General features: G+C 32.9%; 3 protein-coding genes, 2 long non-coding RNA genes and 1 pseudogene across 14 annotated transcripts; 3 read left to right on the top strand and 3 right to left on the bottom strand.

The window, feature by feature from the left end:
- Positions 1–3,697: 3,697 nt before the first annotated feature.
- Positions 3,698–4,231, bottom strand: LOC148206655 (RING-H2 finger protein ATL5-like). Its single transcript, XM_088108395.1, has one exon. The coding sequence runs from the start codon at positions 4,229–4,231 to the stop codon at positions 3,698–3,700; it is 534 nt and encodes a 177-aa protein (XP_087964521.1).
- A 4,098-nt stretch (positions 4,232–8,329) lies between these two features.
- Positions 8,330–10,819, top strand: LOC148206654 (uncharacterized). The gene is made up of 2 exons (XR_015783679.1): positions 8,330–9,281; positions 9,359–10,819. It is a non-coding gene; the product is annotated as an uncharacterized LOC148206654 (long non-coding RNA).
- A 2,814-nt stretch (positions 10,820–13,633) lies between these two features.
- On the bottom strand, positions 13,634–20,206 carry LOC124833959 (putrescine-binding periplasmic protein-like protein). The gene is made up of 7 exons (XM_088104517.1): positions 19,750–20,206; positions 18,367–18,521; positions 16,692–16,940; positions 15,152–15,286; positions 14,898–15,080; positions 14,581–14,742; positions 13,634–14,412 (listed from the first exon to the last, which is right to left on the bottom strand). Exons 1-7 carry the CDS (start codon positions 20,126–20,128, stop codon positions 13,993–13,995), a joined length of 1,683 nt encoding a protein of 560 aa, XP_087960643.1. The 5' UTR covers positions 20,129–20,206; the 3' UTR covers positions 13,634–13,992.
- A 5,318-nt stretch (positions 20,207–25,524) lies between these two features.
- Positions 25,525–26,948, bottom strand: LOC148206653 (aspartic proteinase CDR1 pseudogene; annotated as a pseudogene).
- Positions 26,949–34,838: 7,890 nt separating this feature from the next.
- Positions 34,839–37,346, top strand: LOC124835275 (uncharacterized). The gene is made up of 3 exons (XR_007028552.2): positions 34,839–35,163; positions 35,615–35,782; positions 36,965–37,346. It is a non-coding gene; the product is annotated as an uncharacterized LOC124835275 (long non-coding RNA).
- A 4,753-nt stretch (positions 37,347–42,099) lies between these two features.
- LOC148206652 (uncharacterized) lies at positions 42,100–59,825 on the top strand. Of its 10 annotated transcripts, XR_015783674.1 has the most exons (8): positions 44,865–48,179; positions 48,308–48,416; positions 48,522–48,601; positions 53,824–53,869; positions 53,992–54,088; positions 54,280–54,329; positions 58,133–58,191; positions 59,150–59,823. XR_015783674.1 is itself a non-coding variant. In XM_088104516.1 (6 exons), exons 1-3 carry the CDS (start codon positions 42,280–42,282, stop codon positions 54,017–54,019), a joined length of 306 nt encoding a protein of 101 aa, XP_087960642.1. In that variant the 5' UTR covers positions 42,100–42,279; the 3' UTR covers positions 54,020–54,088; positions 54,280–54,329; positions 58,133–58,191; positions 59,150–59,821. The 10 variants fall into 10 exon arrangements, 1 of the variants encoding a protein (XP_087960642.1); XR_015783670.1 differs by lacking the exons at positions 44,865–48,179; positions 48,308–48,416; positions 48,522–48,601 and adding exons at positions 42,100–42,390; positions 42,848–43,014 and having other exon boundaries at positions 59,150–59,821; XR_015783673.1 differs by having other exon boundaries at positions 44,853–48,179; positions 48,308–48,601; positions 59,150–59,825.
- The last annotated feature ends 3,306 nt before the right edge of the window (positions 59,826–63,131 follow it).

The following is a 63,131-nucleotide window of genomic DNA, read 5'->3' as shown; positions in this document are numbered from 1 at the left end:
GGGTAAAGAGTGGTGTCGATCCCTTATATAGTTGGCTCGGATGTTATTGGTGTTTGTATAACCCACATGGAACCTCCTCCTCGAAAGACCCAACAACACTCTGGTTATCTTACAGAAGTCATTTCGAATCAAATTAAGTGGGTTTCTTTTCCATATTCCTTTCAGAGTCATCAAAACACTTATTTTTTCTTTCATTTCTTACATCACATAAAAAATGTTTCTATAAGTTTTAACCTGAAAAACAACAAACTTTTACTATATAATAACTAATAATTCTTAAAGTTTAAGCCTAAATGATTAAATTAAAAAAAAAGAAACCTAAATTCAGAGTGGGTCTGCTTGTTTATAGGATGAGTTGACCCATTTCGACTTGGGCACGTCTGTATGCACTCAACTTAAGTCATCTCATTCTTTGTCTTGAATCAATCTATTTCGACAATCAACATGGGGCAACTCATCTCAAACCTTAGTTTGGACTGGCTCTACTTAGGTCAAGGTTGGTTCATCTCTAGATCGGACCATTTAGGCTTTCGTCTCGAGCTGAACCATCTCGACAATCTCCTGAGCCAGAACATCTAGACCTTCGGTCTAAGACTGTTTGTCTCAAATTTCTATTCAAACTGATTCGTCTCGACCTTCGACCTATGCTAACTCATCTTGGATTTTTGCTCGAGTTGGCCTGCATCAAACTTTGGCTTGATCCAACCTATCTCGACCTTCGTTTCAGGCCAACTTGTATCGGCAATCAACCAATCTTATGCAGTCTTGGGTTGACTTAACTTGACAATAGGACCAAGTCGTCCCATCTCAACCTTCAGCTCGAGTCAGTCCGTTTCGACCTTCAGCTCTAGCTGACCCGTCTTTGACTTCAACCCAACACGACCCGTGTATACCTTTGGCTTGGAGAACCCATCTTAATAATCAGTTAAACCCGGATCATCTCTACCTTCAACTCGAGACTGAGCGTTTTGACTTACTACTAGAGCTAATCCATCTCAATGTTCGACCTAGGCTGACCAGTTTGAGAATTTTGCCTAGTTTGGTTTGTCACGGACTTCAGTGCATGCCAGTCCATCTCAACCTTTGGCTTGGATCGACCTCTCTTGAAAATTAGTTAAAGTCGACTTGTCCCAATGTTTGACCCAAGTTGATCCATCTTGGACTTCCTATCCGAGCTAGCCTATCTTTGCCTTTGACTCGAGCCTACCCATCTTGACCTTTGGACTAGGCTAACCCGTCCCGACCTTCAGTCCAAGTTGGCTTGTCTCGACCTTCAGCCTAAGTCAGCCCGTCATGATATCTGACTCAGGCTGGCCCATCTTAATATTTTTCCAAGGACAACTAGTTTCAACCTTCGACCTTGATTAAAAAAATCTCGACTTTCGGCTAGAGTCCACCCATCTAAACCTTCCATATGAGTTGCCTATCGTGAAATTTTGCTCGAGTCTACATGTCTAAGATTTTGGCATGGGCCGACCGGTCTCGACTTTCGGCCCGAACTAGCCCATCACAAACTTCGGTCTAGTTTGACCCATCTTGATAGTCGATTAAAGCTGACCCATATGAACCTTCTACCTGGTTCAACCCGTCTCAAACTTTTGTCCAAGCTAGTCCATCTTAGACTTTCACCTAGGTCGGCCTGTCTTAGACTTCGGCCTGGCTCGACTAGTTCAACCTTGGATCAATGTTGGCCTTTTTACACCTTTGGCATTGGTCAACCCATCTCAACCTTTGGTGGTTAGCGCATCTCGATCTTCGCTCGAGCTAACCCGTCTCGACATTTGACTTGTGATGACTTGTCTCGACTTGTGACCTTGATCGACACATATCGACTTTCAATCCGGGCTCACTAGTATGTATCTTTGGTTTGGGTCGAGAAGTCTCAACTTTCGACTCGAACGAAATAATTTCAATCATTGGTTTGAGCTGACTAGTCTCGATCTTTGGTCGCGGTTGATCCGTCTCAAAAATTGATCTGTCTCAACCTTCCGTCCAAGATGACTAGTCTTAATCTTTGACTTAAACTCAGTATTAATTTTAAATGTTAATTAAAGTCTTTTAGTGAACCAAACTCATTTTAGTTGAGGTTTTAGAAACTGAATCTTATTTGAGACTTTCATTTGAATTTTTCCTAAAAGAGAAGTTTAATCAAAGATGGCTAGGACTACCCCAAATTGACACCTTTACAAATCGAAGAAGCTTCAACCCTCAAAATATTAATCACGGTTAAAACCATTTATAAAAATATCTCTGATATAAATCAAATACGTAAACATTCAAAAAAAAAAATATGATGAATATATTTTCGAAAGTTTTAAAAACCTCTATAATTAATTTGTAAAAGGTAAAAAGTCCGCAAATTAAAATAATAATCACATAATAGCTTTTTCTGTAATGTAGTAAGCTAAAACAGGATAACAGTAACCTATTTGATCTATAGACTACAGTTAATAACCGTAGTCTAAATGTCTTTGTTCTTTTACTACAGGGTGATATATTGCGGTTCATTGACCAGTCTAATGTCAAAAGCACCTGTAAAAATCTTCGCTCCATAGTGAAATTTAGCAAATGTTGAGAATAATATATGATAATAAAATCTAAAAAATTATATGATAATAAATTTTAAAAATTAAATATTGATTTAAATTAATAATTTAAGTATATTCATGATAAACCTATTTATTAATTTAATTTCAAATAATTAATATATATATATATATATATATACACATATATATTTACGAAATTAAATTTATTACAATAACTTGTTTGTAATAACTAAAGGATATAAGATATATTTTTTTTCTGCATTAAATATTTTTAAATTGAATAAATATATTATGTTTAGATTTAATGTTATTTGGGAAAATTTATTGAAATGGTGAATAATATAATATATATAAAAATTTGATTTGAAACTTTTATTTTAAAAAAAGTTCCGCGTTTCTATCTCTATATGAATATTCTATAATTATAAATTTGATCATTTTAAGGTAAATATTAATATTTTAAATAGTAGGTGTTTTATCATGTAATCTTTACTTAAAAAAGCATATTATGAAATGTAATTTAAAAAATGTAATATTATTTATAATCATCAATTTAAAATATTCATATACATGAAAGAGGCTGATCTAGTTATAATTCTAACTTAATTATAAAATAAGGTTAAAAAGAATTTGCATTATTATTGTTACGATTATTACAACAAACTTTTCTGTCTTGTCAACTATGAATTGGCGCATTAGTCCAAATTATTTGAGTAAATTTAAGATAAATAAGTTTAGCCTACTTTATTACATAATGGAAAAATTATAATTTTTTAATTTTGTTTCTTTAATATGAAAATTAAAACCTAATTTTAAACTATTAAAATAACAATAACAAAATGTAATAATATTATAGTGTTATAATAGACATATAATGATCAACATACATCTTAATATTTCAATCATGCTACTTTCTTTAAATTGTGTTAATTCATTGTTAAATTGCACTAAAATGTTTTCTTTTTAATTTTTTTTTATCATGGATGGATTGGTGAGCGAATAAGACTGGTCATGAATTCATCGGGCTCGTTCGCGGCGTATAAGAAAATTCGCAATTATTCTAAGTCAACTCGAGCCCGTAGTTGTTCAGGCTCAAACCCTTATAGCATTTACACTGTGATGTACTAAGAAAATGAAAGGGGAATGTTTCAGCGTGGCGCTGAACCATTTTGAAAGCCAACGATTTGCGTGATATCTATATCTATGATGTGATGCGCACTGAACCCAACGGAAGCAACCTCCGGCGCAGGGTGCTCAACCGCCGGCGAGGGCGTGGCATGAGCGCGGCAAACGGGGCAACTGGAGCGGGAGGAGAGCCACGGATCAATGCAGGCGACGTGGAAAGAGTGCAAGCACTCCGGCAGCGTCCTCAACTCTTCACCGTCTTCGAACTCTCCCAAGCACACGACGCACGTGTCATCTTCGTCGTCGTGGCCCTCCGCCGGCACCTCATCACGGCTTTTCTTCTCCTTTCGGTAGGTGTGGATCGGAATGAGGTGTGGTGAGACCGAAATGTTAACTCTGCGTGGTTGTTGTTGTGGATTGTGGTTGATGACACGAACACGATGATGAGTGCGACAAAGGATTATGAGATGGAAAACTGTGATGAAGAAACTGGCTGTGCCAATGGCGATTAGTATGCTTCCCACTTTGCCGTTCAACACAGATTCACCACCATCCATTGATCACTGTCACACGTCAATATGCCTCCATCCTTTAAATTCAACCTTAATATATATATATATATATATATATATATATATATATATATATATGACCTTCTTCCAAAAATATTTCCATGAGAGAGAAAAAATGTAAAAAATATAAAGAAATTAGTTTCTCCATTGATAATAATTGTGTTGATAAATTATTATTATCAACACGTTGACAGAGAGTATAAGTGGTTTAGTATATTGTTATTATTAATTATTTTAGATTTTTTTCATGTATAATTTATTTATGTTTGGGGGATTGTAATTTATTATAATAGGTTTACTGTGGTTTCTCATAATTTTGTATTCTTCTATTTTTATTTTTATTTTTAATAATATTTTTATTTGATAATAGATTTTAAGATATTAACATGGATGCCAAAAATTCATAATAACATCCAACTGAGTTTAAATTATCTTTTAATTTCTTTTTGTATTTTACGTTGGATATTAATAATACACTGATATTTTAAAAATCTTTTAATATATTTTAAAACATTAAAATAAATATACATCAGTAAAGTTTGAAGGCACCGCAGAAAAACAACACATAAAAATTCAGTAGAGAATCCAGATCGTGTTCAATAGATAAAAATTCAATTGAATAAATGTTTGCTTATAAGCTAATTTGTCTTAACTTTTTTTTTAATTAAGTGTAAACTGATTTTAATGTATGCAGATTTCTTTTTTATTTTTTCTGTGAAATGTCCATGGAAAAGCTTCTCTGACTAGAGAATAAATATTAAAAATAAAGCCGGCCTAAGGAATGACAATGGCTTAGTTAAAGTTCTAAAAATCCTTTTGTTTTATGAATGGTAACGGTGAACACAAGGAATTCTTCTTGTTTCGTGTTTCTTTGTTTTTAAGTTGAAGTAAATGTTTTACATTGTTTTTACTTTCTTCATCATATTATATATTTTTTTTTTCATCATAAATAATACTATATATAAATATATTATTTATCATCGTGCATTTACTTATTCTATTTCTTATGAAAAACAATTATCACATAAGAGAAAAAAAGATTGAATAAATAGAACACGACGACTTCTTTCTGTATTTTAAAAATAATAATACGAATTTTAACATATATCTTATGAAAATAATGATATAAGTTCTACCTAATTAATCCACTTTCATATCTTGTTACTAAAATTTTCAAATAAACCAATAAAAAAAATATTATTGACGATATTTTATAAATGGATTTAGATTTCTTGATAATAACAATTTTTTTATGGAATTATCAACAAATATTCTTGAAATAAATTATCGTCGATAAGGTTATATGTTTATTTGTTGATCGAGTTAGTGATGGATATCACTAATATAAGTTATCAATAGATATCCTTAATATAAATTACCAACGAATAAATTTATCGATAAATTATTCCATGAAATCACAATTACATTCCAAATCCTCCCAATTCACTTTCATCCCAAAATGACATAGAGCAAACACGAGTCAACAAAAACCTAACCTATAGTGACCTTGCCCTAATCCTGTCGTGATGCGATTGTTGTCCACTATGACCCTGTTGTGAAGTTTGTGGCATGAGCGAGGTGTCTTCTTGTCTGTGGGTTAAGGAGGCTTGTTGTTGTCGCGTTTGTAGGCACTCCAATAGTCAAGGGGCCCTATCACACTAACCATCGAGGTAAGCCGTGATTTCATTGTTGTGTTCGAGCTTTACTTCGAGTCTACCTCTCTTTGCTTTTGTTCGTCTGTGTTGTTACTTTGGTTTGTAGGGTTTGTTCAATTGATTGAGAGTTAGGGTTCCACTAAATATGTATTCTTTATATGAATGTAATAATGTTTTACAAATGTTGCAAAAATCAACTTCTAAATAAAACTTTGATGATGTGTAGTTTCTGAGTATATGTTTGGTTTAAGATTAAAATTGGTTTAGACAAAATTGGTTTGAGTGTTCTTTTTAGAAAGTCGCAAACTTAAGAAATTTTGTGATACACTTGGAAGCTCCCGGGGTTGAATTGTAGGGCATTGTTTTGGATAGAGAAGACATAGTTGGGTAATATGATGAAGGACTAATGTAAACAAAAAGAAAACGTAGCATGTTGGGACATCGCATGAAGAAACTTTGGTTACAAAAATATTTGAATAATAAAAGCTATGCAATATGATTATTGTTTCCTTATGTTTTATGCATATTTATAATTGGAAATTGGTAATGCAACTTGGTATGTGGAAGTGTGAGGATCTTGGGCAAAATATTGTGAGAATAATCATCCATGGTTAGAGAGAATGTTAATGGATCATGCTAAATGCTTAAATTTAAGCATGTTTTGGACAAGAATTTTTGAATGTAAAGAAAATACCCACGTTGGTCGCCACTTGGATCACGCTAAATGCTTAACTTTTAGAGTGTTGTCCAACTACCTGGGCTGAGTGCCACATTTGTAGGGCTAAGAGTCACCAACCCATGCACAGGTAGCATTGAGTGACAAAAAATGTGAGAGAACTTGTGCTGAGTGGTGGAAAATAGCATTGAGCGGTGGTTTGACAAAGAGATCCTTTTATGTTTTAACTGATGAAGCTCGACAGTGTTGATATGGCGTTGAGTGGTGACATTGCTGACATATCAAAATGGGGTTTTTAAACATGTTTATCACGAGGCTTGAGGCATTCTTCTTCCTCCCATAATTACTCTCCACCTAGGGTGACTAAGAAAGGCCTTTGGAAGTTGTTTGGGGTGCTAGGAAGCTCTCTCACTCCTCCTTGGGTTTTCAATCTTCATTCATGGTGTTTTTCCCTTCTTAGGATTGATGAGGGAGAGAAGCTATCAATTAGAGATGTTGAGGCGAAGGGGAGGCATGATTGAAGCTTAGAGCAACTGCAAAGAACCTTGGTAAAGAGTGTGCGTCCCTCTTTGGTTTCAATTTCTTCCTTATCTCTTTAATTTATAGAACCCTAAGTTTTCCACCATGGAAGACTATTTTTATTTGTTGATATTAGATGTAATAAATTGAATCTTGTGTATTTTATGATGTTAGTACATATGCGTCGCAACTAGAATCACGACGGGACGACGATCTGAAAAAGGAAACGCGTTTTGGAAAAGAGATTTGGAGTCGCCACCATAGTTTATTATGGGAAACTACGGAAAAAATCATAAAATGATAAGACACAGTCCACGAAAACCAGATTCTGGGTTCGGGAGTCGGTTACGTGTTGGGAAGGTGTTAGCACCCTACAATGTCATCCCTAAGGCAGTACCTTTAACTAAATGCGCGAATATGATGTGGTTTTCAAAATGTTTAACTGTCCCCTAAAATAAAACCCTAAAGATACAAAATATATTTTTTTGTTTTTTGGGCCCGACAAGGATTGACCTTGCTCCTACGTATTCTCATTAAAATGAGAAATCAGGATTACATAGTTCTTTTGGAAGCTATTTCGAAAGTTTGTTTGAAGAGTTGTTTGAGAATTTTGTTCGGAAATGATTATGGATAATTTTGGATTTTTGGGAAGTGAACCTGACAAGGGCTAGCCTTGCTCCTACGTATCTCCATCTTTGATAGAGAATCAAGGATCACGTAGTTCTGGCTAGAAATTGTTTGTTGTTTGAAAATGTGGATGTTTTTAGTTTTTGAAGATTATATATTTTTTTTTGGTATTTTCTTTTTGAGAAAAAGAAGGTGAAAAGGTTTTTTTGGCACGAGGACGATGCGAACGATCACACACGTTCTTAACCTTTAAAATATATTTTTTTGTATTTTTTTATAAAAAGAGAAAATGTGTTTAGCACAAGGACGATGCGAGCGATCACACATGTGCTTAACCTTTAAAATATAATTTTTGTTAATTTAAAATATTTATAATTTTAATATTTTATCTTTCTTCATTTTTTTTATTTTGTAATTTTTATGGAGAACGAAACAAACAAGTCTAATAGATATAAATAAAACAAAGGGGTGTGCGCTATCATCTAAGGGGTTACATGTAATAAAAACTAACTAATAAAAAGAAAACAAAAGCATAAAAAATAAAGCAAGAGAAAAGCCCAACATGAATAGGGGTACAGAGAGAAAAACCAGAGGTGTGAAGTGAAATTGAGGCTTTTTAGTTTGGGCCCAAACCCTTTTTTTCAACTTTGTATCTGTCAGGGGTATAAAGATCAAACTAGAGGTACATCCCAAAATAGTGTGCTAAGGCCCAATTCTTCTTTTTTTTATTGGCATAAACAGAATGGGCTTAAGCCCAAACAGAATAAGGTGCGAAAATGAGAATGAGGGGGGTACAGACGAGAAAAGAACTTTCATTTTTTTTTCCAAGACCAGGATGGGTCCGAGCCCAGGCCAAGGGAATGGATAGGGGGTGCGCGGGTGAGAAACGGGGGGTGCGTGAAGGAGAAAATGTTTTATTATATTTTTTTTGGTTTATTAGAGAGAGTTGGGTCGAAAAAAGAAAACACGCCCAAGGCCTTTCCATTCTTAAGCTCAGGAGACCCATAGGGGTTTCTCCCATTCTTCTCATCACATCATTTCACCGCCACTGAGACCAAGGGTTTCTTTCTCTCTGAGTAGGAAAAGCCAAAGGCACTCACCTTCGTCGTTCAACGACCACCTCCCAACCTCCGTCCAAACGCCACCGCGATGCGCGAGAGGGGAACACACTCGCCTTCCGCTGCCACCGGTGACTGTCTCTGCGCCACTGCCTCTGCGAACCAGCCACCACGCCACCACCTCTTCCGATCTTGCCGCGAACCGCCATTTATGGCGTCGCCAGTAACGACGCATGCCGCCGGAGCCGTCGTCCGCCAAGGCACCAGGCCTCCTCGTTCTCTTCTTCGCGCGCGAGGAAGAAACTCTCCTTCGTGAAACGCCTCCTAGGCGAGCTCGGCCACCACGCCGGCCAGGGCTCCACTAGCATCGTCGGTCATCGCCAGGGCTGCCTCCGGTCACCATGTCAACGTCCTCTCTCCTTCTTTGCAGGTGGCGATTGTTGTCAAAGAGGCTTGCCGAGACAATGTTTGGGGGTTTGGAAATAAACTGAGGCATAGAGGTTCAAATTCTTGGTTTGTTTTGGCTTGTGATTATTGTGATCAAAGGGTGATTGGGGTTAGATTTTTGTTCTTGCAGACGAATGGAATTGGATTTATGCGATGGATTGGGTGTTTACAACAAGAGTAGAACTTCATTGCCAATGGTGGCTGAAGAGAGTAGTGGTAAATTTGTTTCTTAATCTAGCATTGAATTGTGTGAGGGAATGGAAGAAACTGTAGAAATCGGAAGATGAGTAAATGGTTTATTCAGGTGTTGAACATAGTGGAGAAGATAACCGTGATGTATACATACACGGTTTGGAATACTCAAGCAACAATCACACACAAGCAAAGCATAAAGCTATTCTAACAACGATTGTAAATTGGACGTTACTTGCTTATCTCTTGGAGCTCCTTCTCTATTGTTCAACTTTGGGCGCCCCCCTCGGTTGTAATTTCTTGCCAATTTTTTTAGCTCTCAGACATTGTGCTTTCTCTAGGTTACCAGTGATAACGGAACTGGACAGATAGTGGTTGGTTTTGAAGGTGAGAAGAGTCGAGATTCCCCTTCCCTTGTTCACGCTTCAGATCCAGCTTAGAGTCAAAAGCCTGGCCTATCAAATGGTTGCTTCCTGCCACACAGACTCCTGTTCTGCTCCGCTAAGACAGTGTAGGTGCAGCATGCATGGCGAGCAGAAGATTTGCACCAGAATGGGAGATGGCGTGGAAAAAGAAAGCAGATGCACCAGAATGGGAGATGGCGTGGAAAAAGAAAGCAGAAAAAGTTGACCTTTGTCATTTTTTTTTCTTTTTGTCTAGTTGACATTTGGCAAATAAATTAAAGTAAAAGAAGACAAAAACAAAATAAATTGACTAAAAAAAATAGACTAAAATAAAACATAATGAAATAACTCTAAAAAAATAAAAAAATAACCGAAATAAGATTAAAATAAAATAAGATACAGTATATTAAAATAGACTCCAATACAATAACTTAAAATAACAAAGTAAAATAATTATAAAATAAAATTAGAATAACATAAAATAAAATAAATTTCATCAAAACTATATTATTTAGTCACCCGGATAAAATTGGGTATTGATAATATGTTTTTCCATTTCATAGTTAGTATTTGAATTCTATGCTTAATGTTTGTTGTGACTTGATCACTCATTGATTGGTTTGTGATTCTTGATGTATTGGGAAATATGACTTGAACCTAAACTGCATACCTAATGGAACTTGTATCTAGGGATAAAACATGATTCTTTAGTAATCTTAAAACTCTTGAACTTAATGCATGGTTGCTTGTTGAAGATTCAACGAATTGGAACTTCAAGAGTGATCATAGGCTCAAAAGCTCTAGGGATAGGATTTAAGTATAATATTGAGTTCATTTTGACATGAATATGGAATTGAGATGTTTGTAAATGCATGAGAATGAAATGGATGAACTCTAATCTTAACAAATATTAAATAATTTGTTATATTTTCTTGCATACCAACTATTTTACGAAAATATCAAAAAGAGTTTATTGTGTTTTTTTGAACTTTGTTGTCTAATTGAGTTATTGAGTGCAACATTTGTCAAGTGGTGCACAAGTCCCTTGGAAGATAATGATATCACTTGCTACGTTGTGACCAGTGAATTTACCGTTGGTTTTGCAGCCAACAAAAGCCCCTACAAAAATTGGCACTCCAAAATACGTAAAAGGAATAAATCCTTGATTACAAGAGAGAAGTCTTTTGAGATATCTAATGAAAAAAAGCAAAAGCATCAGTAGTGTAAAAGTGACTTTTAATAGGACTCACCAATTGACCAAAGAAAGTGTCATATTCATACAAGAAAAATTTCAAATGATACAATGTTGTAGTATCTTCTCTACAAAAAAACAAGTATACCATCAACATAGAGAGTATGAGAAGGAAGTTGTATCCCTTGAAAACCAACCAGGAAAGCATAAGCTTCTTAAAAATAAGCTTTGAAATTCCCCTACTCAAAACCTCCTCGGCAAAACAGAAAAGCAAAAGAGAGATGACCCCCTTGTCTAGCCCCTCTACCATAAGTGTAGTAACCAACCAAACCACCATTAACCTCCATAGAAATATACGCATATTGCAAGATATGAAGAATTCACATAAAAAAGCCTTCATGAAAACCAAAACAAGGCAACACTTGAATTAAGGAATTCCAATTGATGATATCAAAAGCCTTGGTAATATCAATCTTGATAGCTACATTACCATCTTTGACCATTTTAGATAGAATATTACTAGCTTCAGAAGTAATACAAATACAATCTTTAACACTCATTCATTTAATGGAACCATTTTTATTAGGGGAAATAATCTTAATAACAAGCAACGCAAGTCTATCAGCTAAAATTTTTGTAATGATTTCAAAACGAAAATTAGTCACTACTATAGGACAAAAGTCAATTATACGTTATGCCTGTCAACTACCTTCAAATTCATAGCAGGGAGAATCCAACCCTGGCAAAAGAATTGTTGGACGACTTTACTAACATCAACACCAACAATGTCCCAAAAAAAGTGATGAAAACATCTACCAAAGCCATCTAGACTAGGAGCACTATCAGAATTAAGAGAAAAACTAAATTCTTCACCTCATGAAGATCAAAACATTTAATCAAAAATTTATTCTCATCATCATTAACTAAAGAAGGAACATAAGAAGCAACAAAAAAAATCATAAAAGTAACATAAATAGCAAGATTAGTAGGAGCAACATATAAATTAGTATAAAAAGAGAAAATAGAATCTTCAATCACTATTGGATTAGAAATGACTCATCATGATACAACTTAAAAATACCCTCTACATTATGCCTCTTGCAAACCACAACATAAAAAAATATAGTATTATTATCTCTTTCTTTAAGCCAATTCATTTTAGCATTTTTCCTTCTAATAAATATCTTGACAATCCAAAACATAGTTTATATAATCTTTTATCTTGACCTCGTGAATTAGCAAAGCATCCAAATGAAATGGAGAAGCATTCAAAATTTGTTGTTGAATATTAGAAAGCAAGTCTTGATTATCCACCACCAACTTATGTATGTTTCCAAAAACATTTTTATTCTAATCGTTCAAGGCAACTTTAAGATGTTGTAATTTTCTTTGCAAAATCAACATAGAACAACTAAAAGTATGAACACTTCAAGAGCTATTGACAGTGGAATGACAATCCATATGAAACATCCATATCTTTACAAAAAAAAGAAAGGATAGTTTGGAAACCTTAGCAGAATGAGAAACAAAAAAGAGTAAGGGATTTCAGGGTAAAACATTAGTACAAGAAGACGAATTCTCAAGACAAGAAAAATTACAAAAAAACTTTATCAAGTCTTCTATCAATGCGATTTATATCTCTCCAAAAATTTGACCAAGTGTAGTAAGACCTAAAAGATGAAGCTGGAAGAAGCTCATTAGAATTTGTCCAATTTATAATTTAGCACAAGAAATTGGACTAAGAGCAACACCACTCTTCACGTCTCAACACATAAAAAAACATTAAAATCACCAAAGATACACAACAATCATGAAGATGAACAAGAATAGATCACACAAGTAGTATTAATGCATAGTAAGATTTATATGGACTAAAAACACGTAAGCTTTTTGAAAATTCAATGTGCTAATGCACATAAAATTTGCTTCTTAAAAAATGCATAAAACTATTTATTTTAAAATAAGCAGATTAGAGGGGGCAATCAGAAATCTGCTTATTTCATCAAGAAAATTAAAAAAAAAACGGATCAAATTTATTATAAAAGATGGAAGATAACGTTTGTTGTTTTATAAGAATTGAGATTAATAGTAAAAGTATTTGCTTAATGCTTTATCACACTTCTTCCATAATTTTTAATGTTTTTTTTAATTTTAATGTACAAAATAAAAATAAAAACAATGATCCTGATAAAATAGTTATCCACTTTTTTTTTGTCTTTTTCGTAGTTATATCACACTATAGGTATATAAGTATATGAATTAAAATTAGGTAAATAGCATATATATAATTAATAAAAAGAGCAAATAATATTACTTTTAACTTTAAAAATGACAATTAAATGTAAACAAAATAAAAAATTCAAACATGAAAAAGAGTATTAATCTCTCCACTACCTTAATAAAAATAAACTCGTTTAATGTCCTTAATTATAAATAATATTCAACACTTACCATGTAAAGGAGTATAATAACAGAATTCACAATTAAATATAATAAATGTGTTTTCTATTTTTAAGGCATTACATTCATTCACCTTTTTATTTAACATTTCAGGGACCAGATTTGTCTAAAATCATCCCGAAATTATTATTAGATTTATTTGTTTCAATACATAATATGTTCATGTTATTGACGTTAATATAATATTAAGGGTTTATGTGGTCGTGCCCACTCAAGTACAGCAGTTGCTTAGTGCTAACAATTATCTTCAAAAAGACATTAGGTTTTAAAAAATGAATAAACTCATGCACTTGTACATGAATAATCTATAATCAGATGAACTTTACACAAAATCCGTTGCTTACGAACAATGTGGAGGAGAGCATCAGCGTTTCTCCCATGTAGCTACGGCATTGTTGGGGTTTGAAGGACAGCCTCTTAACCTTGTTTGTAATCAGTAAATTTTATTAAATTTCTGGTCGTTCAAATTATCAGCCACGGATCCTTGACATGTACCACACAGCTCAGTAACATTATTCAAGTAAGTTTTGAATTAAACCACCCAGAAAATTTAGCCAGTGATATGATATTATGATACATTTTGTGTATCAATCCATGGCTAGGTTCCTGGATGGAGGTAATCAACCAATGGTAATCTGACAATGTCGAATTAGATAATGGCTCTAGAAACTCACACCTTTCTAAGATGTCTGGTGGAGGAGCTCCATCAACTAGGTTACCCTTTAGCTTTGGTCTACCATTGGTTAACTCGATGGGCACATTGGCCGAATGACTTTGAAGATTTGAGGGAGAGGCACCTGGGATCACCTCTTGCTTAAAGGGGAGAGCTCTGGCAGATTGCAGACAAAACTCAATCCACTGATGGATTAATGGTGACGGCCCTCTCACACGTCCACCAATCCGACTTGTTTCAATCCTAGATGCAGCCGGAATTGCCTGGGAAAACAAAAACAAGGGTAAAAAACGGTGGCAGAAAAAAGTCAACAATCTCCTTCGGCAGTACTGCGAGGGTGCCACTAACAGTTTTCCATTGCACATAATTTCTTAAAACCATGAATCTATCAGATATGAAACCTAAAATGCAAGATACAGTAAGAGAAATACCCAAAGATCTGCCCATAAACTCGCTCCAGACTTTGGAACAACAACAGCAACATTAGACAGGCGTTTAGCAGCAGGAATAATATCACTACTCCATCCAACAGCTACCCAAACGTCTCCAACTCCAAAAGCTTTTAGATAGTTTGAACTATCAAACAGTCGAACCTACAGATATGTATAAAAAGGATAGAAACTTAAATTATTGTTTGAAAAAGAAAAAAGAAAAGTATTATGTGTCATGTATTGTTTTGTAAAGTTTTCCACCGCTGTTCCAACAAGAAAACAACAGCATCAGTAGAGAGATCACTCAGTAACAATACCTGTTTCGCGAGCAAAGCCAAATTATGTTTAACAGCGTCTCTCCCACCATTGACTTCAGCATTGATGTCAATTGTATTATAGGAAGTCCCCATATACTTCAAAACTGCACCAACAACTTCTCTAGGAGAATCAATCATTGAAATCCTTCCAGCTAGATCAGGCCGCCAAAGATCCGCCCAGTCCTGTCATTTCATTTTATATACTCACATAACACTCTACAAGCATTTCACACTAGCCACTAAAAACAACGTACCTCTACAGGAGCCAACTTATGCTCTTGAAATTTATTTGTCTTGTATGCTATTACCATGCAGCCCCATCGATATGGAGCAGCCCATGTATCACCTTTAGGATCTATTTCTCCCTCAGAGTTCCTGCGTAGGTATACCTGGAACTTTGTTAGAGAGTGTAACGTATGCTATCAAGATACAACCCAAAAGGAAAACAACTAACTTAACATTGTATACCTAGGCAAATGCACTAAAAATCAAGAAGATATATAATACACTTTGATGACAACCAAGAAACACTCCAATAGAATAGTAACCAACAAATTTTGTGTAGGTAGAATTAACCTCAGGGATAATCAACGTGAATCAAGGAGATGTATAGACCAGGTTCTTGCTATCATGACAATCTAAGATACATTCCCAAAAGGACAAGTAATGGGTTGAGGTGATATATTTATGTTAGTAATTACAAAATCAGTGTAGTGATGTCTCTGCACTGCATAAGAGCTCATTTTGATAAATATCCAGGTAGCTATTACAAAATACAATGGCTACTCTTCCGAGGTTCAAGAACAAATAGCTGTGTCAATATGTATAAGCACTACAGATAATAGTGATACTTCTCTGTCCTAGACTACCTGTACTCCGTTTCACTATTTTTACCTGTGATAGCTGATCCATTCTATACTTCCTAAGAACTTCAAATGTTTTCTATTAACCCTATTTCACATTCAGGCTTCCACCTTCTGCCCCAAAATTATTTTTTTATCTTGAAAATATGAAATAAAAAAATTTCATAGCAACAACAAAGCCTTGTCCCCCTTTTATAGTCTAGGTTAGAATTTTTTGGTCAAGATCTTTTACTCCACCCTGTTAAATAGAAGAAACATATTATTATAAGATCGAAAGACCACTGAATTTCATTGAATTCAAATGGAAGAAAGGAACAGTTGGCTCAATTAGCGAAGGTAACAACTGTCACAGGACTAATCCCTTGCAAAAGACATGACCTCTTCATAACCATAACAATCCCTTACTGTCGTCCAAACTTCCCTTTTCTTTCCCCACAATCCCATTTAATCTCATTCCCAACAACGCTCCTCTGTGGTAGTGTTTTGCATCCTTTTTTCCTACAATTTCCTTACTCCACTCTTTTGGGCTGTGCCTATACTGTTATCCCTTATATAGTAAATAACTACATTTTACACGTACCCCTACAGTCTCTTTCTCAAAATAAGGTATATAGGTGCTCTCTCTGCTATGAAAGAAACTCAAATAATCTACTGTGATACAAATTATGTCAGTTTAGCACAAACATAGAAGTATGCAGACATAAATGAGCATACTACAAATATGTCACATTACCAAGTGTACACAAAGCATTCAGACAAGTGCGATATCTTGGTTTGCAACTATATGATACATGCTCGATTAAGTATGCAAAAACATCAAATTTAAGATGAAATAAGTTCAAGAAATCAATGTTTTGGTGATAAAAAAGCATAAGACCAAATCTTGAGAGACGAGCTCGAAGGTGAAGAAAGATACAAAATATAGTGTTACCTTCCACTTGTCATTTAAGCTTTTAAACCACTCCTGATCTTCTACATCTCTTATTGGCTCAATTATAGCTTGTTTAATAGCATATTTGAGCCATGAATCGCCAATACCAACAATATCTGCTGCCAAAGCAGATGCTGGCCCAATTTTTCCTTTAGTAAAGGGAATTGTTAGGTCAGAAAAGATGCTCTCAAGACTTGCATAATACTTGACGTTAAACTTCATTCTCCTCCCTTGACAATTTATAAAGTCCTAAAAATAAAGAAAAATTAACATGACATACTATTAAATAAGTTAAAGCAGATATAGATTAAATTAATCGAAAACCTATAACTTGCTTAAAATAACATGGTAGATTCAAAGGACCTACAATATGAAATTGCGTATATTCACCCAATGTAGTTAAACTCAAGAATCTATCCAGACTCAGAAAGGGGATACAAAATCATAAATCATGAAAACGGAAACACAAATTCTACTGTACATATAAAACTCAAATAAAAATATATGTATGTATGTATATGTGATAACATAACGTAAGAAAAAACACATGTAACACACCAAATAGTTAATTAAGCGTAAAAGTATAATCATAGATCAATAAGCATATGAAAGTCAATGACTAAACCCCGTACAATAGAAAACCCAACTCACAAGTCATGAATGACAAACAAAGAAACTTAAAATATTGTAGTAGTGCCAAGTTAACTGCTCCTAGTACAAAAACACAACACTTGAAATCATAATCACTCAAAAGATCTCATTTCTTCCACTGAAAGAGAACCATTCAACCACATAAACGATGTAGTAGAAGATGCAGATGAACCAAATAATGATTCTAACAACCTCAAGGATGTTTAGTTTATGGAGGAGGAGGTTCACTGAGAGATACAACATCAATGAGACTTGAGTCCAACCAGATTGATACCACTCTCTACCCAAACCTTAAGGCAATGAGTTAATTGATCTTTAATCTTATACGGTGCTCTATTTTCTCATTTTTACTCAATGTGAGACTTAGACTCATACTTAGAATTCTAACCAAGGATGGCAAAGGAGAGCTCTAGTTGTAGTGGTTCATTCAACATTTTTGGGGTTCGGTATGAAAGGAGGCAGATTTTGTGCCAGAGGTTGAAGAAGATGCAATGATGAGAGGTCAGCAAAGATGTTTTCCTCTGTTATTAGTGTTGCGCTTACAAACAAGTTGGTTTCGGGGCTTGGGTATTTTGGGCTTAGGTTTACAAAGTACAAAACAAAGAAAAAAGAAAGGAACTTGGCACAGCGCAAAAAGGTTGGCACACAAAACATGATCCACACAAACTCAGAATACTCTCCAATTCCACTGCTTTTACAATTCAACATGGTGAGTCTACTTATTTTGCTAAGCAGCTATTCTGAACATGAACTAACCCGCTACAGAAAACCTAGGATTGATTCTACGAGTTGGAACACAACTCTGACTACAATGTTCTCACCAAATAATATGTTAATTGATACTAGAAGAGAGTTCGTAATAAGACATGATATTAGGATTTCAGAGAACTTTTGAGGAAACAATACACATTCAGATGGGAAAGAATAAAGAAAGACAATTCCCAAGAACCAGCAAGGAGAAAAAATAAAGTGTAATAAATACTATAACAGGTTAAACAGAAAACTAGGAATATGTATCACAAACCTTGATCCATGAAGGAGGTATAGAACTACGTAGAGCAACAACTTTCAGGGGAACAGTCAATGCAAATGATTTAGATTTCCAGGTATTAAAAGCTTCTTCTAATTCTTTATCTACAACAGTGTCTTTGTCATCTTGTTTTCTTCCATCATGATCATCTGTGAACATTAAACCACAAATTACAACATCAACCAACCCATTTAGAGAGGTTGATTTTCTATCGATTAAACCACAGGAGTTCATCCTCCAGCAGAAACATCACACACCAAGAAAGAGGATAATTATGTGAGAATGTACCCATAACCAACGTAAGAGATTATCATTATGACTCTTCTCAACCTATGCCAAAACAGTCTGGACAACTGATAGGTAGCAAGTGCTATTTGAGTTTAATACAGATAGAATTAAGGAAAACCATAACAAATTTTGTAAAATCAACTTCCTTTTAATGGAAGAAGCTAATACAAATTTTAAAATGTAAAATAAATAATAGAATCTCAGTATGAAAATGTAGCAGCAAGAACAGAAGAACTTAAAGAAACAAAACACCAAAAAATCATTCCCATCTTTTGTTCAATTTTCATTCATACTCCGTGTTCCTAGTGTCCATCCTGAGGTAGCTTATGTGTTTTAAAGAAATAATTGAATTTTTCCCCTTCCTGTAAACAACTTTTGTATGCTTTATCAAAATCAAACAATAAAACTTATTCAGGTAGTCCATGTCAAAAGTTTTGTATACACAATCAAATGATAAGAAATCCCGTGTTTATGTTTCTGTGAAATTGTACCTTATTCAAGCTCAATTTTCCCTACCAACATGGAACGGCAGTGCGGTATGGATGGCAGATAAGAAAGTGAAATAGTTCCATATTAAAGTATATATATATATATATATATATATATATATACATTATTTCAACACCAAGCTCCAGTTCGGTACGGTTGGCCGATAAAACGTCCCTTAAACATGTAATCCAGGGCTCAATTTTGAATCCATGGGTATAGTAGAACATATGTTGGGAAAAAGCAACTTCTGCAATAAACTTCCGAGCCTCAAAGGATTAACCTTTAACTAGAAGCTCGTAGATATCCAGGTTCGGCTAAAAAGCTACAATTCCAGCTAAGATCAAGCAACCAAAAGAGTTATCCTCTATATTTTTCTTTTGTTGCCATCATGAATATCTAAAAAAAATATAAAAACCAAATCACACTATAAGGGGACATTTTCCACAATTATTAGGAAAAAACTGAAAAAAAAAAAAAAAAAAAGCATTCAACATTTACGAGATTAGAGAGAAAGCTAAGAAAACCCGAGAAAGCAGTAACTAACCACCGAATCAAAGAATAACATATCAGAGAATAGAGAGTATCGAGCTTCTTAGAAACCTTGAACATTTTGGTCCTCTTGAACGACGGGAGGACCGGCAGGTAGAGGCAACGGCGGCGAAGAGGCCAAACACAAGCGAACGCCGATGCAGAGAAAAAGCACGGCGGAGGCAGCCAGGCCCGCCACAGCCTTGATAGGTGGCGTTTGTGGAGGTGGCTCGCGGTGGAAAGCGGAGGCAGTGGGTGAGGGCGGCGAACCGCGTGAGGGAGTTGGGTGAGCGGAGAATGCAATTGGTGGTGCATGGAATGAGGATAGGAATTTGGTGGATGTGGCGGGGATTATAAGAAAGGGATTATGATAATAAGGATTTGGGAAGTGATAAGGGTAACGCGGCGAACATATAGTGAGAGCGTAACGAGTTTGTAGCAACACTGCCATTGTTTCGTTTCCGACTGGGTGGTAGAGGCTACCCTCGGATACTCTATCAAGGTTCTCACCGTGAGAAAGCGTATTTACACCGTTGGATTTTTCTCAATTTATAATCTACCGTTTACTCTTTATTTGATCATCCTTGAACATTACGACCACTTCACTGTCACCTCATTATTTTTGTAAAGCTTTTGTTAAGATAAACATTAGTTTAATAATTCAAGCAAAATATGCCTATTATTGTTTCCAATTAATGCTTAATTTCTGGATTTGAAAACGTTATCATAATTTTGGCAAATCCTAACCGAGTTCCAAAATTTTCAGAACAGCAATAAAGAAGGGCGTATTGGAGGAGCTTCATTATGATGAAAGTGAAAGTGAAAGGAATGATTAATAATATATTAATATAAAAAATATTGTTAAACATTGATATTTTAAAGAGTTTAACATAAATTGTTTCCTATTGTTTCGTTAATATTTTAGAAATGTCATTACTTACTTAGATTAGATATTTATAAAACAAAGTAACTTATTTATATTTTAAATTAACTACGTTTAAAAATAATAAATTTCTTTAAAATGGTATGGCCAATAAAAAATATATTTCATTAAAATAATATTACCTATAAATGGTAATAGCAAATAAAACACACCATAATTTAAAAATTAAATGTTTTTTCTTGCTCTAATTAGTGAGAATAAATTATGATAATTTCATACTTGTTGGTTATGTTATCACATGATTACTTTAAAATATGTGTATGTTTTATTGATATTTTGTATTTATTTTTTAGTAATTTTATTTGCATGCACATTGAATTGTTTATTTTAAATATTTGTAAAAATTAATTGAATTCAATTTTAAATTATTTGTTTGGACAATTTGAAAGATTATTTTATATCTTGTTAATGAGTATAAATTAAGTCCAACTTTATATATATTTGACAAATTTTAGTTAAAACATCTTGTGTTGTTTTTCAATTGCATACTGTATTGTATTTTTTATATCATTACATGTATTTTTAATTGTAATATAGAATAAAATTAAAAATTTATTGTAAAGGTAAGTTTAAATTATTTTACTCACATTACAAAAGTTATATTTGGCACCAACACATTTATTTGTTGTCATGAATGGTAGTAATAGAATAGTCATTGAAAGCGGGTAGGAACGTGTTAAAAAATATTTTTATTCTTTATTTTAGGCAAAGATAAAAGAAAAAAAAATGGAAGTAACTTTGACTACTATTTTAATCCATAAGATAATGATACTTTGACAACATTTTTTTTACAATATTTTAATTTGTCCATGTTAGTGTTTATGATTATTATCATTGATTGTAGAGTAATTTTGGACCAATAACAGAACAATAAAATGATGTTAAGATGTTGTCAAGTATCATTATCCTAATCGGAACATAACAACATAAGCACCCTCAAGAGGAACTCATTAAAAAAAAAACAATATATCACTTTATGTACATAACACATATATCAATCAAATCTCAATGTGAAGGCGAACACACAAGTTTCATTTAAACCACTTGCAATCAAAATGTCAGAATCATCAATCACATCTCAATGAAATAATATATATATATATATATATATATATTTATTTCTGAAGGTATTTCTCGTTTGAGTGATCTCATTACTTAAGTGATATATACTTTTAGAAAATATAATTGGTTTTGTCACTTCCTTATTCAAATGCTTTCATATGCTTAGGTGTCTATCATTCGAGCATCTTACAATGCATGAGCAATGAACTTATTGTATTACCTATAGCAAGTTCCTAAAGCATAATGTAATATTTGAACGACCACATTGTTTCTTCAATGTCTTCTCCTCCAAAGGAAAGAATTATCACTCGATTTTGTTTTTCATTAACGATACATATTACGTTTTTAATTTCAGATATGATACACGGTACGCTAAATTTATATATATAACACAATTTTTATTACATTCAATGTCTTTTGAGATGTTTTTATAAAAAAAAAAAGTTTAGAATTCGCTTCACAAATAAACGAATTTTGTGAATAGATTTATACTTTTAATTTAGAGTATTTTTATTTTTAACTTTAAAACTCTCCACTTTTTCTCTTTTCTTTTCTCTCATTTGTTCTTTTTCCCCTTTTAGTTCTTCTTTTTTTTTTTTCTCTTCGTGGCATTCCACCATCACAATATTTATTGGACCACAAACACTACAATATCCTTTATATAGCAGACACTCAGCTAATATACTATTATGGTTTTGATTACATTTGTATAGTTATATATATTGGTTTGGTTTGTGTATTGATCTGGAAAAGCTAGGGAGTAGAAAATCATTGAGGCCTATTGAAAATCATTGATGTCTTCAACGGATTTTAAAAACCGTGGAAGCCTTCAACAAATTTCAAAAATCGATGAGACCTTCAACAATTTTCGAAATACGTTGAAGGAATCAACGATTCTCAAAACCCGTTAAGGCTTTCAACATTTTTTGAAAATTGTTGAGTCCTTTAACAGTTTTCGAAACTCGTTGAACAAATTTGAATTTTTTAATTCTAAAATATGTATTAATTTATGGTGTTTATTTATTTATTTTGTTGTTTTTTAAGATTATGTTCATAGAGAATCATTCAATAAATTGTCATGTCCATTGCAATGCAAACTTTTCTTCCTAGTTTTATGTACAAATTGAAAAATCAATCAAGTACTAATGGTTAAGAGGTCCGTGAAAATCAACAACATCAACCACAATATCATTTTCAAGATGAAAATGATTACCATAATTATTAATAGTAGTCATGTTTAGAATTTGTACGACTCTCTATTACACAATCTATAACTTCTTTATAACATTATTTAGTCGTGTAAACCATGTTTAAGTATTAATGTAAAATGTTTGTTTGCAAAATAATTATATATTTTTTAATTTTCTTTATGTTTACATTTATATTCAAATCATTCGTAAATAATAATAAATTTGATCATAGATTTATAATTAATTATTTATTTATGTTAAAATAATATTTTAAAATATATTTTTTACAAGACAATTTTTAATTTTGAAACAATGAAATGCTTATGCTATTCTCATAAAAAAAATATTTATTTTTTATATTCAAAATTTTAGTTGCATCATTTAGTCAATATATTATTTTTAAATAACTAGAGAAAAGGAATATCAGTTTACTATCAAGAATTAGTCAATATATTACTTTTAAATAACTAAGAGAAAATAATACCATTTACTGTAAAAAATGAGTATCATTTATTGTAAACATAAACATCTATTTAAATAAATAAAAAAATTAAGTATTTATTTTTTTTAAAAAATAAGTATCCATTTAAAAAAAAATTAAGTATCCTTTAACGTATCTTCATGAAACATATATTTGTGTAGATGAGGATTTTCTTTCTCAATCAAAACTAGAAACGGTATAAAACATATTATTTTTAATATGGGTACTAATTAATAGAAGTTATGTTAATCAATATTAATTTATTACTTGATATATAACGTTCATTTTAAGATAAATATATTTACTTTCTTTCTTAAAACTTTCATAATTTAAGTTTAATACTTAATTTGATATATGTTTATTTTTATTTTAATTCAAGTAAATCTTAAATTTAACATATTAATTTCAAGTACTATAAAAATAATTTAATTAATTAAAAAAGATTCAAATGAAAAAATTGAATCAAAATTAAAAATTGTAGAAAAATAAAATATTTTGCTCTAAAATAAAAACCAACATTAATATAATAGATAAATTAAATTCACATTTAATTTATTAAATAAAATATAATGCATATATAATAAAATTAGCAAGTTTCTCATTTAATATGAATTACAACTACTAATAAGTTAGTTAATAACTTATTTCACTACAAAAATACTTTGTTCTATCGATCAATACGTGCTTGATTAAGTAATAAGTAACTTATTTTATAAACTTATAGTTACAAGCTACTTTAGTTAGCTTTTCAGCTAGAAAATACTTTAACTACTTTATCAATCACAAACTATTTTGAGCGTCTTATACAAGATTAACAAATCCGTTATTATTTGAATAACTTATACCTAGTTTGACCAATACGAAATTATTTATAAATAACTTGAAATAACTATTTTACATTTTTAATTGATAAACTACTTTAACTGGTTTATAAACTACAAGCTACATAATTAATTTGATTAGCTTACAAATTATAAATTACTTTAGTGCATTTGTTAAAATTAATAAATTAGTTATTAGCTTATTATTATACAAATTTATTAGTTAGTTTGACCAATATAAAATATTTAATAAATATTTTGAAATATATTTTTATTTTAGAAGTTTGTAACTTATAAATTAGGCTTAAAAGATTAAATATATTTTTATTTCGCCCACATTAATACAAAATTAAAATTGATCTTTATTTTAATATTTGAAACAAAATCTTTATTGACATATTAAATAATATTTCATACTAACATTTAAATTATTTACATTGATATATTTCAATTTAATCAATCGAAAACATTATTTAAAAGATAAATAGCAATGTTGGTTTAAGAGAACTATACCAATTTATTTTTAAAGTTTAAAAATAAAAATATATCAAAGTTTACGACAGTGACAAATTTTAGTTTCATATTTAAGTTTTGAGACTATAAATATATTTAATTTTTTTTATTACTATCTTTTGATTTTATTGCATTATTTTTATTGTTCTTTTTTTTTCTAATTTTATCTACTTTTTAATTTTTATATAATCCAAATTAAAAAGATATTCAATATTATAAATTAAAGTTATACAAAATTAAAATTGTAAAAATAAATTAAATCTAAGAATGGTTCAAATTGAGAAATAATTTTTTTATTTCAAAAATAAATAAAATTTAATTTTGATCGATATTTATTTCACAATTCATCTAAATAAAATTACTTGTTCAGATATAACTTGTAAAAAGTAAACATCAATACTTAAAGTTTAATAATCTTTTCGTCTAAAAAAACCCAAATTTCATTTATTAATAAAAATTATGCAGTTATTTATCCTATTCTATCAGTTTAGTTTACCAAACATTGTCAATAACTTTGATTATCAACCTAAACCATATAAACTAGAAACTTATCATCTACTAGCTTATTAGCTAACTTTGCCAAACAAACCCTTGAAATCACTTATAACTCATCTAATTCCTTTAATTATTTTCATTTATATTTTAACATATTTTCTTATACTGCTTAAAACTAATGTTTTATTATAAGATTATATAGAAAAATCACATACATTAAAAGTTATAAAAAAAAACTTTAATGTAACAATAGTTTAAGCCATAATAAATAAAAAATTAATTATAAAAATAAATACAAATTAGTTTCAATAAATGCTCATTAAAAAAAACTTGAAACAACCCAGCACATAAAAGCAACCGTTAGTTCTGTAATAATACTATTCATTATGATTTATTTCTGATTGAAGAAACATAAATTAGTGTTTCATAATTATAACTTGCTACAATCAGTAGGTTTAATGGACAAAGTGCGAGACTCAAGGTCATATCCTATTAAGAAATTGGTCTGAGCCAAGTTTCCTAAGAGAGCTAATTCGTACTGTGTAACCATGGCTAAACATATCACATCCTTCTTCACCATAGAGAATGTATTAACTGCCGGCAAATTCACCTCTCCTCCTTCAAAATGTGCTGTGATAATGGGGAGTTTCATATTTTTGTCACTGCTTTCATAACAATGGTCAAAAGTACCGGTAGGGTCACGCACCCTTTTAGCCCTAATTACTTTGCTTAAAGCATGTACCAAACCATTATAAACATCAGATGGCAAAAGAGTATAAGTCGTTCCAGTATCAATCAACATATTTCCTTTGGTAACATTACCCTTGGGTGCAAATTCAATCCTCTCTTTCCCTACACTCAAGGCTTCCAACGTGACTGAAAAGCCACCAAGATTATTAAGAGGAGTTGTAACGACTCCAGGACCAGAAACCAAAGAACTGTTTCCAAAATTAATCTTGCTGGTGGAGTTCTCATTCATCACTGTATTGGGAATCAGACAATAGGAGAATTTCTTCCCACCAGATGAATAGGGTCCCAATTGAGAAATCAGTGAAAGGTTGCCACCACCAAGGCCAATTATGCCTGATCCTGACGCATCAAATATGCCACCAGTATCGTGAGCACAACCAAATGTAACATTTGGAAGAGAAATTGGGTTGCTGATGCCTATGGTTACTGTTTCAAAAGCAAGGTTTCCCGCAGTATGAGAACCATCTGCATAAGCACAACTGTAACCACATGTTTTCTTATCAGGACACTGTGTTCTTGGTAAACCTAGTATTTGGCTACAAAGTGTAGGTAGGCATGGTATTGCTTGGTATGATTTGGAACGACTAGGGTTAAAGAGAGGGATAGTTTGATTGTAGCATTGTCTGCATGGCAAACATTGTGTCCATACGAGGTCACTACCTGTGTCAGCTATGCCAATTACTTCAACAGGTGGTGTTCCGATGAAAATCTTCATGAGATACTCTCCACCACCAGGTTTCATAGGGGCCTGTAGGTTGCTGCCATGGTTAAGGCTATCAGCAACAGCTTTGAGATGGTTGATGCGTTTGAATGAGCGTTGGAAAGCATTGTGCAACCGATCAAAGTGGGTGATTGAAGGGTCGTAGAAGGGAGATAAAGGGGAATCCCGGTGAATGAGAAAATCAGTAGTGGCTTGAGAGAAGATTATGAAATCAAGGGTTCCTAAGAGACTTAGGGCAAAGCAAAGGGCTTTTGATTTGGGGCTGATAGCCATCTTTGGCAAAGTAAATTATACTTCTCTTGCTGCTGAATTTATAAAGACAAGGAGTGTGAGAAATCCATGACTGGAATCTCAAAAGGGTGTTATTTGATTTTAATTTGGTAACTCTGACTTTTTAAAATTAAGGCACATTTTGGCTGAGAAAATAATATAAAGAATATCTCTTTATGTATGTATCTACTTTTAAATTTACAAAATCATAATTTTAAGGATCAATATAATATTAAATTAGATACTAATTTGTCTTAAAATTATGGTTATGGAATAATTTGAGTTTTTTTTACACTAAGATGAAATAAGATTTTCTATTTTCTTTGGGTTTGATTATCTTATACTATCTCTGAACTAAAAACAAATTTACAAAAATAATTCGTCCATCCCCATCATAAATGGAAAAAAAATTTGATATTATCAAATATCCAATGTTAAAGAGATATTCATTTTTTCTTGTGAATATTAAATATAAAAAATAAATTTTAATTATACAAATATCAAATAATAATTATAGAAAAGAGTAAAAAAATATTAAATATATGTAACTTTGAGATAAGTTAGGCGATAAATAAAAGTTAATATAGGTATTTTAGATAATCCACTAAATTATAAAGGTGTTATAATAAATTTAAATTGAGATATTTATGAGGCTGAGGAAGAATACTAGGAGGTGGTATGAGAATGGGAGAATATGTATATTGCCTATAAAAGTCTCAACCATCAAAATCAAGTCAAATTTAATTATTTTCGAGAAGTTCAAGTTTTATTTATTTTTGTCTAAATAAATAATAAGGAAAATAGAATTCATATGTATTTTAATAAAAAGATATTAATAAAAAAATGGATGTGAAAATTAACTTAAAATTTTTAATGAATATTTCTTCGGAACTCTACATTATTGTTAAAAAATAAACAATTATTATTAAATTATTCATAATTATGGTTTGAATCCTTCATAAATTTGAAAACTATTGATTAAGTTTCTATTAAATTTTGACATCAAGTTATCAAAAAAATTTAAAACTTTTCAACTTTTCAATTGAATTTTGACAGTTAGATGTTTTTATTAAATATTAGTTTTAAACCTGTGCCATATTTGTCTATTGTTTATTGAAAGAGATTTAGAAAAAAATAATAATAAATATTGTTAAGTTTATAATTAACTTTTAATAAGATCAATTATTTATAAGTTTAAAAAGTTATATATTTATAAAAATATAAAAATATAAAGGATAAAACATGTGAAAAAAAATAGAGTAAACTTTCTAAAAATATTTAAGACATACATAAATGTGTGAATTAAACTTGCTAAAAGTACAAATCAATATGCATGAAAAAACTAGTTTAATGTGTATTATTCAACTTGTCTAATTAGTGTATTGACAAAATTTGTCTAATATGTGATATTAGACTTATTTATATATTATTTTAATTTGTTTTCTTATATTATTCTAATTAATATATGAAAAGACTCGTCTAATGTATATTATTGACTCATCTAATTCATACATCGACACACTCGTTTAATATATTGTTAGATCTATCTAAATAAAATTATTTGTTTAGATAAAAAAAACCTAACTTGTAAAAAGTACTTAAAGTTTAATTAGAATTTAAATACTTTAAAGAAAAATATATAGTTACATACAAATTTTTTCGTCTAAAAAACCCAAAATTCATTTATTAATTAAATTTATGTGTACATACATATCGTTTTACATTTTCCAACAAGTAGACATATTCAATAACTTGGATTATCAACCTAAATCTTATAAACTAGAAACTTATCATATACTAGCTAACTTATTATCTATTTTTGTCAAACAATTAAATCACCGATGAGCTTATCTAATTTTACTTCTTTTCTATTATATTTTAACATATTTTCTTATATACTCCTTAAAACCATTGTTTTATTATAAGATTACATAGAAAAACAAAATACATTAAATACCTATCCAAAGAAAGAAACTTAATGTAACAATAGTTTAAACGCTATTAAATAAAAATATATAAATACATATTATAATTTCAATAAATACTCATTAAAACACCTTTAAACAACCCATCACATAAAACCAAAAGTTAAGTTTTGTAATAGTAATATTCATTATGATTTATTTCTCATTGAAGAAAAATAAATAAGTGTTTCTTTATAACTGCCTACCGTCAGTGGGTTTAAAGGACAAAGTGAGAGACTTAATGTCATATCCTATTAAGAAATTGGTTTGAGTTAGTGCTGTCAAAATGAGTTCAAATTTGTGAGTCAACTTCGTGAATCAATTTAGCCTATCACGAGTTTGGATCGGGTTAGATTTGAAAAAAATGTTATTTTTTATACGGACCAATTTTTAACTCAGCTCACTTAGAACTTGGCTCACCCGGATTGAACCAGTGGTGAGCTGTGTTAGCTTACCAACCCACCTAATTTAACTTAATTATTTATTACTTTATGTTTCAATATTATTAGTTAACATCTTTTTTATTATGTTGTAGATAGGGATAAAGAAAAAGATGTTTCAAGAGAAAAAAATATTATAGATTTATCCATTCAAGACTCTAATATTATAAATGGATAAGTGACACAAAAATGATCAATTTTATAAACTTATTTGTTCGCCTTTTGTGTTTATTTTTCGGCTATTGGATTTATGGTACTTTTTTTTTATTTTGATTTGTCTTTGAAATTTAACATAATTTTAAAGTGAAATTTATTTATATTCAAATTAAAAAAAATGTAATTATTTTTATATTTGAGAAAAAGAATGTAATTAAGTAAGCGAGTAAGCCAACTTATTTAACCCACCAATCTGTGGTAGGTTGGACTGGGTTCAAATTTTTTTGCCTCACTAATAAGTGAGCCATGTTGAGTTGACTTACCATGTGACCAATCCATGGTAGACTGAGTCAGATTACCTGTTTTCACAACACTAAAAAACGTGGTAGCTCACCAAGAAAAAATCAATTGCAAGGTATATAATTGTATATGCTTCTGTAATAGGTATAACTATGTTTTCATGTCATTGTATTTTTACTTTATTCTCATTTCTAGGTATAAACACATTGTTATCGTCTCTTAGTAATAAAGTAGGTTTTGGATCTTCTGCAACAACTCAGAAAATTATGCTCACAAATTTATTAAATAATTTTTTCATCTACATTGAAATAGATATAAATAACATTTTATATAAAAATATTAATTAAATATTTTTTATAAACAACAAAAATCAGTAAAAAGTTTACATCATTAAATATTTAATGAGATGTTTACTTTCTTCACTATAATATTAAATATTAGGTTTAATTGCTTCCTTTGTCCCCAGTTTGGTTGAATTGTGTCAAATTCATCCTCATTTTTAAAAAAGTTTCATTGTCGTCCTCACGTGGTGTAAAAGTGTCAATTGAATCCAAACATAGAAAAAATTTGTGTCAATGTAGTCATCTCCGTTAAATACACACTAACGGTGTTAAGTGACTGATTATTTGGCACTAACGTGGCAAATGAGTCACAGTAGTGGTAATGACGTGTGCACAAACTCTGGCCATGTGTTCCCCTCTTCTTCTGATACTTCCTCTTCTTCTTCTTCTCTTTTTTCTCCAGGGTACGAATATGCTTCCTCAATTTGAGAGTGAAACCAGAAGGCGTGTTGCTCTTGTCACGCATGTAGATAGTAGAATGCAATCTCACGCCACTCTCCATGAGCAGTAGAACCTTCTCGCTCTCCCCAGATTCCGAAACTCCACTACTGTTCATCAGCTTAAACACGTAGGTCTGCAGAGAAGGAAAATGGAATCAAATCGAATTGAGGAAAGTGAAAGAACGAAAAATGAAAAGGGAGGAGCTACCTTCGGAGAAAGATCGTAGACGTTGGAGCACCGCATTCCAATGAAGCGCCGGAGGCATTTAACCTCGGCGGCTACATCGGCGGTGTTCATTCGCACCTTCACCATCTTGTGTTAGGGTTTTGATAAATTAGTGCGAGGGGGTAGAAGAAGAAAAGAATATAATTTTATAGTGTGTTTTGATTTAATTAATTAGAATGGTTTTGGAGAAGAAGAAGAGGGAAGAGCATGAATGTATATTCTGTTCTGTATTTGGTTGCAGGGAGAGGAAGAGAGACAAGGGGAGGCTTTTAGTCTTACACTTTTAATTTTTGGTGGGTTTTGCTTCCCTCCCTCACTCCCTTCCAAGCCAATGCTCGGACAACACTAATTCCAAATGCGTCGCCGTCTTCCCTTCTTCTTCGGCCGCCTCCGCCATGTACTTCTCCCCAATACCACCAATCCCCTGCGGCCAATTTCAGTTTTTCCTATCCTGCACCCACCTCTCTCTTCCCCTCGTCGTTTCTCCTCTTCCACCCTCTCCAGAGACGATGGCGTCTCCCTCTGCTGTCAGATGTGGATCGACAACTTCCGCCACCCCGACCGCGTCGTCACCTCCATCTCCCCCCTCCTCCGCCGCTTCGACCTCTGGCTCCTCGCCTACCAGAAAGTCGCCACCGACGACACGGGCTCCTACGTCCCCCGCTCCTCCATCTCCACCTCCACCCTCCAGGACCTTCTCGCCCTTCGCAACGCCGTCCTCGACGAAAAATTCAAGTGGGGCGCCAGACTCAAGTTCTTCGTGAAATCCCCGCGAGACAAAACCGTTGCTGCTTATTTGTGGTATATAAAGGCTGATTTTAGTGTTTTGTTAGATGGGATGAAAGTGGGGTTGGTGATCAATGCTGTCATGAGGGATGTTAGGGATAAATTGATTGTTGATTTGATTAAAGACGCTCTGGTTACGCCGGTGGTTGTGACTACCCTGGAGAAAAAAGAGAAGAAGAAGAAGAGGAAGTATCAGAAGAAGAGGGGAACACTTCATGGCCAGAGTTTGTGCACACGTCATTACCACTACTGTGACTCATTTGCCACGTTAGTGCCAAATAATCAGCCACTTAACACCGTTAGTGTGTATTTAACGGAGATGACTACATTGACACAAATTTTTTCTATGTTTGGATTCAATTGACACTTTTACACCATGTGAGGACGACAATGAAACTTTTTAAAAAATGAGGATGAATTTGACACAATTCAACCAAACTGGGGACAAAGGAAGCAATTAAACCTAAATATTAAAATTTTATAATTATATAAATATAAAATGATATTTGGATAAAAGTCTAATAAATATAGAAAATATTAAATATTCGACTTTGAGATAAATTGTAAAATAAATAAAAGTTAATATAAACTTTTTAAATTACTTATTAAATAAAATATGTTTTAGTAATTAAAATGAAAACATATATGTGGAAAGATACTGGATATGAGAGATGTGCACATTTTTATTTATATCTCATACTTAGTGGGCAAAATAATTGATCTATATTAAACTATAGTTGTACTATATCATACTTAAAAAAAACTAATCTATTTTTACTAAAAATTAAATATACTATTTTGTAGTTCAGCTTTGAACTCAAATGATTTTAAGTTTAGTTAACTGTTTCAGAAGTATATGGATGGTCTTTCTGTAACACTCTCGTCTCCAATTATTCTTAAATTGTGAACCAGAGAAAGTTCAAGTACCTATAAAATATGAATACTTAATACTTTTTTCTATTATCTATAAATATGTGTTCAAGATTATTATTATGTATACATTATGTATAAATTAAAAATTGTATTATATATATAAATATATAAAGAACTATAAAATTTTATTTGTATTGCATATTTTATTTAATCTCAATAATTATAATTTTGAATTATTACTCGCAATCTAATTTTTATCTATAATCTTAGATTTTTTTATGTTTTACTTTCTTAATAGATATTGGTTCCAAATCATTTAGGTTTTTAATATAAGAATATAAATTGTTCTGATTATTTAATCATTATCCATTATCTATTATTTAATTTCATAATTTTTATTTTGTTTTATTATATTGAAGAGATATTTTATTTTTATCATTTAATCTCATAAATAATTTATATGATTTATATAAAGTCTTATAAAGTCTAAAAATATATAATTTTTAGTAAAAGACAAAAACAAAGAATAATATTTAACTCAAAATAAAATATCTGCAATAAAAACTACTTGGAAAATTTGAACAGAAAAACAAGAAATCTTGTAATAAGTTCTTCTAACCAACAAACTCAACACTTACAAGAAAGTATTATTCTTTTAACAAAAGCAAACACTGTTTTACCTTGATACAGTGCATTAAGTAGTTCAGTTATTAGTTAATTAGTTAATTAATATAAATTTAATTTTTTAAAATTAAACAAATAATAGTTCAGTAATTTTTAGTTTATTAAAATTACAATTAACTATAGTTTAGTATTATTTAGTTAGGCATGACCAACTCTACTCATACTCAAGGTAAAAAAATCGAACAGTATTTGTATTTATATATCTGTATTTTGTGAATGTAAAAATTGTTGATCAAAGCTGAGATGAACTCAAATACTATTTACGACAATAAATTTATTTGTCATTAATTGCATTATGTAGTGGAAATACAGTGTTTCATTTTATTGTGTTTAAATAAATAATTAGAAAAAATGAATTAATAATTTTAATAAAGAACTATTATAAAATGTTAATAAATAAGATGAATGTGAAATATTAAATTAAATTTTTTAATGAATATTTCTTCAGAATTATACATTGTTTATTATAAAAAATAAACAATTAGAATATATTAGTTTGAAAAAACAAATTAATATCTTTTGATAGAATAGTAAAAAATTATTTCTTCTTAATTATTTCTTTATTTTTCAAAATAATAATTAATGTTAGTTTGCATATATATATATATATATATATATATATATATATATATATATATATATATATATATATATATATATATATATATATATCAATATATTTTGATAACGTAGGAATAAAATTTTAACAATAATAAATACAATACATTAACTTTATAAATTTAATAAATACTTCTTTAATTATACATTTTTGTTTGCAATATATATTAAGGTTAGTTAACGAATTCAAAAATTGATTTATGGGGAATAAAACCTTTATTTTAGGAAATTTGCAATATATATTTAGCATACATATAACTCATTATAAACCCAAAAATATTAATAAAAAAGTGGTAGCATCTCATTCTATCAAAGTAGATGGCCAGTGTTATACAAACTTGTCCTAGGTTATGAGTAGGCTACCTTTTAAGAAACAAAAATAATTTGAAACAGGTATCATTAACAAAGTATTCTAACGACACAATGTCCATGAAGCATAAACACTCCTTTTGCTTGAGAAATGTTTTTCTTAGACCAATCCTGACCCGATTTCTGATAAAAAAAAAGTATTGTCAGCTCAAACATTTGAGCCAACACCTACAAATGGATGGATATTTCATACACTAACATTAAAAAAGAAACTTTTTTTAAACATTCAAAAAGTCACCTTAAAATATAATATAAATCTCAAAAAATGAATGCTAAAATGTTGTTTCATGACATATATAGAAAGAAAAAAAAATGTATAACTTATCAAGTTCTTTTGAGGAAGCGAAAAAACCTTTCTTGAAAAATATGATTCATCTTTTTTTATTCTTTGTAAAGAAAGAAAGTGCATACTTTGTAAATGGGACCTCAATATATTTTTGAAAGTTATAGTATGACAAAATACGAAAGACCTTACCTCATACGAAAGTTATAGTATGACAAAGAATCACTCTGCTAATCACTAGTCGTGCCAACGAGCACTAGGCGATCAATTTTGTGCATCCTAGAGAAAAAAAATTACAATAAAGATTGTGATGACAAATGAAATATTTAAAAATGAGTTGAAGAGAAAAAAAAATATAAGTTTTGTAGCGAAAAGAATAAGAGTTAAAAATGGTTATATTTGTAATTAATTATGTACTAACAAAATTAGTTATACAATTAATCTTCTTCCACCCTTTTCATTTCAAGATCCATCATTCACTATCCTCTCCCAAACCTTGCTTCTTTCCACACCCTTCTTGTGCACTGCTGCTTCAGAACCCGACCCCATCACTTTCGGTGATGTGGGGGGTTGAAGAGTAGGAAGAGTCCTTAGTTGAGGATGGGGTGTGCGTAGAGGTGATGAAACTGGACAAGAACTCGTGCAGAATCGAATCGAGAATTTCCATTGAAGCTTCTCTGTCTTCCATTTGAAACATCTTGACTGATTACGAGAAGTTGGCTGATTTCAAAAGGGTGACAATTATGCCCGTCTTTTGCAGGTTCCTCTCTATCACGAGTTGTGCTCCAAATAGGGTTCTTAAAGTTTGATTTTTTTTTTTTGGAAATTAGTTGCATTTTTTTGGCTGTTTGTTTCACGCTGCATTGTGCTGATTTGATTAATCTCAAATAAGGTGCTAAGGTTGTTTTAGGCTTGCTTTCATTTTCTGAATGAAAAATTTGGAGATGTAATTAGAATATCTCTTTATGTTCTTGTTGAAATTTATTTGTATTGGCCAACTTTTTATACAAAGAGTCAAACTTTTTATAAGATTACATTGTTGCAAGGCCAACCACGGTTTTACCTAATTTACTCCTCTGAGTTGCAACCTTAAATTAGTCTCATTGTATGTTTTATATTACTGTTACCCGAACTAAAAATTGACATCATTTGAAGTATTTTCTTACCTAATGACTTGAACTATATTTGTTATTGTTACATTACCTGAACAGATTGGACAGCAAAATATAACATTTGGAGTAAAATTCAATGCTAAAGGAATTGTAGATTGTTATGAGAAAGAATTGGAGACTCTTCCTTCTGGTATTAAGCGTGAAATTGAATTCAAGAGAAGATTGAAGGAAATTTTCAACTCTGAAGGAAAATGGTCTATTTTTCAGGTAGGAATTAATATGTTCCCTTGATTTCAGAATTCTTCTGGATCCAGGATAATATATATCACATCAATTTGCATATTGTGAGGCACTTTAACATAATTATTTTTCAAAGGTCAAACCTTTTTTTTGTTATATTCTTTTGTTTATTTTTTTTCTTTCTTGAATTCTCTTTCTTTCTTTCGTTCTTTCTTGTTTATGTGTTTCCCTTCCTGCTTTCATGATTTTTCATTTTCTTTCATAATTGTTGGGTTTGAACTAACTCAAATTGGGGTGGTTCCTAGTATTAGAGTTAATTAAGTTTCTCATGACTTAGCTAAGTTCGTGATGTATATAAAATCAGTCCATGTGTACTACTTTTTTACAAGATTTTTTATTCAGTGAATTTATATGAACATAGGCAGGACTCAAGACAATGATTGTGTAAATTTTCATCCACATTGCCGCAGCATGGTTTATCTGTTATTCACACAGTTATCTGGTTCTTTACTATCAAATGGGCTATATAAAACTGGCATGTGTAGTAACTCATGCGTGGTATTTGAAACGTCTTGTGATTTGATAAAAATTTTTATTGTACAGATTCCAAATGAGAAACTGTCATTTCATTTAATTGGGATGCCCTGAATCTGACATGTCTATTGTACATGATCTTAATTGGATATAATATGAATTATGTTGATCAAGTTCTGTTGAAGTTTTAGTCATTATTTGAATTAAAGGCTATTTGTTTTGCAAAACAATCGGTTTTCAGATGTGAGTGTTTACTGATGCAAACTAAGGTAATTGTTTGGACACTAGAAGGTCTACAATTGGTTTTTGTGTCTTCCTTGATAACTATCTGTATTCTTAGAAATTTATCAAATGGGGCATTATGTCAAATCTTTAACTCAATCAAAATATTATGATTTTATCCTCAATAGCTTGAGAAGTAATATATATATATATATATATATATATATATATATATATATATATATATATATATATTTTAAAGTTTTTGCTGATATATTTATGCTCTTTTATGATAATAAATTTTTATTCTCTTAGTTTCCAATATCTTCCTTAATAAGTAGTTTAAGCATATAGATATTGATTGTCATTTTATTAGTGAATTAGGCTACAATTAACTACTAACCTTGATTAATGTCAAAACTCAACCTGAATTAATTGTTGTGTTTACAAAAGCTCTTCATGTAGAAAGAACAGAGGAGAAAATGATCAAGAAGGATAGAAAGGGAGAGAGTGGAGAAGGCCTTGCAATATTCTTACAGAGACCAAAGGATCAATGGTGTCACAAGTGTTCATGGGCTATGTTTTCTCACTTCCTTTCTTCTCTTACTTATCCATAATCTTTTACAACCCCGTACAAGATCAAAAATTCAAATCTTGCAAGTTTTCAAACTTTCATAGAGGATTAAGTGTCTTTTTTGTTTATAAGATATAAGTAGCTATTACTATTGCATCTGCATGTTTCAGGATTAGATTAGTGCTCTTAGAAAGTCAATATCTTCACATATGTATGTATAACAATAACAATATATTTACATCTGTATGTATTTTTTTGTTATATTGTCTTGTTTATTTTTTTTCTTTCTTGAATTCTTTTTCTTTCTTCCATTCTTTCTTGTTTATGTGTTTACCTTCCTGCTTTCATGATTTTTCATTTTCTTTCATAATTGATTCTTGTTTCTTTTCTTTCTTAATTTTTTGGTTACTTTATTTTCTCCCTTTCTCGGTTTTTTTCTTTTATTGATTTCTTGATTGTTTCCTTCCTTTCTCTTTTTTCCCCTTATCTTTCATTCTCGCTTTCTTCTTTTTTATTTTATTTCTTTTGTTCTTTAATTATTTTTCTTTATTTTTTTAATGTTTACTTCACTCCTTTCATCCCTTCTAACATTTTCACTAATTAAATCCTAGGTAAACCCTAGATAACACATAAAGAAATAGTAAGTACCTTAAACCACAAACCCTAATTCTAATCATAAACCATAATTCTAACCATAATCCCTAACACCAAACCGTACACTACACCCTAAGACTAACCCTTAACCCTAAATCCTAATCCTAAACACTAACCTTAACCCTAACACTAAATCCAAAATCCTAACCCTAAACCTTAAGACTAACCCTAAACCTTAAACCCTAAGCCCGAAACCCTAATCCCTAAATCGCAATCCATAAACCCTAATCCCTAAACCATAATCCATAAACCCTAATACCCAAACCATAATCCTTAAACCCTAATCCCTAAACCGTAATTCGTAAACCATAATCCATAAACCGTAATCCCTAAACCCTCAGCCCTAAACCATAAACCCTCAGCCCTAAACCATAAACCCAAGCCCACAACCCACAACCCCCAACCCCTAGCCCCAACGACAAGCCCCTAATCCTCAACCCTAAACCCTAACCTTGACCTTAAACCATAACCCTAACTCTAAACCCTTACATTAAATTCTAACCCTAAACCCTCACCCTAACCTTAACTCTACCTAACCATAACCCTAACCCTGAACCTAAATCTTAACCCTAATCCTAACCCTAAACCATAACTCCATTGATAAACCCTAACCCTAAATCATAGCCCTAACGCTAAGCCCTAACCCTAAACTCTAAACATGAGCGTAACGTTAACCCTAACTCTAAACTCAAACCCTAAACCATAAAATCTTATCCCTAAACCTTAAATCAGAAACCCTAGTTCTAACCCTAAACCCTAAACCCTTAACCCTTAACCCTAATCCCTGAACCATAAACCCCTAACCATAAAACCCTAAACTCTAAACTCTATGCTCGACCCTCCACCCTCCTCCCTCGTCCCTAGACCCTCTTCCCTGGACCTTGGACCCTGGACCCTGGACCCTAAACCTTAAACCTTAAACCTAACCCTAAACCCTAAACCCTAAACCCTAAACTCTAAACCGTAAACTTTAAACTCTTAACCCTAAACTCTAAACCCTAAACTTTAAACTCTAAACTCTAAACCATCAACCAACAAACCTCAACCCCTAACACTAAACCCTAAATCGTAGATGCAAAAATCTTAACCTTCAACCCTCAATCCTCAACCCTAAACTCTCACCCTAACCCGAACCTTAAACCTAACCCTAAATCCTAACCCTAAATCCTAAACCTTAACCCTAATCCTAACCCTAAACCCTAACCCTAACATTAAACCGTAACCTAACCCTAACGCTAAACCCTAATCCTAAACTCTAAACATAACTCTAACGCTAACCCTAAACCATAGCCCTAAACTCAAAACCTAAACCCTAAACGGTAAAACCTAAACTCCTAACCTTAACCCTAAACCCATCAACCCTAAACCCTAAACCCTAACCCTAACCCTAACCCTAATACCTCACCTTAACCATAACCCTAAACCTTGATTAACTACTAATCTTGATTAATATCAAAACACAACCTGAAATAATTGTTGTGTTCACAAAAGCTCTTCATGTAGAAAGAACAAAGGAGAAAATGAACAAGAAGGATAACAAGGGAGAGAGTGGAGAAGGCGTTGCAATATTTTTACAGAGACCAAAAGATAATTGCTGTCACAATTGTTCATGGGCTATGTTTTCTCACTTCCTTTCTTCTCTTACTTATCCTTCAGGATTAGATTAGCGCTGTTAGAAAGCCAATATCTTCACATATGTATGTATAACAATAACAATAATAAATACAATACATTAACTTTATAAATTTAATAAATACTTCTTTAATTATACATTTTTGCAATATATATATTAAGGTTAGTTAACGAATTCAAAAATTGATTTAAGGGGAATAAAACCTTTATTTTAGGAAATTTACCTCTTGATTTCTGATAAATATATCTATTTTTTTAAATATTATTTTGTTTGTCTGATTAATAAAACACCAGGAAATATACATCTGCAAATTGGTATCAAGGATTCTTCCTCAAGCAATTTCATTATTTTATCTCTGTTCTTAAAGTTAAAATTTCATTCTTATACTTAAAGAGGCATAAAACTTTTTTTCTCATCTTCATTTTCATTGGTGACAAGTATATTCGTATATGTAGGAAACATATAACTCATTGTAAACCCAAAAATAACATTAAAAAATAATTTTTTTTTAAACACTCAAAAAGTCATCTTAAAATATAATATAAATCTCAAAAAATGAATGCTAAAATGTTGTTTCATGACATATATAGAAAGAGAAAAAAATGTGTAACTTATCAAGTTCTTTTGAGGAAGCGAAAAAACCTTTCTTGAAAAATATGATTCATCTTTTTTTATTCTTTGTAAAGAAAGAAAGTGCATACCTTGTAAATGGGACCTCAATATATTTTTGAAAGTTATAGTATAACAAAATAGGAAAGACCTTACCTCATGCATAATTTCAGTTTCTTTCAATAACTCCGACAAAGAATCACTCTGCTAATCACTAGTCGTGCCAACGAGCACTAGGCGATCAATTTTGTGCATCCTAGAGAAAAAAAATTACAATAAAGATTGTGATGACAAATGAAATATTTAAAAATGAGTTGAAGAGAAAAAAAAAATATAAGTTTTGTAGCGAAACGAAATAAGAGTTAAAAATCGTTATATTTGTAATTAATTATGTACTAACAAAATTAGTTAAATTTCTTGCTTTCCTACTTTTTTCCATTGTTATTTTTTTTGTTTTCTTGTTTTTCTTTTCTTGCTTTCTTTATTTTTGTTTGATTGCTTTTTTCCTTTGTTTTTTTTTGTTATATTCTCTTGTTTATGTGTTTCCCTTCCTGATTTCATGATTTTTCATTTTCTTTCATAATTGTTGGGTTTGAACTAACTAAAATTGGGGTGGTTCCTAGTACTAGAGTTTATTAAGTTTCTCATGAGTTAACTAAGTTCGTGATGTATATAAAATCAGTCCGTGTGTAATACTTTTTTACATGATTTTTTATTCAGTGAATTTAGATGAACTTAGGCAGGGCTCAAGACAATGATTTTGTAAATTTTCATCCACATTGCCGCATCATGGTTTATCTGTTATTCACACACGTATCTGGTTCTTCACTTATTACTTTACTTGGTTATGTACATGATCTTAATTGGATGTAATATGAATTATGTTGATCAAGTTCTGTTGAAGTTATAGTCATTATTTGAATTAAAGTATTTTTGTTTTGCAAAACAACCGTTCTCAGATGTGAGTGGATACTAATGCAAACGAAGGTAATTGTTTGATCACTAGAAGGTCTACAATTTGTTTTCGTGTCTTTCTTGAGAACTATCTGTATTCTTAGAAATTTATCAAATGGGGCATTATGTCAAATATTCAACTCAATCAAAATATTATTAATTTATTCTCAATAGCTTGAGAAGTAATATATATGTATTAAATGCTCAACTTTAAATTTTTTGTTGATATATTTATGCTCTTTTATGATAATAAATTTTTTATTCTCTTAGTTTTCAATATCTTCCTTAATAAGTAGTTTAAGCATATACAGTTAAGTTAATAAGTTTATTTTATTATAAACTCATTAAAACTACTTCAAAACAATATTTGATTTTTTATATTTATTACTAAATAAGTTTATAAATTTATTATCGTTACAAAATATATTAAAAAAATGATGATATTAATTGTATTTAATAATTTATTCAAATCCTTAAAAATAAATTTTAATTTCTCCAAAGCTATAAATATTAACTCTTTTAATTAATTCATTTCTTTTGTTCATAATTTTCTAGTTTTCTGTATCTCCATAAGGAATTATTTATTTTGTAATTTTTTTCATTTATAACATATAAAAATGATGCAGAATTTTAATAATCTTATTTTTATTAAATTAAATTAATAAAAGTAATAAATTTTATAACTTTATTTTTTAAAATAAGTAAAATTACTATTTTTCTAAGTCTAAATATGTTAAAAAATTTATATGAAATATATATAATTAAAACAAAAAAAATTAAATTTAAGTAACTAAAATTGATTAAATGATGAAAGATGCTCCCAAATTAAGATAGCACATGCAGCTCAACAATATATGTTTTTAGGGGTTGAATGCGTTATAAAATAGTAAGGGTTTATTGACGTTTAAAAAAAGTGTTGAAAGCTTGTAATTTATCTACAGAGGGTACCGCCGTCGATGTATATTTTTTTGGCATGACGCTATGCTGGTAAAAAAATTTAACAGTTTGATAAAGATAAAATTAAATAATTGAACTCAAAGAACAATACTGTATACAATAAACCAGTTAATAAAGTATAAATTAATAAAAATCAAAATTGTTTTACATATTTTTAATCTTTTTCACACTTTTCTAAAAGTTATTTTTTCTAAATCCCAGCATGAATGTTATCTCTAGTTTTTAGTTTCAGAAGAACAGACCTAGAAATGTTCCTTGTATGGTTACTCCACTATGCTTCTATTATCGTAGTTGACACCACAGCAAAACCCACTTGTTGAATTGCAATCTCCTTTCCAAAGGGTATTCAGATTTGGTTTCAAATTTTCATCTTTCAACTACGCACACATGTCTCTCCCCTCTTCTTCTCACCTTCTATCTGCTACTGCTTCTTCTCGTTTCCAACCCTTGATCCTCAACAGCACAGTCTCTATCGAACCTTCCTTTCTGGGTTTCAAGGTGCTCTTTTCAACATTTTTTCTTACAATATATTCTCGCTTTTTCTTCTATATGGCATTTTTTTGGCTGTTTGTTTCACGCTGCATTGTGCTGATTTGATTAATCTCAAATAAGGTGCTAGGGTTGTTTTAGGCTTGCTTTTATTTTCTGAATGAAAAATTCTTGATTCTTTATTAATTTGGAGATGTAATTAGAATATCTCTTTATGTTCTTGTTGAAATTTATTTGTATTGGCCAACTTTTTATAAAAAGAGTCAAACTTTTTATAAGATTACACTCTTGCAAGGACAACCACGGTTTTACCTAATTTACTCCTGAGTTGCAACCTTTACAAATTAGTTCGACTGTATGTTTTATATTACTGTTATCCGAACTAAAATTAACATCATTTGAAGTATTTTCTTACCTAATGTATTTGACTTGAACTATATTTGTTATTGTTACATTACCTGAACAGATTGGACAGCAAAATATAACATTTGGGGTAAAATTCAATGCTAAAGGAATTGTAGATTGTTATGAGAAAGAATTGGAGACTCTTCCTACTGGTATTAAGCGTGAAATTGAATTCAAGATGATTGAAGGAATTTTCAACTCTTTGAAGGAAAATGGTCTATTTTTCAGGTAGGAATTAATATGTTCCCTTGATTTCAGAATTCTTCTGATCCAGGATAATATATATATCACATCAATTTGCATAATGTGAGGCACTTTATCATAATTATTTTTCAAAGGTCAAACCTTTTTTTTTTTCTGAATTTACGTTTTTTTTTGTTATATTCTCTTGTTTATTTATTTTCTTTATTAAATTCTTTTTCTTTCTTGATCAAGTTCTGTTGAAGTTATAGTCATTATTTGAATTAAAGGCTTTTTGTTTTGCAAAACAACTGTTTTCAGATGTGAGTGTATACTGATGCAAACTAAAGTAATTGTTTGGACACTAGAAGCTCTACAATTGGTTTTTGTGTCTTCCTTGATAACTATATGTATTCTTAGAAATTTAGCAAATGACATTATGTCAAATGTTCAACTGAATATAAATATTATGATTTTATCATCAATAGCTTGAGAAGTAATATATATGTATTAAATGCTCAACTTTAAAGTTTTTGCTGATATATTTATGCTCTTTTATGATAATAAATTTTTTATTCTCTTAGTTTCCAATATCTTCCTTAAGTAGTTTAAGCAGATAGATATTTATTGCCATTTTATTAGTAAATTAGGTTAGAATTAACTACTGACCTTAATTAATGTCAAAACTCAACCTGAATTAATTGTTGGGTTTAGAAAAGCTTGTCATGTAGAAATAACATAGGAGAAAATGAACAAGAAGGATAGCAAGGGAGAGAAACAAGAAGGCCTTGCAATATTCTTACAGAGACCAAAGGATCAATGGTGTCACAAGTGTTCATGGGCTATGTTTTCTCACTTCCTTTCTTCTCTTACTTATCCATAATCTTTTACAATTCCGTACAAGATCAAAAATTCAAATCTTGCAAGTTTTCAAACTTTCATAGAGGATTAAGTGTCTGTTTTGTTTTATAAGATATAAGTAGCTATTACTATTGCATATGCATGTTTCAGGATTAGATTAGTAATGTTAGAAAGCCAATATCTTCACATATGTATGTCTAACAATAACAATATCTTCACATAGCCCTAAACTCAAAACCTAAAACCTAAACCCCAAACTCAAACCTTAAACCCTAACCCTAAACCATAAACCCATAAACCCTAAACTCATAAACCATAAACCCTAAACCTAACCCTAACCCTAACCCTAACCCTAAACCTTGATTAATGTCAAAACACAACCTGAAATAATTGTTGTGTTTACAAAAGCACTTCATGTAGAAAGAACAGATGAGAAAATGAACAAGAAGGATAACAAGGGAGAGAGTGGAGAAGGCCTTGCAATATTCTTACAGAGACCAAAGGATACAATTGTTCATGGGCTATGTTTCTAATTTTTGGAGATTTATTGAATTTAAAGATCATTCTTTCTATTAGTTTTGTTTTCTATAAATTTTAAAATTACGGTCGCTTATTCCTATGAATAAGTAAATTTTTTCTATAAATCAAAGAAAGAGATAGAAAAAAAAAGTCCTTCCAGTGTTTTTATGAAATCAATATTTAATCACGACCTTTACTGCATGTTTAATTACATATTTATATTTTTTAAAAATATTATATTTAGAGGTATAATTTGACTCATGAACTTCAACTTACTCCTAAATAAATATTCTCTTATTATTGACTTACCAAATTATTAAAATTAAGGAAGCTTCAAATCCTTAAAATGAATTAGAGTTAGGAGAGTGCATTTGATTTTATTATAATATTTTAATTCACTTTTTTTTTTCAAAATAACACGAATTTTTAAAATATTTTAAATTATAAAATGATTTTAAATAATTTATATTAATTATAAATTGAATTTTTACTATTTGTAATATGACAAGAAAGTTAAGTCCAACTTAACATTTTTTATTGGACTAAATTAATTCAATTTGAGTTTGTTTAAACTTAATATTATGTGTTACTCCCTCCACCACCCCATCTTCTCCCTTTCTAAATTCCAATCCTACCCTTTTTACTTTTACTTTTATCCATTTTACTTTTTATTTTTTAAAACCCTAATCCCCTTTCACTCTTTTCTCATACGCAAGCCTCCCACACCCACTTTCACTTTTTCTCTTTCTTTTCAATTTCCACATCCGTTAACACCATTCTCCATTTCTGCCTTTTCTTTATTCTTTATTCTCAAAAGCTTAGTTACGTTATATTATATATGATTTGATCACTTTTGTTATATTTTTTAGAAAGTAATAGAAAGAAGTTGGCCGTTTGAACAATAAATTTCATGTGGTAGTTCATCAACATATGTGGATGTGAGGATTTCTCAATGTGGTGTAGATTCAATAAACTAATTATGATATTCAAAGTCACATGGTATGATACATAGTGGTGACGTAGAGAAGGTGAAGAGGACTCGTGACACTGTTAGCGAAGAAAATTGTAGAGATTAATTAGATTCAAGTGTTATCGGATGTAGAAATTGAAAAGAAAGAGAGAAAGTGAAAGTGGGGGTAGGGGGTGGAGGCTTGCCTCTGAGAGAAAGAGTGAAAGTGAAAGGGGATTAGGGTTTTAAAAAATAAAAAATAAAATAGATAAAAGTAAAAGTAAAAAGAGTAAGATTAGAATTTAGAAAAAAATGGGGAGGTGGAGGAAGAAGATGGGGTGGTGAAGGAAGTAACACTCTAATATTATTCGACAAGAGTCCAAAATTAATCAATTTTATCTTTGTCTCAACTAACATGATATGATTTAAACCTAGGTTAACGTATGTGAGTCTGATTCTACCACATCTGACATGATTGGATAAAAAAGAAAGATACGAATAAACTTAACATAAGGTCAAATGGACTCAATTGAGTCTAAGACATAACTTAATCCAACTTAATTTTATTAAAAGTGAATTTGATTCAACTTAACATAAAATATACTTAACTTGACTAGAATTAATTCACACCTAAAATTGAAAAAAAAAATTATATAATAAGAATCAGGCTAATTAAAAGAAAAATTAAACAATATTAAATTCAAAAGTATAAAATTTATTAATACTCTATATATTTTAAAATGGCTTTAACTAAACATATCCAAGCAATTTAAAACTTAGATAAATCTAAATTTTAATAATATTTATAAAAACATTTAAATATGAAAAACATATTTAAAAAATAATAATTAAAATGTTTTTCACTGTGTAAATTTCCGCTTCTCAGCTAACCGCTGTTTCAACGTTCATAATAATGAAGGTAAGGAGCCGCTAGCACCAAGCCAAGTTGGTGGTCCCAAAACGGAGAAGGACCTGCAACATTAAAATTCTAATTGCATCATCACCGTTTAATTTTCCACACACCACGTAATATCAGCCGTCAATCTCGACTCTCCTTTTTTATATATATCCTTTGGTTTTTCTAAACCTTTATTGTTGGTTTTTCTTTTTGGCGGGTATCTGGGTCGATGAATTTTCTTTATGCCATCGATCTAAGAAAAGCATTATTTCTTCTGAGTTTCCTTTCTAATATTTAATTTCTCTGGTATTGATCACCGAACATATGGATTGAACTGTGATTTGTTTATCTGCGGCTGTGTCTGAGTTAGTTATGTAACGTCCATGGAGAGCGATCCCGGTTATTAGTTTCTTTCTCCATTGCTTTCTCAGTTCTTGAATTTATCTTTCGGTTCTATACTTGAATTTATCCAATCGATTTTTACTGATCTTTTATTTTCTCTTCTGTTACATCAACCATTTCACTTTTATTCATTTGCAACGGCTCAGGGTAACATAGTTTCTTCTGTATTAAATTTCTCTGGACTTGATCACTGAACAGTAAGGATTGGATTGTTATTTGTGTCTCTGCTCCCGTCTTTGGATTAGTTTCGAGAGCCTGTTACGAGTTTATCCATTGGGTTTTTCGTTCTTGAATTTATGAATTGTTCTTGCGTAGCATCGAGGCTCTAATGAGGTTATCTATTAGTTTTTCATTCTTGAATGTATGGATTCATCGTAACTTGGTTTTCTTGTAAGACATTCTTGGTCTTTGCAAAGAAGACAACCAATATATCATGTGAAATGTATTTAGATGACAAATATATATATATATATCAGATGTTTGTGCCCATTCTTTTTCAAGCACTGAACGAGCAATGCTGATTTCTATCTTCATCGAGTCTTGAGTTTGTGTAATTACCTTATGGTTTCTGTACTTTTTAATCTTGTAAGAGATTATTTTTTTCGATTTAATTCTTCTTGCTTTCCTCTTGAGCTTTAAGAGATAGGAATCATCGACATTTGTGTTGTTGGGTCTTTGACTACAAAAGTATTTCTTTTAATTTGATACCCATAAAAAGTATTTCTTCTATTTTAAATAAGCTTGGCCATTACAGCTATGATTTTTTTTTGGGTTGATCACGCCTATCGGCCATCCGTTTTCGAAGCCGTGTTGGGTGAGCATTTTTCTCCTTATTTTTCTCTTTCTTTTCCACACTCGACATTTTTTTCACCCACTCTGACTCATCTTTTTGTAAAGAGTCATCGATATTTGTGTTGGTGGGCCTTTGACTCTGTTGATTTGATTGCCTTTTATTCGTTTTATTTGATACCCACAAAAGTACCTCTTCTAATTGAAAAAAAACTTAGCCGTTACGGTTTTTGAATTTTTGTGGGTTTCATCACGTCTGTGTCAGCCATTCCCTTCTTGAAACTGTTGCGGGTAAGCACTTTTCCCTCAAGTTCTCTCTTTTTGTCCACACTTATACTTTTCTTTCTGCAATTGAGTCATCTTATTGTAAAGAGTTTCGTTTCCTTCTATTTTAATTTGTTCATTTACAGACTCGTAAAATTTTCTCAGCTATAGAGCCATGTTATGTTCAAAATAATCTTTCTTTCTTACTTTATATGTTTTCCCTATTAATTTTGGTTTTTCATAGTTATGCTATTTCTATCCGATCATTCCGTTCTTGTGCTCTGTTAATTGTAGTTGTCGTGGATATTCATGTGAGGATTGAGTCCCATAACGCTTTTCACTTTTATAAAAATATATCAGGGCTTGCACTATTTGCATTTATTTGTTTGCAGCAAGCAGAGACTTCGTTTGGGATTTCTCTGTCGGTTTGAATATTGGATCAATCGTGATATTGGGAGAGCTAGCATATTTGCACCTTACAATTAAAGAATTAACTTATTTGATGAGTTTCTGAATTTGATGGAGAAACAAGTTAGTTATATGTATCTCTGAATGTGGGAGTACTTTTTTTTTGTTGAATTGTTTAGTGTTTATTGTTTTCGTAATTATTCTCCATTACTTGGGCTCTATAGTCAAGACTTATTATGAATGTTTGTTAGGTCGTGGAGGCTATGGCAGTTGATTATTGGACTTCTTGGGAGGCTTTAGGTTTTATCTTTATGTTCGAATTGGAATTGCTTTAGTCTCTCTTGTTAGTTGATTAGGAAGGTACGTATGTCTGTCAATTTTGTGGTGCTGATTCTTGATGCAACGAATTGGAAGAAGATTTAGAACTGCTAACGACTCAGGTTATTTTATTTCTGACAAATCCAGGAGTTGGTTGAACTGTTTGCATTCATAGCATTAGCATTTCAGGAGATTTCCTTTGCCGATTGAATATTAAAATTGTACAGGTCTCCCCTGGTTTTATACTATTATTCTGAATTTGCTATTTTTTTTGTTTGGGTTTTGGGTTGGTTGCTTTCCTTGCTGTTTCTAGATCAGTAAACAACAATACTTTTTGGAATAGGATTTGTTTGAGCCTTACCATCTACATGAAGCTTGAAATTAAACGTGAAATGATAACTGCTCAACATATTCTTAATTTCTTGATCACCGAACATTAGGATCGAATTGTTATGACCTGCATCTATCGAGCCTGTTGTGAGCAATTAGGTCCATTGGCCTTTTTGAGTTCTTGCATTTCTAGTCTTTTTAGAATTTTTGGTCCTTTTAGGAAGACAAGCAATGCATGTTTCTTCATGTATGGCATCGATTATGTTATGAGTTTTGGATTAGTGTTGTGTGCATCTCATCGAGTTTGTGAGAGTTTTCCCATTGACTTTTTGAGTCAAATTTACATATTGTTTCTATATGTTTTTTTCTATTAGTAGTTCCTCTTTATCAGAATTCTTTTTCATCTTGTTGCCAGATCTGAGATTTCTTTTGCGAAGATTTGATTAAAATAGTTGAAAAGAGGTTAGAATGGTGTAGGATAATCTTTTGCAGACATTTTGGATGATGATTTTCTTCTGTTATTTAATGTCTCAGACTTCTTCATCGTAAACATGGATTGAATTGTGATATTTTTGCAATGGTGTTTGGATTTGTTGTGTAACGTAGTGCACAATGAATATAGGACATGTGGGGTAGGACTTTGATTCTTTGTTAGAAAGTTCTATAAATTTGAATTTTAGTAGTGGTAATTAGAAACCGGTTCTTGATAATCTATCATGTGGACTTTTCGTTTTCATATTGTCCTTTTCTCTTTTCAGTTTCATTGGGTTGATTGTTCAATTTTGTGATTCTTGATTATCTCACTTCTGTTTTGAAGTTCTGAAAATTAATTTTTTATTTTCTCAGGTGTTTTGAAAAGATGAATCTTTTCAATGGTGTTTGGATTTGTTGTGTAACGTAGTGCACAATGAATATGGGACATGTGGTGTAGGGCTTTGACTCTTTGTTTGAAAGTTCTATAAAATTGAATTTTAGTAGTTTAATTAGCAACCAGTTCTTGATAATCTATCATGTGGACTTTTCGATTTCATATTGTCCTTTTCTCTCTTCAGTTTCATTGGGTTGATTGTTCAATTTTGTGATTCTTGATTATCCCACTTCTGTTTTGAAGTTCTGAAAATTATTTTTTTATTTTCTTAGGTGTTTTGAAAAGATGAATCTTTTCAATGGTGTTTGGATTTGTTGTGTAACTAGTGCACAGTGAATATGGGACATGTGGGGTAGGGCTTTGATTCTTTGTTTGAAATTTCTATAAAGTTGAACTTTAGTAGTGGTAATCTATCATGTGGACTTTTCGTTTTCATATTGTCCTTTTCTCTCTTCAGTTACATTGGGTTGATTGTTCAATTTTGTGATTCTTGATTATCTCACTTCTGTTTTGAAGTTCTGAAAATTCATTTTTTATTTTCTTAGGTGTTTTGAAAAGATGAATCTTTTCAATGGTGTTTGGATTTGTTGTGTAACGTAGTGCACAATGAATATGGGACATGTGGGGTAGGGCTTTGACTCTTTGTTTGAAAGTTATATAAAATTGAATTTTAGTAGTTGTAATTAGCAACAAGTTCTTGATAATCTATGATGTGAACTTTTTGTTTTCATATTGTCCTTTTCTCTCTCAGTTTCATTGGGTTGATTGTTCAATTTTGTGATTCTTGATTATCCCACTTGTGTTTTGAAGATCTGGAAATGACTTTTTTATTTTCTTAGGTGTTTTGAAAAGGTGAATCTTTTCAATGGTGTTTGGATTTGCTGTGTAACTAGTGCACAGTGAATATGGGACATGTGGGGTAGGACTTTGATTCTTTGTTTGAAAGTTCTATAAAGTTGAATTTTAGTAGTGGTAATCTATCATGTGGACTTTTCGTTTTCATATTGTCTTTTTCTCTCTTCACTTTCATTGGGTTGATTGTTCAATTTTGTGATTCTTGATTATCTCACTTCTCTTTTGAAGTTTTAAAAATTATTTTTTTATTTTCTTAGGTGTTTTGAAAAGATGAATCTTTTCAATGGTGTTTGAATTTGTTGTGTAACTAGTGCACAATGAATATGGGAGATGAGGGGTAGGGCTTTGATTCTTTGTTTGAAAGTTGTATAAAGTTGAACTTTAGTAGTGGTAATCTATGATGTGTACTTTTCGTTTTCATATTGTCTTTTTCTCTCTTCACTTTCATTGGGTTGATTGTTCAATTTTGTGATTCTTGATTATCTCACTTCTGTTTTGAAGTTCTGAAAATTAATTTTTTATTTTCTTAGGTGTTTTGAAAAGATGAATCTTTTCAATGGTGTTTTGATTTGTGTAAAATTAATATGAGACATGTGGGGTAGGGCTTTGACTCTGTTTGAAAGTTCTATAAAATTGAATTTTAGTAGTTGTAATTAGCAACCAGTTCTTGATAATCTATCATGTGGACTTTTTGTTTTCATATTGTCTTTTTCTCTCTTCAGTTTCATTGGGTTGGTTGTTCAATTTTATGATTCTTGATTATCCCACTTCTGTTTTGAAGTTTTGAAAAATATTTTTTTATTTTTTTAGGTGTTTTGAAAAGATGAATCTTTTGAATGGTGTTTGGATTTGTTATGGGACATGTGGTGTAGGGCTTTGATTCTTTGTTTGAAAGTTCTATAAAGTTGAATTTTAGTAGTGGTAATCTATCATGTGGACTTTTCGTTTTCATATTGTCCTTTTCTTTCTTCACTTTCATTGAGTTGATTGTTCAATTTTGTGATTCTTGATTATCCCACTTCTGTTTTGAAGTTCTGAAAATTATTTTTTAACTTTTTTGAGGTGTTTTGAAAAGATGAATCTTTTCAATGGTGTTTGGATTTGTTTTGTATCGTAATGCACAATGAATATGGGACATGTGGAGTAGGGCTTTGATTCTTTGTTTGAAAGTTCTATAAAGTTAATTTTAGTAGTGGTAATTAGCAACCGGTTCTTGATAATCTATCATGTGGACTTTTCGTTTTCATATTGTCCTTTTCTCTCTTCAGTTTCATTGGGTTGATTGTTCAATTTTGTGATTCTTGATTATCGCACTTGTGTTTTGAAGTTTTGAAGTTTTGAAAATGATTTTTTTATTTCCTTGGGTGTTTTGAAAAGATGAATCTTTTCAATGGTGTTTGGATTTGTTGTGCAACGTAGTGAACAATGAATATGGGACATGTGGGGTAGGGCTTTGACTTTGTTTGAAAGTTCTATAAAGTTGAATTTTTGTAGTGGTAATCTATCATGTGGACTTTTCGTTTTCATATTGTCTTTTTCTCTCTTCACTTTCATTGGGTTGATTGTTAATTTTGTGATTCTTGATTATCCCACTTCTCTTTTGAAGTTTTGAAAATTATTTTTTTATTTTCTTAGGTGTTTTGAAAAGATGAATCTTTTCAATGGTGTTTGAATTTGTTGTGTAACTAGTGCACAATGAATATGGGAGATGAGGGGTAAGACTTTGATTCTTTGTTTGAAAGTTCTATAAAGTTGAACTTTAGTAGTGGTAATCTATCATGTGTACTTTTCGTTTTCATATTGTCCTTTTTGTCTCTTCACTTTCATTGGGTTGATTGTTCAATTTTGTGATTCTTGATTATCTCACTTCTGTTTTGAAGTTCTGAAAATTAATTTTTTTATTTTCTTAGGTGTTTTGAAAAGATGAATCTTTTCAATGGTGTTTTGATTTGTTGTGTAAAATGAATATGAGACATGTGGGGTAGGGCTTTGACTCTTTGTTTGAAAGTTCTATAAAATTGAATTTTAGTAGTTGTAATTAGCAACCAGTTCTTGATAATCTATCATGTGGACTTTTTGTTTTTATATTGTCCTTTTCTCTCTTCAGTTTCATTGGGTTGGTTGTTCAATTTTATGATTCTTGATTATCCCACTTCTGTTTTGAAGTTCTGAAAATGGTTTTTATTTTCTTGATTATCCCACTTCCTTTTCTGTTTTGAATTTCTTGATTATCCCACTTCTGTTTTGAATTTTTGATATTTAAATTTTATTTTATTAGCTGTTTGAAAATATGAATCTTGAACATTCCATTCATTTTGTTAGTGGTAATTAGAGAGCATTTTGGTTTGACTTCATTTTTTTATTACAAACCTATATTTTGTTGTCTTGTTTCGTTTCGTGTATTGACAATTGAATTTTGAACTGGTTCTTGCAAAACATCAATGTTCTTGCAAGACATTAATATTTTGACATTCTGAATAGTTTTGTTTTTGTATTTTCTTGGGTAGCAAATTAAAAGGACGGATCTTAGAGTCATTCCTTTCATTTTAGTGGTAATAAGCTCAAGATTAGTATCGTGTATGTTATGAGCTTTTGGATTAGTGTCGTGTAGTATTGTACATCTCATGTTGTTTGTGAGAGTTTCCCTATTGATTTTTGAGTCAAATTTAAATATAGTGTCTATATGTCTTTTTCTATTAGTAATAGCCCTTATCAGAATTCCTATTCATCTTGTTGCCAGATATTAGAATTCTTTTGCAGACATTTGATTAAAATAGTTGAAAAGAGGTTAGAATGGTGTAAGATAATCTAACCTAATTTTTTGGATGATGATTTTCTTCTATTATTTAATGTTTCGGACTTCTTCACCGTACACATGGATTGAATTGTGATATATTTGCAGTGGTGATTGGATTTGTGTTATAACGTAGTGCACAATGAATATGGGACATGTGGAGTTGGGATTTCATTCTTTGTTTGAAAGTTCGTTGAATTTTAGTAGTGGTAATTAGCAACCGGTTCTTGATAATTTATCATGTGGACATTTCGTTTTCATAGAGTCCTTTTCTCTCTTCACTTTCGTTAAGTCGATTGTTAACTTCTGATTTGAAGTTCTGATAGTTATTTTTTTATTTTCTTAGGTGTTTTGAAAAGATGAATCTTGAACATTCATTTTATTAGTGGTAATTAGCCAACATTCAGGGTTGGCTTCATTTTTTTTATTACAAACCTTTATTTTGTAGTCTTGTTTCATTTCCTGTATTGATAATTGAATTTTGAACTCGTTCTTGCAAACTACAATATTCTTGTTTAACATTCTGAATATATATATATATATATATATATATATATATATATATATATATATATATATATATATTATATTTTCTTGGGCAGCAAATTAAAAGGACGAATCTTACAAGTCATTCCTTTCATTTTAATGGTAATAACCTCAAGATTAGTATCGTGTACATCGAGTTTATTAGAGTTTCTTCATTTGTTTCTGTGGGTCCTCTTCTATAAGTAGTTCCTCTTTATTAAAATTCCTTTTCATGTTGTTGTCAGGTTTGGGATTTCTTTTGCGGACATGTGATTAAAATAGTTGAAGAGTAGTTGGAATGGCTCAGAACAAGCCAACCTAAGCATCATCAATAAACACAAGGTTTGAATCATGATTTGTTTATATGTGATTTGTTTCTTTACATTGGTGTTTGGATTAATTTGTGTAACTCTTGCATCTAGAGAAGCCTGTTACGAGAGTTTTTTCACTGTTTTATGTAGTTTCAAAGTTATGAATATTTCTTATCATTTGTGTACTTCGTCTTCTATTTAATTCATGGATGGGCTTCATAGGGAAGGCAAGCTATGAATTGTGGGAGGAAATTTTGTGCACTACTGTGAAGGTAAATGTTTGATTACTTACACTTACATTATTATTTTTCTACGTTAATTTGTGGTTGGCTAAACTTGTTGGGTGGATTATTAATGGCGTGTTATTGAAATGTGGAAGCTTGTGACAGTCACTTCTAAAAGTTATATTAATGGTGTATATATGCTTCTAATGTGGGAAGAATATACTAATTGTGGGAGGAAATTTTGTGCTCTGTGAAACTAAAGGTTTCATTACTTATGCTTACATTATTATTTTTTTCTACGTTAATTTGTGGCTGACTAAACTTGTTTGGTGGATTATTAATGACGTGTTATTGGCATGTCGGAGTTTGTGACAATCACTTGTACATGTTATATTCATGGAGTATATGCTTGTAATGTGGGAAAGATATACAAATTGTGGGAGGAAATTTTGTGTACTGTGAAACCAAAGGTTTCATTACTTTGTAATGTGGGAAGAATATATAAATTGTGGGAGGAAATTCTGTGCACTGTGCATTGTGAAACTAAAGGTTTCATTACTTTGTAATGTGGGAAGGATATACAAATTGTGGGAGGAAATTTTGTGCACTGTGAAACTAAAGGTTTCATTACTTTCTAATGTGGGAAGGATATACAAATTGTGGGAGGAAATTCTGTGTCCTGTGAAACCAAAGGTTTCATTACTTTGTAATGTGGGAAGGATATACAAATTGTGGGAGGAAATTTTGTGCATTGTGAAACTAGAGGTTTCATTACTTTGTAATGTGGGAAGGATATACAAATTGTGGGAGGAAATTTTGTGCACTGTGAAACTAAAGGTTTCATTACTTTCTAATGTGGGAAGGATATACAAATTGTGGGAGGAAATTTTGTGCACTGTGAAGCTAAAGGTTTCACTACTTTGTAATGTGGGAAAGGTATACAAATTGTGGGAGGAAATTTTGTGTGCTGTGAAACTAAAGGTTTCATTACTTTGTAATGTGGGAAGAATATATAAATTGTGGGAGGAAATTTTGTGCACTGTGCATTGTGAAACTAAAGGTTTCATTACTTTGTAAAGTGGGAAGGATATACAAATTGTGGGAGGAAATTTTGTGCCTTGTGAAACTAAATGTTTCATTACTCACGCTTACATTATTTTTTTTTCTACGTTAATTTGTGGCTGGCTAAACCTGTTTGGTGGATTATTAATGACGTGTTATTGGAATGGAGTTTGTTACAATCACTTCTACAAGTTATATTAATGAAGTATATGCTTGTAATGTGGGAAGGATATACAAATTGTGGGAGGAAATTCTATGCATTGTGCACTGCGAAACTAAAGGTTTCATTACTTTGTAATCTGGGAAGGATATACAAATTCTGGGAGGAAATTTTGTGCAGTATGAAACTAAAGGTTTCATTACTTTGTAAAGTGGGAAGGATATACAAATTGTGGGAGGACATTTTGTGCCTTGTGAAACTAAAGGTTTCATTTTTTCTACGTTAATTTGTCGCTGGCGTAGCTGGCTAAACATCTTTGGTGGATTATTAATGACGTGTTATTGGAATGTGGGAGTTTGTGACAGTCACTTCTACAAGTTATATTAATGAAGTATATGCTTGTTATGTGGGAAGGATATACAAATTGTGGGAGGAAATTCTATGCACTGTGCACTGTGAAACTAAAGGTTTCATTACTTTGTAATGTGGGAAGGATATATAAATTGTGGGAGGAAATTTTGTGCACTTTGAAACTAAAGGGTTCATTACTTTGTAAAGTGGGAAGGATATACAAATTGTGGGAGAAAATGTTGTGCCCTGTGAAACTAAAGGTTTCATTACTTATGCTTACATTATTTTTTTTTCTATGTTAATTTGTGGCTGGCTAAACTTGTGTGGTGGATTATTAATGACGTGTTATTGGAATGTGGGAGTTTGTGACAATCACTTGTACAAGTTATACTAATGGAGTATATGCTTGTAATGATGGAAAGATATACAAATTGTGGGAGGAAATTCTGTGCACTGTGAAACCAAAGGTTTCATTACTTTGTAATGTGGGAAGGATATACAAATTGTTTGAGGAAAATGTTGTGCACTGTGAAACTAAAAGTTTCATTACTTTCTAATGTGGGAAGGATATACAAATTGTGGGAGGAAATCATGTGCACTGTGAAACTAAAGGTTTCATTACTTTGTAATGTGGGAAGGATATACAAATTGTGGGTGGAAATTTTGTGCACTGTGAAGCTAAAGGTTTCACTACTTTGTAATGTGGGAAGGATATACAAATTGTTGGAGGAAATTCTGTGCACTGTGAAACTAAAGGTTTCATTACTTTCTAATGTGGGAAGGATATACAAATTGTGAGAGGAAATCATGTGCATTGTGAAACTAAAGGTTTCATTACTTTGTAATGTGAGAAGGATATACAAATTGTGGGTGGAAATTTTGTGCACTGTGAAGCTAAAGGTTTCACTACTTTGTAATGTGCGAAGAATATACAAATTGTGGGAGAAAATTTTGTGCACTGCAAAACTAAAGGTTTCATTACTTTGTAATGTAGGAAGGAATTTTTTTTTTCTACATTAATTTGTGACTGGCTAAACTTGTTTGGTGGATTATTAATGACGAGTTATTGGAATGTGGGAGTTTGTGATAGTCACTTCTACAAGTTTTATTAATGGTGTATATGCTTGTATTGTGGGAGTGTATATTAGAATTTGACATTTGGGGAGAATTTGTCTGCTACGCAGTCCTTTAAATTCCTGACGTGAATTTTGGGTTTTATAGAGGTACTTTGGGATGTATATGGGACATGTGATGATATGCTTCTCGGTTTGAAAAGTTCTATTACTCAAGTGCCTTGTCGATAACCACTATTAGTTGAAACCTTTGACTATTTTCTCTTGATATGAAAAGAGAAAAGTTGTAAATGGAACGAATTTTGTTTGAAACATTATCGTTGCCAGGTTTGAGATTTCTTTTGCGGACATGTGATTAAAATAGTTGAAGGGTAGTTGGAATGGCTCACGACAAATTGGTTTTTGTATTCTTGAATTTATGAATTTTTCTTAACCTCTGTGCACTTTCAGCTTTTATTAATTTATGAAGCCTGCAGTGATTTGTTTATCTGCGGCAGTGTCTGAGTTAGTTATGTAACGTCCTGCATGGCATGGAGAGCGATCCCGGTTATGAGTTTCTCCATTGCTTTCTCAGTTCTTGAATTTATCTTTCTGTTCTATACTTGAATTTTTAATTCTTGAATTTATCCAATCGATTTTTACTGATCTTTTATTTTCTCTTCTGTTACATCAGCCATTTAACTTTTATTCATTTATTTTGCAACGGCTCAGGGTAACATAGTTTCTTCTGTATTAAATTTCTCTGGACTTGATCACTGAGAAGTAAGGATTGGATTGTTATTTGTGCTCTGCTCCAGTCTTTGGATTAGTTTCGAGAGCCTGTTACGAGTTTATCCATTGGGTTTTTGGTTGTTGAATTTATGAATTGTTCCTACGTAGCATCAAGGCTCTAACGTGGTTATCTATTAGTTTTTCATTCTTGAGTGTATGGACTCATCGTGACTTGGTTTTCTACTTTCTACTAAGACATTCTTGGTCTTTGCAAAGAAGACAACCAGTGTATCATGTGAAGGTATTTAGATGACAGATATATATATCAAATGTTTGTATCCATTCTTTTTCAAGCACTGAACAAGCAATGCTGATTTCTATCTTCATCGAGTCTTGAGTTTGTGTAATTACCTTATGGTTCCTGTACTTTTTAATCTTGTAAGAGATTATTTTTTTCGATTTAATTCTTCTTGCTTTCCTCTTGAGCTTTATAGGGAGGCAATGGATGTGTGCTGTAGGTTTGAGAAGCAGTGGATGAAAATCCTGTGAAACTGTAAGTTTTATTATTATTTGCATTCCTTGTTTTAGCTGGGTTTATTATTTCACTAGACTTGTGGTGTGGGAGTTATTGTCTTTGTAACAGGCTCTATAAGAGTTAGGAGTCATCGACGTTTCTCATTTCACTGGATAATCGTGTCGAGTGGCAGTTCTGGATTTTGTAAAGGCTCTTTAAGAGATAGGAATCATCGACATTTGTGTTGTTGGGTCTTTGACTACAAAAGTATTTCTTCTATTTAAATAAGCTTGGCCATTACAGTTATGATTTTTTGTTTGGTTCATCACGCCTGTCGGCCATCCGTTTACGAAGTCGTGTTGGGTGAGCATTTTTCTTCTTATTTTTCTCTTTCTTTTCCACACTCGACATTTTTTTCACCCACTCTGACTCATCTTTTTGTAAAGAGTCATCAATATTTGTGTTGGTGGGCCTTTGACTCTGTTGATTTGATTGCCTTTTATTCGTTTTATTTGATACCCACAAAAGTACCTCTTCTAATTGAAAAAAAACTTAGCCGTTATGGTTTTTGAATTTTTGTGGGTTTCATCACGTCTGTGTCAGCCATTCCCTTCTTGAAACTGTTGCGGGTAAGCACTTTTCCCTCCTGTTCTCTCTTTTTGTCCACACTTATACTTTCCTTTCTGCAATTGAGTCATCTTATTGTAAAGAGTTTCGTTTCCTTCTATTTTAATTTGTTCTTTTACAGACTCGTAAAATTTTCTCAGCTATAGAGCCATGTTATGTTCAAAATAATCTTTCTTTCTTACTTTATATGTTTTCCCTATTAATTTTGGTTTTTCATAGTTATACTATTTCTATCCGATCATTCCGTTCTTGTGCTCTGTTAATTGTAGTTGTCGTGGTTATTCATGTGAGGATTGAGTCCCATAACGCTTTTCAGTTTTATAAAAATATATCAGGGCTTGCACTATTTGCATTTATTTGTTTGCAACAGGCAGACTTCTTTTGGAATTTCTCTGTCGGTTTGAATATTGGATCAATCGTTATATTGGGTTGATTGTGGCTGACTAAACTTGTTTGGTGGATTATTAATGACGTGTTATTGGAATGTGGGGGTTTGTGACAATCACTTGTACATGTTATATTAATGAAGTATATGCTTGTAATGTGGGAAAGATATACAAATTGTGGGAGGAAATTTTGTGTACTGTGAAACCAAAGGTTTCATTACTTTGTAATGTGGGAAGGATATACAAATTGTGGGAGGAAATTTTGTTCATTGTGAAACAAAAGGTTTCATTACTTTGTAATGTGGGAAGGATATACAAATTGTGGGAGAAAATTTTGTGAGGAAATTTTGTGCACTGTGAAACTAAAGGTTTCATTACTTTCTAATGTGGAAAGGATATACAAATTGTGGGAGGAAATTTTGTGCACTATGAACCTAAAGGTTTCACTACTTTGTAATGTGGGGAGGATATATAAATTGTGGGAGGAAATTTTGTGCACTGTGAAACTAAAGGTTTCATTACTTTGTAATGTGGGAAGGATATAGTAATTGTGAAAGAAAATTTTGTGCACTGTGAAGCTAAAGGTTTCAATACTTTGTAATGTGGGAAGGATATACAAATTGTGGGAGGAAATTCTCTGCACTGTGAAACTAAAGGTTTCATTACTTACGCTTACATTATTTTTTTTCTATGTTAATATGTGGCTGGCGTGGCAGGCTAAATTTGTTTGGTCGATTATTAATGGCGTGTTATTGGAATGTTGGAGCTTGTGACACTCCCTCGTCCATCGACCCTCGACCACCCTCGACCCTCAACCCTTGACCTCGACCCTCAACCCTTGACCTCGACCCTCGTCCCTCGACCCTCGGTGTCCTTAGCCCTAGAAGCTCGACCCTCGGTGCTTTCGAAGTTCGACGCTCGAACCTCGAACCTTGACCCTCGACCCTTGACGCTCGAAACTCGATGCTGGACCCTCGACCCTCGACCAATGACCCTCAGTGCCCTCGTCCCTAGAAAGTCGACCCTCGGTGATCTCGAAGCTCAACCCTTAACCCTAACCCAAAAATCTAGACTCTCGACCTTAGACCTCGGTGCCCTCGGACCTCGACGCTTGAGCCTATACCCTCGATATTCGACCCTCAACCCTAGACGCTTCATCCTCGACACCCGACCCTTGGTCCTCGACCCTCGACGCTTGACGTTCAACCCTCGATGTTCAACCCTCGACCCTTGACCCTCGTAGCACGATGCTCGACCCTTGACCCTCGTAGCACGATTGTCGACCCTCGATGCTCGACCCTAGGGACCCTTGGTGCCGTCATCCCTCGACAATCGATGCCCGATGCTCGGCCCTTGGCCGTCGTCCCTAGACCCTCGAACCTCGGTGCTCTCGACCCTCGACCCTTGACCCTTGGCGCTCGACCCTCGATCCTCGAAGCTTGACCCTTGATCCTTGACCCTCGACCCTCGAAGCTTGACCCTTGATCCTCAACCCTCAACGCTCGATGTTGGACCCTCGGCCCTCGACCCTATACCCTCGACCCTCAACGTTCGAGCCTTGATCCTCAACCCTTAACCCTCAACTCTCCACCCTAACACTAAACTCTCAACCCCTGACTCTCGGCCTTGACCCTTGACCCTCGACTCTCGATCCTAGACCCTCGACTCTCGATCCTAGACCCTCACACTTCGACCCTTGACCCTTGACCCTTACCCTCGACTCTCGGTAACCTCGGTGCCGTCATCTGTCGACCCTCGACGCCCGACCCTTGACCCTCGACACTCGTCCCTCGACCCTCGGTGCTTTCGACCCTCGGCCCTTGATCGTCGACCGTCGATCCTTGGCGCTCAACCCTTGATCCTCGATCGTCGACCCTCAACGCTTGACGTTGGACCCTCGACCCTCGACCCTATACCCTTGAGCCTTGATCCTTAACCCTCAACTCTCAACCCCGGACTCTCGGCCTCGACCCTCACCCTCGACCCTCGACTCTTGGTACCCTCGGTGCCATCATCCGTCAACGTCCGACCCTCGTCCTTAGACCCTATACCCTCGAACCCTCGACCCTCGACCCCTGACTCTCGGCCTCGACCCCTGACTCTCGGCCTCGACCCTGGACCCTCTCCCTCGTCCCTCGTCCCTCGTCCCTAGACCCTGAACCCTAAATCTCGGTGCCCTCGGACCTCGACGCTTGAGCCTATACCCTCGATATTCGACCCTCAACCCTGGACGCTTGATCCTCGACACCCGACCTTTGGTCCTCGTTCCTCGACCCTCGACGCTCGACGTTCAACCCTCAATGTTCAACCCTCAACCCTTGACCCTCGTAGCACGATGCTCGACCCTCAACCGTCAACGCTAAACCCTTGACCCTCGACCCTCGGGACCCTTGGTGTCGTCATCCCTCGACAATCGATTCCGACGCTCGGCCCTAGGCCCTCGACCCTTGGCGCTCAGTCCTCGACCCTCGACCCTCAACCCTCGAAGCTTGACCCTTGATCCTTGACCCTCAACGCTCGATGTTGGACCCTCGACCCTCGACGTTCGAGCCTTGATCCTCAACCCTTAACCCCCTACTCTCCCCCTTAACACTAAATTTCAATCCCTGACTCTCGGCCTTCACCCTTGACCCTCGACGCTCGACCCTCGACCCTCGACTCTCAATCCTAGACCCTCACACTTCGACCCTTGACCCTCGACCCTCACCCTCGACTCTTGGTAACCTCGGTGCCGTCATCTGTCGACGCCCGACCCTTGACCCTCAGCACTCGTCCCTCGCCCCTCGGTGCTTTCGACCCTCGACCGTTGACCCTTGGCGTTTGACCCTCGAAGCTCGACCCTTGATCCTCGATCGTCCACCCTCAACGCTTGACGCTGGACCCTCGACCCTTGGCCCTCAACCCTCGACCCTCGACCCTCGAGCCTTGATCCTCAACCCTTAACCCTTAACTCTCAACCCTAATACTAAACTCTCAACCCCTGACTCTCGGCCTCGACCCTCAACTCTTGGTACCCTCGGTGCCGTCATTCGTCGACGTCCGACCCTCGTCCTTGGACCCTGGACCCTGGACCCTGGACCCTGGACCCTCGAACCCTGGACCCTAGATCTCGGTGCCCTCAGACCTTGACGCTTGAGCCTATACCCTCGATATTCGACCCTCAACCCTGGACGCTTGATCCTCGACACCCGACCCTTGGTCCTTGTTCCTCGACGCTCGACATTCAACTGTCGACCGTCAACGCTAGACCCTCGACTCTCGGGACCCTTGGTGCCTTCATCCCTCGACAATCGATGCCCGACGCTCGGCCTTAGGCCCTCGTCCCTGGACCCTCGAACCTCGGTGCTCTCGACCCTCGGCCCTCGGCTGTCGACCCTCGACCCTTAGCGTTGGTCCTCGACCCTCGAAGCTTGACCCTTGATCCTTGACCCTCGACCCTCGAAGCTTGACCCTCAACCCTCGATGCTGGACCCTCGACCCTCGGCCCTCGACCCTATACCCTCGATCCTCGACGTTGGAGCTTTGATCCTCAATCCTTAACCCTCAACTCTCAACCCTAACACTAAACTCTCACACCCTGACTCTCGGCCTTGACCCTTGACCCTCGACCCTTGACCCTAGACGCTCGACGCTCGACCCTCGACTCTCGATCCTATACCCTCACACTTCGATCCTTGACCCTCGACCCTCACCCTCGACTCTCGGTAACCTCGATGCCGTCATCTATCGACCCTCGACGCCCAACCCTCGTCCCTTGGTGCTCTCGACCCTCGACCCTCGACCGTCGACCCTTGGCGCTTGACCCTCGAAGATCAATCCTTGACCGTCGACCCTCAACGCTTGACCCTCGGCCCTCAACCCTATACCCTTTACCCTCGAGCCTTGATCCTCAACCCTAGAACTAAACTCTCAACCCCTGACTCTCGGCCTCGACCCTCGACCCGCACCCTCGACCCTCAACTCTTG

This window comes from Vigna umbellata, chromosome 1, assembly GCF_029865625.1.
Source record: "Vigna umbellata cultivar VRB3 chromosome 1, Vumbellata_1.0, whole genome shotgun sequence".
NCBI lineage: Eukaryota > Viridiplantae > Streptophyta > Magnoliopsida > Fabales > Fabaceae > Vigna > Vigna umbellata.
Note: the sequence above shows the minus strand (reverse complement) of the source record. Positions and strands in the feature narration are given on the sequence as shown.

Coding starts and splice junctions, on each gene's coding strand:
- LOC148206652 (XM_088104516.1), top strand. CDS start 42,280: ATGTCTCTCCCCTCTTCTTCTCACCTTCTATCTGCTACTGCTTCTTCT. Junction 42,391..42,847: donor CTTCCTTTCTGGGTTTCAAG/GTGCTCTTTTCA, acceptor TTACCTGAACAG/ATTGGACAGCAAAATATAAC. Junction 43,015..53,991: donor GAAAATGGTCTATTTTTCAG/GTAGGAATTAAT, acceptor TGTTGTTGTCAG/GTTTGGGATTTCTTTTGCGG.
- LOC148206655 (XM_088108395.1), bottom strand. CDS start 4,231: ATGGATGGTGGTGAATCTGTGTTGAACGGCAAAGTGGGAAGCATACTA.
- LOC124833959 (XM_088104517.1), bottom strand. CDS start 20,128: ATGGCAGTGTTGCTACAAACTCGTTACGCTCTCACTATATGTTCGCCG. Junction 16,941..18,366: donor TACCTCCTTCATGGATCAAG/GTTTGTGATACA, acceptor CTTTATTTTTAG/GACTTTATAAATTGTCAAGG. Junction 14,743..14,897: donor TGGCTTTGCTCGCGAAACAG/GTATTGTTACTG, acceptor ACATATCTGTAG/GTTCGACTGTTTGATAGTTC.